Raw genomic sequence first — 72,089 nt, 5'->3', positions numbered from 1 at the left:
AACTCATTTTGAGGGCTTGAACGGAGCGCATTGGAAGTTTTTCTAGTTCTTTTGAGAGCTTTTAAAGCCTGCTTTTGGAGGTAAAGTTGGTGTTTTTATGTAAGCCATTTTGGGGGCTTGAACAGAGCGCATTGAGAGTTTTTCTGCTTCTTTTGAGAGCTGTTAAAGCCTCCTTTTATACGAGGCCCTAGAGCGGTCGCGAAATGAAAAAAAAAGTATATTTTAGGCAGTATATTACGTTTACCGGCCAACTTCCGCTACTATTCATCACTAGGACATAATAGAAAACGGACATCAAAGTATTTATGCACAATCATGACATTTCCATACAAGTACGCACGACACCGGAATCGAACTCGCGACCACACGCACTGAAAGCAAGCACTATAACCATTACACCACAGCGCCACCACTTGCAAGGTTGCTTTTTTCGTGGGCTTATATATGTACCAATGTATGTACAAAGCGGCTGGTAACCCGCCGGCACAACTTCGAACTTCTGTTCTTGTACCATCGGCGTGTGTTTGCTCTTGCGGAAGGTCAATACATAATTTGTGGGGCGTCATGCAAGCCGAGCCGATCGACGTAAACACCCTCGGCTCCGAATTCTCCGGTTCACCGTGTCGTGCCGCTAGAAAAATTATAAACGTGTGCCCGCTTCGCTCACGCTAAATTCGTGAATACCAGCGTGACAAAGGTATCTTCAGGTGAGCGAACGTATGTGCATTCCATGAGCGTATGCTGTGCAGCAATTTTCGTTATTTCTGCAGCCGCGAACTGCGCGCGTCCAGATGCGGCAGCGTGTTATGAGCGGTTCGAAGACCGCCTGCGTTCTCATATGAAAGTTACACACGCAGAGGCCCGACTTAGAAGAACATTATAACGCGCCTACATTAAGTGCATTTAATGCGCGCGTACTGCCGCGAGCTGCACGCAGGGGCAGCAGCGCGCTCTGAGCAGCTGAACAAAAATCTATTTCCGCATTTAGCGCTTATTCCCAATGCACCCTTTAGCGCGGACCGCCTGCGTTCGCATATGAAAATTACACACGCAGAAAATTCCAGAGTTACAAGGATATTGTAACGCGCCTACGCAAAGTGCGTTGAATGCGCGCGTACAGCCGCGAGCAGCGCCTTCTGAGCAGCTGAACGCTTATCTATTTCCGCAATTAGCGCTTATTCGCAATGCACGCTTTAGCACGGCATTCAGTGATTCTCTATAACGCACATTCAGTATTTATTTGCTTTCATACTGGGATACTACCTACATTTCTTACTAATTAGCTTTTATTGGTAAGCATCACGCCACCGCGTTAAAGCGAATGCCTAACGCGTGCCCCAAGGTCAAGAACAACCTCCCCAGTTTACCAGTGACAGGCCTCCCAACAAAACAAAAAAGTTCATGTACTTGCACTTCTCTCTTGTGAACGTCCATGTGTACTTGGCCCTCCCCTCAGACAGATGATGCAGTACCCATTAAAAAAAAGCATTACCCTCTTCCTCAATGGAACAGCTGTTCTTGAGAAAATATGGTTCTGTTGAATTACTTCACCACAGCAGCAGAGAGGTTGGCTTGTTTGCAATTCAGAATTTCACAATTGTAACACAGAAACACGAGGACTGTAGCAAATATGCAGAAAACTGGAAAAGCTATCATATGTGCACTCCCTCGTCCACCTGCACACTACGTTAAACTTTATTTATACAACAGCAACCTTCAATTATGCTACTATTGATAAAAGATCACCCAATCTACGTTAGAACACAGTGATGACTTTCTGTCTTTCTGTTGCCTATCCTCAACAATGTGTCATAATCTGTGAATCATCTGTTCAATGTGTTTGGTAATAAAAACAAGCAGTTACATTGAGCAGGCAGTGTTTCAGCAATTTGTTTTGCAAGCACAAATTCATTTCTTCAATTTGCATGCACGACAAGTAGTCATACTTCACTTGATACAAGAACCAGTGGTTGCAACATTTTATTGGAATCAAAACAGCAGCAGTTCTCGTGTCAATGTAAGGATATAGGTATATATTTCCATCGTCGTGCACAGAACCTACTCCCAAAACTGAACACGTGGAACAACATATACAGTACAGCATAAGCACTATACACAATTCACAGCAGTAAAGCAATACGAAAGTAGGGTGTAAAATCTCATCATGATGCGCACTAACGTGTACACTTCACTGTGCCAGTATGTAAGTATAATCCAAAAAAATAAGCTACCCAAGGAACTTGGTGTCAGCCTACACACGAAGGCAACTAATTAGTACAATAAGGCTAGCATCACTTTTGGGAAATATGAAACCGTGTAGACAGGCAGTTGTACAGTTTTTTATTGCATTAGTTTGCCCTATGGCATCAAAACATGTCGCACATGATTTTGGAGTTGAGTTTCCTACAAAAAAGCCCAAAATAGACCTGTGGTGTTGACTGTAGGTCCACTTACCAAGGTGCATAAAAGCATTCAGCAATACCCACAAAATTACAAGGTTGCCTTCATATGTTGCTGTACATATTTACTCACAGATACCTGGAAGCCATCGTAAATTTCTGGAAGTGTACTTGGGAACTTGTCGGCATAATCACATGACTGCAATGTACCAATACTTCTAATATGCATAACAAGTACAGCCATGCTTCAATGTTTTTCTGCCAGCTAGTGCCATCTGTAACTCAAAAGTTCATCCTTAATTCCTCACTTGATGGCTTACGCATAATTACCACATTGAAGATAATCCAAGCACCATGGCTGCAACGTCAACTTGCAATTAGGCAATCACAGGCACTAAATAAAAAAATTCCTGTAAATAGTGACTGGTCGCTTTGTACATTGGATCCTAGGACTTGTATGCCATGAGGATGAATAAAAATTGACCACACATATATAGAGACTGTGAAACAGTCAGGAGTTCATTTCATAGGTAAGGAAAACGTAAAAACGAAATCAGAACACATAGCAACAAAGAGGACGGAACAACACACTACTAACAACTGAAGTTGAACATGTGCGGCTTTTTTAGTCATGTGTGTTTATATCTTTCTGTGGTTTTGATTAACTTCAGTTGCTAGAAGCGCGTCATCCTGTCCCCTTCATTTCTCTGTGCTGTGATTTTTTTGCACCCTCTTTAACTATGAATATACACCAACTCGCCCAACTGCCCCTGTTAAGACTTATGTTTGCTGAATAACATTGGGTCCACTCAGCGTCTTTTTAAACATTGCGAAATTTTCAAATGCACACGATATCAGAAAGGTTGCACGCAGTATTGTGCATAACACTCTGCATCAATACCAGTGTTGGCCTAAATGTGGTACGATGTACGAGCTGTTCGACGTAGTGTAAAGTGAGGCACATCAGGGTGCTCCCACAATCATGGGTGTCGGCAGGGGTTTGCACAAAGGGCACCTGCCGCCATCAAGACACACCAGCACTCGACCCCACCCAAGCTACACCAATGCACTCCTGCTCACCAGGCCGACACGTTACGCCGCCTTGCACCCCCAAGACAAAATCCTGCCGACACTCATGCCCACAATACATTTGACTTGAACAGAGACTGGTGGGCAAGCAACACTTGCTGCTTTGCCAGAAGTGTATTCCTGAAAATTACACAAAAAAGAAGTCCACTAAGATTTCTGTATACATAAAAATGAATGTCTTACCGAAGATTCGCACTTGACTATCCTTATTGCAGACATTTTGTCAAAACACGAAATAAATACAAAATTGAGATGCTGCTAAGTATTTCCTTGTGAGCGTTTCACATCGTGTGCACAGGGCGAAAAACAAACGGCTGTAAAAAAAATGCGAAATACCACCAGAAGTGTACTCTTGCCATGTTTACCATTATGTGGGTAGTTTTTGATGTCAGCAAAGTTATCATTATAAGTACACATTAAAAGGGTTGTGAATGTTAGCAAGGTCTTGATTAACCGCACCTACTCTGTTTAGGAGTGAAGATTGGGCAACTTGGCACTGAACCATGGCAAAAATAAACAGCGCACTTCTAGTGAGGATAAACTAAGGCCTGGGCACAATAACAGCGCTTTCACCTTGTCAAATTGTGTCAACAGTCATGATACTATGTATTGACCTTGAAAACTATGGCAACATAATGCAAAACAGCAAATTAACGAGAGGGAATAAACAAGATGATTCAACAATTTGGTTCAACAGACTCAACAGCTGACTTATATCGATGCGATTAAATTAGCCTTGCACATCTCCTAATGGCTAAGAATATGCACATGTAACCCTAGCAAATTCCACTCTTGATACGTGACCAATGAAGTTGCATTCCTTCCATGCCGTTGAATGGCCGTTCCTTCTTTTCTGTTCTCTGTTTTCTGATTTTCATTGTTTTCACTAGCGTAAATGTTCACCCTTTTTGATTTTGTCACTTTGCAGATGGCGTAGGTGTTTTGCCTTTGAATGTGCACGTTTCTTCTGCTTTGTCTTTCCTGTTTCTTTTTGTATGCGTATATGTTTTGCCTTTGAACGTGCACACGTTTCTGCTGCTCTGTCTCTCTTTTTGCTCTACTGGGCCTTGTGCACTTCTCAAGCTACCATTGTCGCTTTTCACTTGAGGCCCATTTCCTGTATTTTGCTGGAATAAACATTTATCCATTCATTCAATACCATAAAACGCATGTGCTTCACAATACACACTGCACTTAGCAGATGTCTCTCACCTGATATGGCCGTCATTGTATAGCTTCAACATGATTTATTCGTTCTAGCAAAATGAATCCAAGCTAATGATGTTAATGTACCTTGATATGCTATTTCACTGTTCCTTGATGCATATGTATGAAGGTACAGTGCTTATGTACCTTAATATGCTATTTCAGGAGATGGGCAGGGTGCGCAATGCAAAATTGTTGCCGAAAAGTCTTTTCACTTCCTGACAATCTGTGCTTCGTTGGGTTCTCACAGTTGCATGGCGGGAGAAAGATGTCCAGGGTAGTTGACTGCATCCAAGGTAGATGCTGCAAAATGAGAGCGCACGGTCTTGTCACATGTCAATGTGCGCAAATTGACACGATGACGAAGAATTAAAACAAAGAAATGAAGTTGGAGAAAAGAATAAATCGAAAACAAAGTTGTCCTTTATGCACATTCCATCATGTGACATTGAGATAACCGTGGCCTTTTGCTCTAATGTATATTCCCTGAAAGCATCATGCCTCATTCATGCTTTATTGCAGGCAAGAAAATTATATCGTGCAAACAACTTTATCAGGGCGCACTCCTGGGTCGATTGACTGGTCGTATGAAGCATGAGTGATATTCACAGAAGTTCGAAAACATGCATCACACATCATTGCTCTCTGAGTTTAACGACTTAAATGCGAAGCATTTGTTAAACACTTCTACGACTTTGAACGGATCTATCTACCTATCTATCTAGCCGCCTACGATTCATAGCTCGTGTGGGTGTTTCGTTAATGGTATGTATGCCAAAATTCGTGTGGCATGACATGACTGCATGAAGAACATGAATGATGGGTCTTAACTTGAAAATCATGATATGCATTTCATTAACGACATGATTTACACGTCACACTCTTGGTTCTCTTGCGACTGTTTCGTTAACTTGATATTTACCAAAATAGGTATGGTGTCACAAGAGTGTATGACGCACATAAACGACAGTTTCTAACGTGCAAATCATGACACGCTTATCATGTATGGCGTTATTTTGACAACATGGTCTCGGGGGCGCTAGTGGCCGTTTCGCCTGCTTCATATACACCAAAATTGGTATTGTGTAGTGTGACTGTACGTCCAACATAAATGACAGCTGGCAACATGAAAATAATGACATGCATGTCATGTACACACGCCACGCTCATGGTGCGCTCGCGGCCGGTTCGCTAGCTTGACATACACCTAAACTGATATAGCGTGACGTGATTGTGCGACGAACATAAATGACATATAGTAACATGAAAATAACGACATGTATGTCATTTACGGCATGGAGCCTGGTGCACTCGCGTCCGGTTCTCTAACTTGATATCATACCAAGATTGGCATAGCGTGACGTGACTGTATGACGTACATAAATGACAGCTGGTAACATGGAAACAATGAATGACATGCGTGTAATGTACGGCATGGGTTACATGCCACGCTCATGGTGCGCTGACGGGCATTTCGCAAGCTTGACATGCCGATTTTCTTTTCTTTCTTTTTTTTTGCTTTTCATTGGACTTTTCAAGCGACGCAATGTGCAGAAGGTCATCTACAGGTGCATAAGCGACGATAAGGGCTCGCAAAGAGAGAGAACATCAGTATTACTTACCATTTTTGTTCCTGATTGTGCCGAGCACGCAGGGTGCCCATCATCTGCTTGGTAATGCACAGCGGCACGCTCGCTTGAGTCGACAGGCCGTCGCGATTATCGCACTCGCAGCACAGCATGTCGCACTGTCGTCAAACCACGCATATCACATCCAGCGGCAACAACACAGTGAGGCTGCAGGCACAAAACGCGCACACACGACCGACACAGCTGATCACTTCAGAAGTGGTGTTCACAAGGCCTAACCGGCCTAGCTACGACGATGGCGCCGCCGCGGGAACGACTCCCTCCTCACGTTTCTTTCTTTTTTTCTGTTTTTATTGCGATAGCAATTATATGGACAGTCTCGGCTGGATTTTGCCGTCGCCGTCGCCGCTGTCATGCACCGTATATGTATAAGTATGTATATATATATAAAGGCCCCAAAGAAAAATAACTCAGAAAAATGCTTCCGAAGCGCGGAATCGAACCAGGGACCTCTTGCTCCACAGCGAGCGGCGCTATCCACTACGCCACGAAACGCAGATCCTCCACGTAGCTAACGGCGAGCGTTATATACACACCATTTAGCGCTGGACGGACTCAGAGACAGCCGGCGATAATAAGCGTTTCTTCATTACCAGCGAGGTGGCGCTAGGAGCCCGACGGGCGCATTTAAAAGTCGTCGGCGAGCTCGCTCGCTCGCTTCTTCTTATATTTGCGCATGGGAGAAGCTTGCCCTTCCGCTGTCTGCTCGCGCGGTTTTCTCGTGGCGAGGTGTAGAGGAATGTTTCACGCTTTCACCGTGATGTCCGCGCTCATGTTACGGCGCGTACGAATGTCACTCGAGCTCAGGGACGCCGCTAAACGAACAAACAGAAGATGAGCGCGAACTATCAAGTGTCACAGCTCGACACTTGAAGCACGCTAGTTTCCTTCGCTGCTTCGGCCGCCTTTGCAACAGAAGCGCTGTTCAAACTGAGAGTATCCATTGGCGAGCCTCACTTCGTATAACATTAGTTCCTTGCTATCGCATTCATTGCTTCGCCCATGCGGCGAAACTGTGACTTTTTTTTTTCTTCGCGCGCATGCGGCGCGAAGCTTTGTCCCATTTCACTTCGGTAGCGCCTCGTCTGGCTTGCTTTGGACCTGGCGGGGGCGGGCGGCAGTAGGCTGCAGCCGCAAAGGCCAAAGGGCTCCCTCGCTTCCTCTCCAGCCGTTCGGAGGGTCTCGTATATCTCTTTCTCTGGGCTATCTGTGCAAGGGATTTTTAGTGCGCTGAAGCTGGCGCCTCTTTCTTTTACTTCTTTCCCCCGCACAGCTGCATGCATGCCCGCCAGCACTGAAGGCATTATGAAAAGCTTCGGAAAAAAAAAAGAGAAAACATGCCAGAGGAAATGAGATGGGAGTTTTTTGTTCCCCTAACTCCATTCGACGAATGGCGCCAGATAGTGAATTTACCTCCTTTCTTCCACATAATTTCTTAACGAAGTAAAATTGAGGACGCAGAACTTTATTACACCCACCGTATTACACCCTAAGGTAGTACTGTCCAGATGAAGGTAGTATTAAGGAGGATTGTAGCCCTTAAAACGCCCAAATCGGCTAGTTTGCGTTTGCAGTGTGTGCTTCTGGACCGACACCTGCGCCACATTGAAGTATCGTTTAAAAATGAAGAGGAAGCCACCGTGTAGCTTCTTCTTCACCATGCGTATCAGGCTTGTAACGTGATAAGCCTGCATGCATGCAGTGGTATGAGTTATGTGACCGCTGTTCTTTTCAATGTGTTGCACTACTAGTGCGCAGCGCAGCTCGCAGTCATGATCACGGAAAGTCTCAAATTTTCTTTAAATTTTTAAATTTTTTTCTGCATTCAAATTATTTTTACTGCAACCCATGGGAAACTGCATTTCATGGCTTCAGGAGTAATGTTGCGCTGCTTGTGTGCAGGGTAACTCTCGTCGTTTTCGTGACACACAACGGGTTACCGATGGGCAATGTTTCGTGCACAACCGTGCCGGTGAGCTCATGGTCGGCCAGCGCCCTCAAGAAACCTGCTCAACCCGCTCTTGTAAGCACGAATACTTGTTCCTACCATTATAGCATGTGCCGTTCACCGTTAAGTCTCAGCGGCAAGTTCCACGTTTTGGTAGGATACGTTAGGTACAAATGTTGCCCAGCATCATTCTAAAGTATTGATGCAACCCAAGTCTAAGGTGGAATACCGGTTTTAAATTGAACCTTTACGAGAGTTCGCGTGATATATGATGTTGATGTTGCTAAATGCAGTTTTCCTTGTGATATCGTATGCTAGGTATATAGTAGATTTAATTCCATTACAGCAAAGAGCAGATAGCTCCACCTTCATTATACAAACCACGTTAGCAGAGCGTGTTCAATAAATTGATGCAATTTATTGTATAGGTGTGTTGTCATATAGTTCATACTTTTAAGGGTTGAACGTGAAAAAAAGACGGAGGCAGACGGAAGACTGCATGCACACACACTAATCGCCAGTGTACATGCACATTCTTCCTTTTGTCCCCATCTTTTTCGCGCTCAGCGTCTAAGGGTATGACAAACCAACCGCTCACATAGCCACCCTCGTCAAATAGCTCGGAAGCTTGCGCTGACTAATAGGATTCCTGGCAGGTGCCATTTGTGAGATATTTTGTTCATTGTTTTGTTTCGTTTAAAAGCTAACGCTTCAGCCGCCGAAGATATAACAGTAAGGGGTTCACAAAAAGAATAATATCTGCGGCTTTACATCCCGAAACCACAATATGTTTATGAGTGACACCGTAATGGAGAGCTCAAGAAATGACGAACACTTGGTGTTCTTTAACGTGCACTGACATCGCACAGTACACGGACAAGGGGTTCACAGTCCCGAAAGAAAGAAATGTTCATAGACATTCTGAACATGCTGTCGATATGTGCCTGTTCCACTGGTTAACCGTTCAGACAAATAAAAATGAATTGCCATATGCGGTCGTCGTCATTTGTTATTATCCTATCTTACGGCCAAAATCTTTCGCCTTGTAACGTAGTGAGATTTTCGCACGATAGCGTGACAGTTCATTTCACTGATATTCCACTATCGGTGTCGTTGGTTGATAGCCAAAAAACCTGAGCGTTTTCCGTGAGCGAAAATTCGATATAGATGCAAATAACGAAATATAAAAATCCTTGGTTCTACTGATAATCGAACACAGGACTTCTGTGTGGTAAGCAGGTGCTATACAACAGAACCCCGCGTCGGTTTGAAATTGTTTACAAAAATACCCATATAACTGTCATGGAAAGCGATCCCTTGGCAATATTGTCTGTTAGACAAATAACATCTCCTATACTTCCCTTGGCATTATTACCTGTTAGTTACATGTATGCCCCAAAAAGTGGACGGGAGGACGACCGCCGCTGTAGCTTAGTGGTAGAGCATCGAACGCGTTATTCGAAGGTCGCAGGTTCGGTCCCTGCCGGCGGCAAGTTATCTTTTCGTCCACTTTAATTTCCTCACTTTTATATTCTATTTACTACAAATAACATCCCCTATACTTCCCTTGGCATTATTGTCTGTTAGTTCTCATAATATTGTGTCTAACAAAGAAAAACGAGCCCTTGAAAAGTCACCTTCTTTCCTTCATATAGAGCGATTGTGTGTCCTTAACTCGTGTAATATTGTGTGGCAGAAGCGTAGAAACGCAGCAGGCGTCAAAACATGTGAATGGCACAAGGAGCGCTTGGTTTAAAAATGCACCACTTAAAAAGCGCACAGACAGAGTTAATCATCATTATCAGCAGCGCTAGTACGCGTGTTGCTTTACGGACGCAGTGGGTACTCCTTTACAAAAATTCTTATTAGAAAATCATAAAGGAGTTATCGACTGATGTCAACAGATGGCATCGAAAGTAAACTGTCACGGAGTCGTGACGTCGACGAAGACAGCAGTCGGCGCGTCGAAGATGAAACTCTTTATTTGACCGAACTTGTGGGCGGGAAACGGAAAGTCAAGCTACAGCAATGCACACTGTACACTGACAGCAAAAAGCGCGAAAAAACGTGGCACTAGAAGAAGAAAGCAACAGGCAATAATCAATAATCTTGACTATTCACGTCATGGGCGCAATCTTGACAAAATGATCTACTACAATCAGGAATGTTCCTAGATATTCTGGCACGGACCGCGCAAGACAGCGATGACACGTGCAACGGACCAACCACATAAATATAGCAAAGAAGCACGCGTGGCAATATTGAGAATGAATAGAAATATCGTTGGGAAAACTGAAGACCAGTATTGAACATTGGTCGGCGACTTTCACTTCAAAAACCATAAAGCAAATGAATATTGATTTATTGTTGAGAGGAAATGAAATGACAGTTTAATACACATTGGCAATAAAATGAAATATTGTTTTCGTTGGAGAACCGTTGGAACCGTTGGAAATTTCGTTGGAGAACCGTCGAGCTGCTCAATATTGATTTTTCGCTGAAAGAATGGCGAATGTCAAATTGAAGTGTTGAAGCTATTGCCACGCCCATTTCTTGTTTTACTTTGATGTATTCGGCTTTCACCAGCAAGGACGGTAATCAACGCTCGACGCTGTCTGCGAAGCAGTGTTCGAGAAGGTGTGCGATTGTAGTAGATCGTTTTGTTAAGATTGCTCGCCGCACGCGAATGTTCCAGCTTTGTCGAGAGGTAACGCCGCCACCAGCGATATCACTGTTATGTTCTATAGCGCCTGTATAAAAGCCGACGCGCCTGACCGCTTGTCAGTTGATCGACGCTCGACGCTCTGTTCGCCGCTATCAGTGCATACCGTGTGTATTGCTGTCAATTAACTTTCCGTTTCTCGGCCGCAAGTTCGGCCAAATAAACAGTTTCATCTTGAAAACGCCGACTGCTGTCTTCGTCGACGTCACGACCCCACGTGACATCTGGTGGAGATGCTTGCCCGACCATGTACCGAACACCCCCCCCCCCCTCCAACCGTGAGCCAAACCCACACCGTCAAGGGGACTCCGGTGCCACCGCTGACCAGCGAGCCAGCCGCATAGAGCAAGGTCTCCCACCAGAATACGGACTCCTACCGGACAAGCCAAAAGCCACGGCAACGAAGACAACAGGGACGATGACTGCCGCAGTGTCCCCTACGGCGATCGTGAAGCCAACGTTACTAGAACAAACTCAGTTTCAAAGCTCCGTATCTCCGCCAGCGGAGGAGGGTGGTCCGAACGGCGGTCGCGAGAACTAGCGGCGCTGCAGTTCCGTCTTGCTCCACTATCGGCGCGTCGTCTGCTGCCACGGCATAACGCTGCGGTGCACCACGCAGTTGCTCGCGGCAACTGCGCGGCAACTTTCTTATTGTATTAGTTAGGTGGATGCTTAGGTGGATATGCATAAGGTCGTCTGTATGCATTGGCCCGCGTGCGTTGTTCATTGATTGGCTAAGAATCGATGTTCGGTCTATATTGCCACGCCCACTTCTTGTTTTATTTTGATGTATTCGGGTTTGACCAGCAAGGACGGTTATCAGCGCCCGACGCTGTCCGCGAAGCAGTGTTCGAGAAGCTTCGCGATCGTAGGTCGTTTTGGTAAGATTGCGCGCTGCACGCGAATGTTCCAGCTTTGTCGAGAGATAACGCCGCCACCAGCGATATCGCTGGAAAGTTCGATAGCGCCTGTATAAAATCCGACGCCCTTGACCGCTTGTCACTTGATCGACGGTCGACGCTCTGTTCGCCGCTTTCAGTGTATTGCTGTAGTTTGACTTTGAGTTTCTCGGCCACAAGTTCGGCCGAATAACGAGTTTCAACTCGGACCTGCTGACTGCTGCCTTCGTCGACGTCACGACCCTGTGACAATATTTGAGCTGTCTACATTGCGCTTAACTTCCAGGCATAAGAGTTTCTAAGTGAATGAGGGTTTTCAGCGTAATTTTTATAACTACCACCACAATTTTAGCCACTGCCGTCTTATCTAGACCAAGAACAACCCAACACGTTTGTAAAAGCCTTTATAGTGTACAAAGAAGCGTACTTACTCGAGATACAAAAACGTTCTAGAAAAACAGTACTCGTGTTTCTACAATTTATTGAAAAAATGGTTTTCGAAAAACATTGCCAATGCTCTGCAATGTTTACAAGACACGTTTTCGCGACGGCTAAAGGGATACTGACCAAAAATCGGAAAATTTTACGAGAACTCCGTAAATGAAATCTCAGTGTGCGATTACATCGAATAGATGTCGTCTCTGAGCAATTTTTTCAGCGATAGTTGTATTTTCGGTATCTCATCTTTCTACGTCGCATCCTTCTACGGTGCCTTACACAATTCGAACAGCTCGGCCGTGATGTGAGCACCGAGCAGTTATTCGCGCGTACTCTGTCACAGTCGTCAGTATTCAACTTCAGTTTTTCAACTTCACCGAGCAGATGTTCCATGCCCGCAGCACTTACACTGTACGACAGCCGTTTGCGCTTCGTGCTGTAGCCGTTCACTACGCAGTTAAACTGCTCGTCAACTACAATTATCTTTTGCACAAGTAAGTCTCCGTTCCCGAAGCAAAGTGTGGGATTGGGCTAGTTGGTATTACATTATTAAACTGCTCAGCGCAAAAGATTTGACACGGTACAGCTAGAAAAGACGAGAACCAGCGCTGGTCCTCGTCTTTTCTATGTGTACCGTGTCAAATTTTTGCGCTGAGCAGCCCGTTCCCGAGCCGGCGAGTGTAAAATATTCCGCACATCTTGTTGGATACCTCGTCGTAAAATCTCTCGAAAATCCACTGCTTTGAAGGCATGGCGACAGCTGACAACTGATCGAATGTCAGTGTGATGCAACTCTCAGTCTCGGTAGCGTATATAGGTAATCGCCTGCCTTTCGTTTTGTTGTTCTATTTCTGGCGGCTCCTCCAAACTGGGCACGGGGCTTTCGCGGGACGCCGTGCGTTTTGGGGAGGATTTGCGCCAAAACCCCGAACATTTTGGCTTTGAAATGTGGGGCGGAAGTGCTGGGAACAAGCGCGGCACGGCACCGGGCGCGAGTTCCCACTTTCCACGTGGGATCAAAACCTCTTGTCTCGCAACGACACGACGATAGTGCTTTACAATGTCGTCACTCTCAAAATGAACGTCACAGACCCTGCATTTCGCAGTAAGCTTTCTATCTTTGCGATGCGAAGCTTGAATGGCGTAGGGTCTTTTGGAGGTCCGAAGAAGTGTCATAAAGCGGAGTCGTCGTTGCGGTAGCCGCTCTTGCAGCCCGGCGCAAAGCAAGTCGGCATACCGCACTGTGAATCTGTTCGCCCTCGTTACGCTTCGTACATCACTTCGTACAAGACGCTAAGCCCGGTCAAGAACAGTCGCAAAAAGCTAACAAAGCGCAGACGACGCTGTAACCCACGTGCGCTCGTACATCGCCGGCGCCGATCACAAGCGCCAGCCGCGGGAGCTAGACGTGACTGCAGCGCCACTAGTTCTCACGACCGCCACGCGGACCGCCTCTCCAGCGGAGCTTTTAAACTGAGTTTGTTCTAGTAACGTTGCGTGAAGCAGCCACCCAGGGAGCCGCCGACCTTCCGTGGTTCGCCATGTGAAGACCCCGAGACTTGGCTCGAGACCTTCGAAAGGGTCTCAACATTTAATAACTGGAATTGCGAGGACAAGCTGCGCCACGTATACTTCTACCTAGAAGACGCCGCGAGGACGTGGTTCGAGAACCGAGAATCCGCCCTACAAACATGGGATCTCTTTCGGACGACGTTCCTAAGCACGTTCACGAGCGTGGTCCGCAAGGAACGGGCCGCGGCTATGCTAGAGACCTGTGTGCAGTTGCCCAATGAAAATATTACCATCTACACGGAAGAGATGAATCGCCTGTTTCGACACGCCAACCTAAGTATGCCCGAAGAGAAGAAAGTAAGGTTCCTCATGCGGGGTGTGAAACAGAACACAGGCGACTCCGGTTCTCTCGACAGAAGTGGGGCCAGCCAGTTCTTTGCATTCGTGCCCGGGGATTTGTGACACATAAAGCCTGCAAAAGCACATGGCACTTATGACTAAATGTTCCTCAAGAAAAGTGCAATAAATATGCTCACGTCATGATGAAATTGTTAGATCAATTCTGTGAATAAAGTGCAGTGCATGATCACTATTTTGCATTCCTTAGTAAGGAATGCAAAAGGGACAAAAACGAACCTATTACAAAACCTATTACAAAAAGTTTGCGTGACGGTGAGTTGGAAGTGAAACCTGGACAAATTCAACCACAAGGGTATGCATTGCTCTGCAATTGTGTTCTAGATTTGGCATTACGAAATAATGAATTATAATTTTACAGCACTTGATAACAAACACACTTGTTTTTCCCTTGAAAGTACGCATTATCTATTAATGGAAATAACAGTACTGTATTGAGTGAGAAACACTTAACGTTTACAATAACAGAGAGCTGAGCTAGTTGGTAAGTATTCATTCTAAAAAGACAGGGCGTGCAAACAAGGACACAAGAAAGAAGTCAAGTGTCCTGACTTCTTTCTTGTGTCCTTGTTTGCACACCCTGTCTTTTTAGAATGAACACTTAACGTATCATCTGCTGCGATGTCAGGTGCATCTGTCCAAGTGGTCGGTCTCCAACGCATCTCTCGGTTTGTTGTGAAGTCGAGTCAGTGGAGCGTGACGGCGAATCTACTTAGCTTCGCAGTCATGTTGCAGTCGATTTGAAAGGGTTTTGACAAGTAGCGCTCATCACAAAACGTGTACTGCGTGCAATTTCCTGCACTGGCATGGGACGCTACATCTATGCACAGGGGTGAGCGCACGACGCTTTGTTAAAACTGTCAAATACAACCTGTAAATCTGCAGCGTCGCAGCCATAGAGGAAAGAAAAAGCAAGGAGGTAACATTACGTCACGCAGCCAGCGCTGGCAAGCCAACTCGCTTTGAAGCCAGCAGTGTCGGCCCAACACGTGACCTTTTGCGTCAAGATCACACAAGAAATGAGGTTTGCCCAGATTTCGGGTATGGCACCCGGTAGCTTTTAATCGAAGCGCGCTTGTTCGGCGCAGACCGGCCGGCTCACAGAGGACGTTTAAAAACGGAACTCCACCGGTAGTACTAAAACCTACCCGCGCGCTTTGACGTCAAGTTTTGATCACGTGTTGGGCCGACACGGTGGGCTTCAATCGCGTGACGTCATGCTCCCTCTGTTTTTTCTTCCTCCATGGTCGCAGCAAACCAAGAGATCTAGCGGTCTTCTCATTGCGATAGCAATTATATGGACAGTCTCGGCTGGTTTTTGTCCGTCCACGTCGCCGCCGCCGTCATGCACCGTATATGTATAGGTATATATATATATATATATATATATATATATATATATATATATATATATATATATATATATATATATATATATATATACATATATATATATAAGCCCCTAAGAAAAATAATTCAGACAAATGCTTCCGAAGCGCGGAATCGAACCAGGGGCCTCTCGCTCCGTAGCACGTGGCGATAACCACTACGCACGAAACGCAGATCCTCCAGGTAGCTAACGGCGTGCGTTATATACACACCCTTTACCGCTGGCCGGACGCAAAGACGGCAGGCGCTTATAAGCGTTTCTTCATTACCAGCGAAATGGCGCAAGGAGTGCAACGGGCGCGTTTAAAAGTCGTCGACCAGCTCGCTCGCTTCTTCTAATATTCTAATATTTGCGCAGGGAGAACCTTGCTCTTCCGCTGTCTGCTCTTGTACTTCAACGTGCTTTTTTACTCACCAGCGAGATGGCGCGATGCGCGCGCTGGGGACTGGGCTTTAAAGATCATCCCCCCGCTCCTGCGAACGCCGATGCTCTTTGCCCTACAGGGCGTGGGGGGGGGGGGGGGGGGCGTGGAGCGGGAGCTGTATGTCTTGTGCTTTCCCCGCGATGTCCGCGCTGAAGTCGCAGAGCGTACGAAGGTCACTTCGCTTGCCGAAGCGGCCGCGTTTGCGAAAGGAGCGCGCTGTTCCAACAAAAATAAGTAACAACTGCGACATTTAGTTCGCGCTCGTCCTGTGTGTACCTGTTCGTTCGTTTCGTGCGTCCTGCTTTATGTTTCAGCAGTGTGCTTCAATTATCGAGCTGTGACGCATAATAGTGCGCGCTCGTCCTGTGTGCGTTGTTTTCGCGCGTCCTTTGGGCTCGTTTCGAGCTGCTTTCCGTTCTTCGTGGTACATTCCAATTTCTTGCTATCGCATTCATTGCTTCGCCGTTGCGGCGAAACTGTGGCTTTTTTCTCCCCGATGAACCTTAACGTCCATGCCCTTGCGCGCCCTCCGGTTTGAAGTTATTGGCTCTCGCTAAGTGGGTGATTTGAACTCAGTTTTGGCTAAGCCCTCTCCCGTCCGCTTGTCTCGCTGGTTGTCCCTCTTTATGGCCTCCGAGAATGCGCACCGGCCGGCGCGCAATTTCGAGGCCAAGCCCTCTTCTCCACATTTTTCGCACGCGCGTCAGTACTGCACGATCGAGCTGCCGTGTTTGTACGAACGGGCAAAGCGGGCAGGCCGTGATGCGTCGACCGCGCCTGATCGGTTCTTAAATACTATTTGCTGCGCGTACACCTGCTCACGAGTGGTATATGTTTATCACTATCGGTAATAGCTGCTCTCCTTGCGGCTGTCCAGCGCCTCCTCTATTTTTCAGTGCCTGGGCGAACGCTCTCCTCGGGCCGTCGCGCGCGCGCTCCGAGTCCGCTCGCCGCTTCCGCGTGGTGGCGCTGTGCAAGTAGACTACGGGAAGCTGGCGCTGAATGGTCGCGCGTATCACGAAGCTCACGAATTCGTGTTTGCATCCGAGTTTAATTGCATTTGTGCTTTTTGCAGGCTTTCACAGGTACAGGGGGATGGAAAGAAACGCGAACATAGCGGCGCGCTGTTTTCATCACGCTCTAACCGTGGTGGCAATAAAAAGATGCTAGATGGTCTTTTATCGTGTCACGGATGACGTCGTCTTTTCATCAATCATCCAGGCTATAACCACTTGAAAATAGATGCGAAACAACAAAGAATACAGATGCCGCATGTTCGCGTGTCTTTCCATCCCCGCTGTACGTATTCAGCAGGCAGTTTGTCAGGCCGCGCTGCCGGTTCGATACTTGCACTCGAGTTTGATAGTATTCGCGTTTTATTTTCTATGTCAGGCTATTGCAACCGCCCCAATGCGTTAGTATGTAATACTGTTGTGTTCCACTCTGCAAATGGAACTGAAAGAAATTATGATTCTCTTTTTATTTCCCTTTATTGATAAAGAAAAAAAATCTCACAGGGTCCCTTATGCATTCATCTAAGACGACTGAAAGGCGAAAGCCATCTTTTTTTGTTTCTTCCAGTCAATGTATTGAACATTCCCTGCCTCCCTCCAAGATATTTCTGTTCCTAACGTGCTTTTCTTACGGCCTCAAGGATCGGAAGCAGTGCAAGCTTTCTGCACATCAGCGGAGGCATGCACTGCATCCGTGATCGGCCCATTTTGACCAAGCGAAGGTGTAATATGACGATGTCACGTTGTGGGACGTCACGATGATGTCACAAAATTTTATGATCTGTGACGCCATATGATGTCATCACGTAATTATTTTTTGCATCACTCGCGTTGACGCCGCCAACGGTCAATTTTCACGTTTCATGAGGTATAATGCTTTTGCCTTGATACACTATGCGTCTGTCGTTCCATGAAATTCCAGATGTCGCTGGTGTTCAGGAGAGGTGGCTTGAATTAATTAGGTGGGATAATTGGTCTTCTAATACACCTTCAAACTACACTAGAATATGCAGCCGTCGTTTACGACCCGAAGATATCATAGAATATAAGAAGCGGCGGCTTGAGAAGGATGCAGTAGCGTCACTCTTTGCAGACTACCCTTCACGTTTGCAGCCCAAGGTAACAACTTAACTAAGCATGGCAAGTATCCCTAAACGTGACCGTGTTGCGTCGGAACAGTCAACGAATGCATGTAGTACCAGTAGCAACGCTGCCTCGCGATCGCCGCCAAGTGCATGCAGCGCTGACATTAGGTCCCGAAGCTGAAGAATCGGAGCCCATGGACACCACATGCGCTACCGACTAAACAACCGAGAATCATTATGTACAGTGTCACAATAAATGAGTGCACGAGGCTGAGCAGGCTGCTCCATGCGACAAAAGCGTCCAGGTAGACAGCCATTCGGCCTCTACTTTGCTCACTACCGAAAGGGCCAAATGGAAGAGAAAGGAAACTTGAAAGAGAGCTGAGGAGCCAGATACTGAGGCTACAACAATCCGTCGACGAATACAAAGACGAGCTCAAGCAACTGACAACAGGCCGCGCCATTTTTCACGCTTTTCACACTGGCTCAAGTTGAGAGTCGGCACTACGACTTTATACTTGAACAACGCATCGGTCAGTGTTGTAGGAAGCGCGCGGCATATGTAGCTCTTTATGTTTGTTTTTCATACCACCACGATTTAACTGGTTTAAGCTCTGAAATGGTGGAATCACTTGGCATAGTTCTTTTTCTGGCACCAGCTGTTGCTTTCTCCCGGTGGCAACAAACGCAATTCTCAAAAGCTTTACGAAGGGAACGGGCAATCACGTATATCCCTGGAAGCAGTCTAGTGAAATTTCATGTTATTTAGCGCATGAACTCCAGGCTTGGGTGTAGTGTGCTACACCAGTAGACGGTGAACAAATCGGGTAACTTTAAGCGCCCAAGATTTCAATATTAGCTCTGGGCAAATGCTGCTTTCGAAAATCGACTTTCAAACAGTTAAAAACCGACTCTCAGTCAAGCGAACGTAACGATGACGTAACGAACTCCAGGCTTGGGTGTAGTGTGCTACACCAGTAGACGGTGAACGCATCGGGTAACTTTAAGCGCCCAAGATTTCAATATTAGCTCTGGGCAAATGCTGCTTTCGAAAATCGACTTTCAAACAGTCAAAAACCGACTCTCAGTCAAGCGAACGTAACGGTGACAAAACAATTTTCCACGCATCACTGGCATGCGCTCTCTGGTATCGGGCTAGCAGACAACACGCGAGCGTCCCGATCAAATAGCCGCGAAAGACACATGCCTTCGAAATTGGCTGGTTGCCCAGAACGACAAGTGCTTCATGATTCCAGTTTACAAGTTTTCATTATACTTTAAACAACGCGAATACAGCCGAAAACTGAACCATACAGCAGCTTCGAATGCAGCCACGGCATTCGTTTCCGCGAGCGACGACGCGACGGCTTGTCTACTACGGTGGCGGCGCCCGACGGCTAAAAGCCGCACTACCGCCGACGATCGGTTCCCATTGCGCTCCGCTCCTTCGCCCAGGCACAGAAAAATAGAGGAGGCGCTGGGCTGGCTAAATGTGTTCGTGTGTGCGTCAAACAAAAGCACGTGGGAAACCTGCGCCGTTTCACAGCAAGTGTTGGCGGTACCAATTAAGATAGTCGAGCCCGACTATATCGAACCCGTTTATATCAAATTATCCGGTATATCGAACAATTTCTAAACACGGTAAATTTACATTGAGAATATATAGCAAAAGTTACTGTTACACCGAACGAAAATAGCAACGACAACCGATATATCAAACTCCATGTGCCTCAAAAGTGCCCCAGCAAGTTGGCTTTCCCTCGCGGTGGCGGGGAAAACTGCCGGCGCCACCCTAGAAAAAGTGGTTTAGACCCGGTTGTGCACGGGCGAACACCCCCCTGCAAGAAATGATACTGGCCCGCTCGCAGCGCTTACAGCCAATCAGAGGCCGTCGTGCTTTCTCCGAGGTAGAGAGCATAGAGTTTCCTAAAATTAACTAGAGGGAACTCTGGCGCTGCGATCGTTCAGCCACCATGGGAATGATGGGTAGTACACGGATTTGCCTAGTCTTCGTACTTGCGGGCTTCAAACGCACTTGTGGCTTTGTTTATAGCTGTGTTTTGGTTTTCTTTCGGATAAAAGAATGGATCGTTGTGAACGTTCGTGACCAGAATTAAGTTGGTGAGCCTAAAACGGATAAAGTGGTGAAGTGAAACTGCTGGCATTTGCTGAACTTCGTCTTGCTACAAAGCGGATGCAGGCGACGCGTAGCCAAACGGAGCCGAAAGAACGAAGTTTAGGCAAATCCGTGTACTACCCATCATTCCCATGCTGGCTGAAGCGTCATGCGTTGGAGCTCCCATAGACACTAACGCCAGAGTTCCCTCTAGTAAGTATTGTAGGAAACTCTATGGTACAGAGGCGGTAGAAGTGAGCGCGATTTTTTTCTTTCTTTATGCTTGTGTGCCTGCTGCTGCCTGTTTTCCTCGAGTCCTCATTCAGCGTGGTCCGTGCTGCTGGTGTTGCCTGTTGGTGCTCTGTGAACCTTCGTGTCGGCAGGGAGCTTAAGATCGACTTGCTCGGAGCTCTTTCTATGTTGAGTAGATCGTGGGCAGATGTCACGAAGGAGACGATCCAGAACTGCTTTAGGCGTGCCGGCTTCCGCATGTCTGGTGATGACACCCCAAATTCCGATGACAGCACTGAAAACACCGCAGGTGTTTCCGCCGAAGTTTGGAGCGAGCTGGCAGAGTTCCCGGGAGCTATCGACGGATCGACATTCGACGAGTTCGTCAGTGCGGACGATGATATCGCCATCATGGGTGAGCTACAAGATGAGGACTACGTTGCAGACGTCGTGCCGACCACGAGCCAAAGCGACAACAATAAGGAAATTGACGATGGCCCATTGCCTACATCCTCCGAAGTGATTAGTGCACTTGCGTTGGTCCGGCGCTATTGCGTGAATGTGGAAGGTTGCAGCCTCAGCTGCTCCGACTCGTTGGACAACGTGGAGGCGTGTGTGCTGTCGCAGGCAGCGAAGTCGTTGACACAGAAGAAAATCCAGGACTGTTTTGTTCCAAAGTAGGGCACGCAAGTAAGCCACCATATTAATAAAGTACTTTTCTTATTGTTATGTGCGTTTGTGTCAAAATCCTATAGCGGGCCTATATCGAAATATGCCATATATCGAACTAATAAACGTTTTTTGGCGAGTTCGATATACCCGGGTTCGACTGTATATTCGTGTTGACCGAAGAACAAGTCTCACCATCAGTGTTTTGCCCTTAGGGCGACACGCCACGGTGCTCTAGTGGTCATGGTGCTCTACTGCTTAACCGGCAGTTCGCGTGATCGAATCTCGGCTGCGGCGGCCGCATTTTCGATGGAGGCGAAAATGGTTGAGGCCCGTGTACTTAGATTTAGGTGCACGTTACAGAACCCCAGGTTGTCGAAATTTCCGGAGCACTCCGCTACGGCCTCTCTCATTATCATATCTTGCTTTTGGGACGTTAAACACACAAAATTATTGTCATTATCACCATTATGGCCTTAGGGCAATTCAGCTGCAACTTCTTGCTTATTGACGTGCCTTGTTAAACTTAATTTCTATAAGTGGGATATATAAGCTAGTGCCTATACATACTATCAACCTTAAATTTCCCACTGAACAATTTTTATTAGTACAATTATTTGAGCAATAACAGAAGGAATAGATGCATATTTGTTGAAGCGCGGCAGCTAATTCTCAAAATATCCCTATTGCAAAACCCAGCGCCACTGGGTACCAGCGTCCAGTGCCATGCCTGATTATGGGCCCAGCGTCGCGCTGGATACTGGGCCGTTGGAGCGGCGTTTTACTGGGAGGCGCTGGGTGCTCAAGCGCAAAACGGCTCTACAGCGTTAAAACGGCGGTGCCTACGTGCCCTACATCAATATATTAGGAAAGAAAGTCATATAGAAAGCATTATTGCATTAAAAAAAAGAAGAAAAGCCTTATGAAAAAAAAAGGTCCGCCACGAGGATTCGAACTCTACCACTGCGCCACGCTGAAACATGCCGACAATGCTGTAAGAGGGCTAGTCAATACAGTAAGACAGCGTTTCGTTTCATATTTTGATGTCGCGTATTCAAGGAAAACATGATCTTCCTTTCCAAATCAAGCTTCCTCCTTTATTACACACAAACAAAGGGTTGCCGGCAACGAATGAGATGCCCAAAATGGCAAGCGCGCTAATTTTCCTTAGGAATTCCCGTCTAAACTCCGAAAAATATCAAATGGATCGAGGAGCAGGGTACAGTTTGACGGCTGTTACTGCCGATTTTTAATAGCCGTTTCTCGCCCTTGCTAATCATCAACATCTACAGAAGGTTTATGATGACTCGTTCGATAAACACGCGCCTACACGAAATCATACTGACTAGTTTACTCGCGCGAGCGACGATATTACTGCGGGGCGGGCGTGCCTGTATTCTGATTTGCAGTTCTATCGATACCTACAACTATAAAACCGCTCAGCAAAAACAAATACAATTCCATGAAAAATGATGCCGGTGTGTTAGTTCATTAACGCGTACCAGTTGACCGGCTGCTCTCGATGAGCCTGCGTTCGTTGCTGAAAGCGCGTCGCATCGATGGTCATCGCTTCTTGTGCGGACACCGTACACAAGAAAAAATGGTTAATTTAGGTTAACGGATGTCCAGACTATACTTTACAGTAATTTTTACACGTTGGAAGTGCGTGTGCTTAAACCAAGAAGCGCCGGTGGCATCTAGACGGACTCGGCCGGTACGCTAGGCCTAACGCTCGCTGGGAGTCGCACTGGGTAGGACCGATCTCGGCGCATATGAGTTGCAATGGTTGAAGTTTCTGCATTTTGGCCTCGGAACCTTTTTAACTATTACCTAAGGTATAGCTGAAGTAAGTGGAAGTGCAAGAATTGCTGGAGATGCGTTTCCGGTGTGGCGATATCGAACGATGGCTGTTTTTCTGGCCTCCGTTGGGAGGGGTCGCGAAGCCAGAGCTCATTTACTTCTTGCCGACTGCACTGTGATGTAACGATTTGCTCTGCATGTTCAGACCGACGCCTCCAGACTGATAAACATTACAATATGAAGTCATCACAGCAACACATCACGGATGCAAAACTGGTATATATGCGCGGCATGCACAAAAGGTGTATTCATTGCGGCTACGTGCTCCCCAAAAATTAACGACGTTATTGACACTGCATGAATAAAAAAAAGCGTGCTAGAAAGCAAAATGATCAGTGTTGGATGCTTTTGGTTATAAACATATTTTCCTCCACATTCGCCAGGGAAACATTAACAGTGACCGCGATTTATCGTATCACGTATATCATGAAAATAGCGCGCATATCTGATCGTCTTTCTCTGCCAAGCTAGAATTTGTGACACATGTTTGGGACCCGTTAGGATAGCATCTATCAGTACCATCGAATCAAACATTCGATATTCAATGATACCAAAGCATTCCTCCGCGCACGATCTGAAAACAGCGCACGGCACTGGCAGAAACAGTGCAGGCTCCAGTATGTGCCAGCGCACCCCAGTGAAAATTCCAGCGTCTCCAGCGCTTCCCAGTGCGCGCCAGCGTCACAGCGGCAAAGCCAGTGGCTCTACCAGTGCGACCCAGCTCTTTCCCAGTGCATTCACCGAAGTACCAGTGAATTCGAGCGTATACCAGTGTTCCCAGTGCGATCCAGTGCCAAAAAACGTAGTGGTATCACGCTTGGGGTACTGGAACGGCGCTGGTTTTTGCAATAGGGATAGTTTAGCAAACTTCGTTTTTGTACTGAACAGTAAGGGAAATAAAAACTCCGCAGTGATTCCTGCTATTTATGCCTTGAAAAAGAGTGGATCTTTGGTGTTGTTGGTGCGACATATGTATCGTCAAGCGCTCTACTGAATTGACGAGAACGGGACTGCGTGCGTGTGTGTCACTCCCTGTCCCCTCCTCGACAATTCAGTACTGCGCTTAACGTTATACACTTGAAAAAGAGCTGTCTTCCTGTTTTCAGTGTGTTTATTGTTGCGAAGTGTCGAAGTTGTGCTTTGCAGTATTCCACGAAATGCGTTGCTCTTTACATTGAAGAAACGAAGGCGGAAGGGCCACACACTGCAGTCCTTGCAGTGGTTTATTTTCTTGTGTGAGTTACTCTGTTCGTTAGGAGTCCTACCTGTAAATACAAGACAAAATTTACGAGGTTCTGATGCGATTTAATAGCATCGTTGCTCCCAGGAGCGTAAGAGTCAAAGAACCCGCGCATACACAAAAACTGTTCTCGGAAGAGTAACAAAAAAGATTAGTGGAATATAACGATGAGTGCGAATGACACGCAGACCATAAAAACAGGCGGGAGGCAGAAGGCGGGTCTAAACTCCCCGGAATTTCACATTTTTGCATGCGCCTATATACACGGACACATACAAATGCACGCACGAACAGGCACAAAAGTTGTTTCAACCCCTCTTCCGCCCGGAAAAAAATTCTGGCTATGCGGCTCTTGACGCACATCATAAAAACTCTTAGCGAAGTTTTGAACTGTGCTTCCTCTTACAAACCATCTTCACTTCTCCATCGTAACGAGAGGTAAAAGCTTCACAAGAAAGGATCGGTCCAGATGATATAACCCCGAAGAACGCTTACGAAAGAAACGTGGAGTTTGGAAGGTTAGTAAGGGTAGCAGAAAGTTCTCCGGTGCACATGTATGCACTCGTCTAAGACGATTGGATGGCAAAAGCCATCTTATTTTTCTTCTGGGTCGATGCATTGTTCCTGCCCCGCCACCGTCCGAAAGCTTTCTGTACCTAACGTGGTTTTTCATTGCCTCGAGGATTGGAGGCACCTGCCCTGGTTTTGCACTGCCTCTGTGATCAGCCCACCGCTGACCAAGCTCCGATGTCATGTGATGACAACACCTCATGTTACATCACGTCACGTGTCATCATAATGATGTCACAAATTTTGACAATCTGTGGCGTCATGATGGCGTAATATGGTGACATCGCGCGAGACGCCGGTCAATTTTCGCGTTTGATGAGGCATCATAGACTTTCACCTTAATAAATGGGGCTTAGCAGGGGTTAGTGGCGTGTGGACTACTTTTTCGTCCGATAGTGGCATCAGCAGTAGGCCTAAATATTTCCTCAATGGTATTTCGAAATGACTGCGTCAATTAAATTTTTATTGCAAAGTGCTCGACGTAAATACTGTTCACGAAATATTTCTACAACGCTATTCAGGTAGAAATTAGGGAACAAAATTTTTATTGCGACGTGCTCAACAGAAATATTTCCTGAATGATATTTCAATAGAAATGAGTCAATGACAGTACTATCGCGAACTGCTGAACAAAAAATGTTGTTGACGAAGTACTGAAGCAAGTGAGTGAGTATTTTCAATGATTCGATCATTCACCGGCAACAGAAAATCAACATACATTTTCATGAGGGCTTCGCCAATTAGCAAGAGGACGAATTATGGCGTAGTGGACCCTTTGCACCTGCGCTTGCAGTGGGCATTCTAAGACAGTTTGAAATATGTAATTTTACGCGCAGAGACGTTCATTTCCATGTGGCACAGCTGAGGTGTCCCAAAAGAAGGGAATCTATGCTAGCGATCGAGAAGCCAACGCGAACGGGGTCCGATTACGCTATCGATTTCTACTCATGAAGGCGAAGCTCTAGCGTTCTCCGAGTTCTTTTCGCGTATATTTCTTTTTTTAATTATTGTTTTATTAGAGAAAAGAAATTCAGATACATCAATGCGAGGTTTAGGCGACTGGTGGAAAGATCAGAAGTTCTCGTTTTCCTATAGGTTAAACAAGGTAGCTTTCAAGTACCAGCTCAACGTTGCTTTTTCGTGCAAGAATACTTCAGAGAGTTTGCGAAGCAACAGACGCATGCAGCGTGCACGCCTGTTATATTTAACCAGCGTTATATTGAACCAGCGCACGCACGCCGACTTTTTCTGTGCGTCAACGCCATACGATGGAGTGAGGTTGCAAAAAGGGCTAGAGTGAGCGCCTGCCCACAAGGCGCGCTCAGCTGGGGCCATCGTCTGCTAGGCTATTCCTAAGGACGTCACATCACATTACCGCACTTCAGACGAAGAGGCAGCCCGAGCAGGCGAATGATCTTGGTGGCATCCTACGTACAAAAATCAGCAAGCAATTGAGAAAATAAAATTTGAATATACGGCACACGCACCCATACATGAGATAAATCGAAGAATATGGATTGTTAGTTTTTAGATGCGAAGTAGCTCTTGCTAGGGTCTGCGTCCGTCCTTCCATTGGCGGCCGTCCGCTCGGGAACCACGTGTGCTGGCACGTGCTAGCGCGTTCGGGCCTGTGTAAGGCGCTGGGTAAGACGCCGTGGCCTCTCCCCCTTAGAGCCATGTTTGCTGGCATGCGCTAGCGTGTTCGGGCCTGTGTAAGGGGTTGGGTAAGACGCTGTGGCCTCCCCTCCTTACACTCTCTCAGCAATCATGTAATGGCGTCGGGGAACGAGATTCTGCAGACGCGCGATGAGCCAACGCGTTGTATCCTAATTGCAACGCGCTGACACGCGCTAGCGCGTTCGGGCCTGCGTAAGGGGCTGGGTAAGACGCTGCGGCCTCTCCCCCTTACACTCTCTCGGCAATCACTTGATGGCGTCGGGGAAAAAGATTCTGCAGACGCGCGATGAACGCACGTGCTCCCGCGTGGCGTGGCGATGAACCCGCGTGCCCTGCTCCAACAAGAGCTCGGAACGACTAACAGCAACAGCAGCTACAGTGAATTCATGGTGTGCTCCACTTGCAAGGACGTGTTTACATCGGGCAAGGTGCCCGTGATGAACGGAACTTAAGTCGACCCATGCTTCGCTTCGAATCCCCACATGGTTTCCTTTAGTGGGAGGTGGTGTAATTTTTTTTACTTGCTGATGCAAATGTTTATTTGTCCTGCACAAAAGGCCCATATGTGCACCGCACATGCTTCATAGCTTCAGACACATCGAAATGTCAGTACTAAGAGAAACTGCTAAAGAACTTGATTTGATTCAAGTGTTCGACGGAATCCCGTCTTGTCGGGATGAAACATGAGGCGTTAAAGCGAAGTGCACGGACCAAATAAAAACAAAAAAAACGAATGAAAAACATTTTGGCTTCATGTTAAAGAGACAGGGCTTGCAAACACGGGCACAATAGAGAAACCAAGACACCACAAACGCCGACTATCAACTGAAAAGGTGAGCGACGGCGGAAAAGAAAAACGTTGTTCTACTTATCTATACAATCCTGCTTCCTTGGCTTCCTTAATTGTTATTTGTTTGGTTCGCGCTAGGGGGACGTCGTGGTTTTCAAAGAATTGAGCTTGTCCTGTTGAAGTTAAGTTTTCTGCAACCATCTACCGGACATGCCAGGAGGATTTGTGCCATACTTACCACAGAATCCTGGCGTCAAGTCAGATTCTGCCAGGAATGCCTCAAGGTCCGTTGCTCTACTCCGCGTGATGTTCACCGCCAGGAGCAGCTGTACGCCGATTGGATTAGGGTAGCTAACCAGCATGCTGAATTATTGTGGATGTTGAAACTTCGTGAGCTTCAACCATGTAGCAGAAAGATCTTTCCTACTATTTCACTAACAAATAACTTACGTGTCCTTGGAGGAGCTGTAATAGATGAGTCACTGCAAAACCCTAGGCTTGGGTCTAAAATATTGATTTAGACCCAATGTAAAACCATTAGACGTCTTAAGCCTTCCGCGTAGTATCAATAGACCAGTCACGGAAGAAGAGCGCTCGCATTGCATTTCAGACTGAATTGCTAGTATCAAAGGCAAGCAACTTAGCACTGCAGATCCTACCCAGCATTTGGTTACGTATTGTGTGTAGAAGAAACTCAGGTCTGCAATTTCATATAAGGAAGCGTATTTCGTAATTATTTCAGACAGCATGTTCTGAGAAAAAGCGCTAACAGCTATAAAAAGAATTTTAGGACGGTAAAACTTAAACCATCGATAGTTAGGCAACGTTCTGTAGACCATTTGTTAAGACATAACCTTGAGAGAATAGCGTGTAATGTCAAGAAGGCAAAATGGCTCACTTTAAAATTGTTTTTTTTCAGCGAAAACAGATAAGAACGCGATTCTTTTTCGAGATATTGTTTCTGAGAAAGGCAGCTAGCAAATGACTGTTTCTAGTTACTTGCAGAACTGCTTAACCTCACTGAGGTTTTCAGACCCTTTTCGCGTGCGTAACTCTCAGGCGCCAGTTCAGTTTCTGTCGGAGGAGAACCCTGGTGTTTGTAAAGCTTTTAGCATGGATATCGAAGATCTTTATTACTCCTTGCCGCACGAATGGTTCTTAGAATATGTTAAAGATTGTACTAATGAACAATTGAAGGAAACAGCTTTCACTGATAGGTGTGGTGTGTCTACGGAGGCTTTTCTAGGAATCATTTCCATGTGTATTTGATAGGTTCTAAGGTTGCTCCGATTCTTAGCGATATATACCTTAGAATGGTCGGCAAACGTTTAGAGGATGTCTTAGGTAAGTGTATTATTAAGGTTTTTTGGTGCGTGGACGATTACTTGATTTTCTGTAGTGATGGCTTCGAATCGGTGGTTGCGTCAGTAAGCGAAGAATTTGAATTAAACAGAGGAGGACTTAACTTCACTGAAGAATTGCCTCAGAATGATGGAACCCAATTTTTAGACATTTCTTTAACGCTTCAGGAGAACCATGTGTGCTGGCAATATTCTCCTAGATTATCAAAACCACTGTTAAACTTCTCGTCGAAACATTCTAAGATTGGAAAAAAATAACGGTATAGCGATTTCATGCCTTAAGTCTTTTCTCACTAAGTCATGTGAACACGAAATAAATGCCAGCTTTAACGCACAGGTTACGCATCTTTTAGGTGTAGGTTATCCTCGCGTGACAGTTGCCACTGTCGCTGAACGCTTAAACAAGTCCGTTTTGTTATGTCCGAGCATGGTTGCACAAAGCAATAGGAAAAAGCATGTCGTCGGTATTCCTTATATTCATTGCGTATCTCATAGGCTAAAGAAAGTAGGCTGTAGGTACGGCGTTATTGTTGTTTGAACGGCTGCCAATAAGGTAGGTAAGATATGTGCCACAGTACAGAGCGGGTGACAGACAAGAAGGGGGCTGACATTTGCTTTGTGAAACATACCAACAAATTTACTCATTGCCGTACATGTGTTGTGTATAAGATTCCGTTCGCCTGCGGCTGCTTCTGCATAGGGCAAACGGGTCGCTATGTTAGCCAGAGATTAATGGAGCATAAGAGGTATAGCTAACCGGAGGCTCACCATCTAATTCGATGAATGCACGATTTTGTACCGGCAGAGGAATAAAGAAACGCGTTTAATGGTTGAGGCCTGACATATCGGTAATAGTGGTAGCGCATGCGTGAGCCAAGCATCGATTAACCTGCATAAAGAAGAAATCAAGTGCCTGAATAGGTATCTCTCATGTAGACCACTACGCGTACCGGATTGATGGGTTCGCCTATTGCTTGGGCATGCGCAGATAAGTTTTCGTGCCTTCTTTCTTTTCCGCCCTTGTGCGCCTTTTCAGTCGATAGTCCGCGTTTGTGGTGTCTTGACTTCTCTCTTGTGCCCGTGTTTGCACGCCCTGTCTCATTGACAGGAATTCTTACCGACTAGATCAGCTTTCTCTTACTCTAAGCTTTATTTCGGCTTCATTACGGAAGCCTTGCTCACAATAATTGGGTGAAGGCAAGTTACAGATGCTTATGTATTCTTCTGCACATGACGTAAGCAGCGCGTGTACGACGGGGGGAGAATTTCCTCACTTCGATTGAGCGGGCGACGTGTATTTTGTATGTCGAACAAAGCCTGAGTTCCTAAGAGAAGCGAAACCCTGTCTCGCGGTAGGCGTCCTTATGACGTGGAGGTCATAGAGTTTCCTGCAATAATTACTAGAGGGAAATCTGCCCGTAGTGTCCATGTGACCTGCAACGCATGGCACTTCAGACAGCGTGGGAATGATGGGTAGTACAGGGATTTGTCTAAACATCGTTCTTTCGGCTCCGTTTGACTCCGCGTCGCCTGCATCCGTTTTGTCACGAAACGAAGTTTAGCAAAAGTCAGCAATTACACTTCACCACTTTAGCCTTTTTAAGCTCGCCAATTCAAATCTGGTCACGAAGTTCACAACAGTCTATTCTTTTATCCGAAACGAACGCTAAAACACAGCAATAAACAAAGTCACAAGTGCGTTCGAAGACGGAAGCACGATGATTAGGCAAATCCGTGTACTACCCATCATTCCCATGGTGGCTGAACAATCGCAGCGCCAGAGTTTCCACTCGGTAATTCCAGGAAACTCTATGGTTGAGGTGGCACAGATAGCTTTTTGTAAGCTAAGGTACTCGCTCGTGGGCAGCGAAGACAGGCTACCGAGAAAGTCGTTTCCTGGAGCAGTCTGCAAGCTACCATGCGCCGGTTGAGACTACTCATACATCGGCGAATTGGGGCAACTTTGGACAGAGACTGAGTCAGCTTAGGAACGACGTCGACAAGAAACGAACAGTTTCGAATGCCCTCGCTGAGGGCACAGAGGCAACGGGCCCCATGACTGACTAGGCGAACTCAAGAATTATCGGCCAAGAAACACACTTGAAATCACGGCATTACCTTGTCGTTGGAGGTACAAGAAACACGTCACACGCTCAATTGAAATGAGGGAATCCCCCCTCCCCCCATCATACACGCATTCTTACGTCATGTGCTGACGAATACATAATTACCTGCAACTTTCCTGCGCCCCATTTGAAGAAGGCTTCCGTAGTGAAAACGAAACATTTGTTATCCGTTTTTTTGTCGTTGTCCTTCCTTTTATTGCCTTGGTCTGATACATGCATAAATTCTCAGCCTCGTAAGGAATAACCTCCGTTTCATAAATATTGCAGCATTTGGCTGCATCTCAATAAAACAACAAAACATGTTCGTAAAGAACGTTATGATACGTTGCACGCCACATGATACGCTGAAAAAAATAAAAAAGATGAAGGTGTGCACCAATCCGTTGCGCCCAGCCCGGTCAGTAGTGGGTGAAGTCACCGCAAAGCTCCACTACGGCAGACATGCGGCGCGGAACGGAGACGAAGAGCGCCGGTATGAGGTTACTGTCAGCTTTGAGCTTTTTCCACTGACATTTGATAGCTTCCCACAACTCGTCAGGAGTTGCTGTGTGGAGGCGCATTTTCGATAAATTGTTTTTCGATATTCCCCAGGCATTTTCTATGACATTCATAGAAATTTCTATGACATTCGTAGGCATTTTCTATGACATTCAGCGGCCAAGCTAGCGTAACCACGCCTAAGTTTTCCAGATGCACTGTCACTGCGCGTGCCATGTAGATCGGGGAAAGGTTATACTGCAGCAGAAAATGCCCATCGCCTTGTGGTCCCTCCGGCACGTGAGGAAGGAGCTGGCGATCAATGACTGTTATCTAGTTTTCGAAGCAGAGCCCACCAAAAATGCAGCCAAGAGGACCGAGGCCATATTTCGTGGTAACACCCCACACGGTCACGGATTTTCTTCCACTAGCTTGAACGTGCTGGACGTAAAGGGGACCATACCTTAAAAATATGTAAAGGAAATTACTGACTGTCGGTAACCAAACCAACAGTATGGTATATAAGAAAGCAAGCTACGGGGTCAAATGACGAAAATAAAATGATTTACCTTTTACCGACTGGCCGGTATACCTTTTTGTTTCTGGTCCGACTGAATACAGAAGCTACTTTCATCTGTAAACACGGCGTTTTGCCAATAGTCGACTGTCCATTCAAGATGATCTTGGGCGAAGGCGAGCCCCTTTGCGATGACACTTTCGAAGAGCAGGGATTTCTGTGCAGCCGTCCTGTTTCTAATCCCTCCCTCCCGCAGCTGTTGAATAAATGGTTCACCAGACACTTTAGGCCGAGGGCAGCACTTATCTCACCCGCTGTTATGGCATGGTTTTCACTAGTACAGGCAACATTCAGCAGATATTCGTCTTCGGTTGTTTTTCTAGTGACGCCATGAGCAGCATCTGATTCGGGGGTCTTCATCTCGGTAGGCACTTATGGTTCTCTCTGCTGAAGCCTCAGCCACTCAGTGACATTCCTATAAATCTTAGTCCTTTCGCTTGAGGTGTGTGGGGTGGCAATTTGATAAGTTTTGCAGTATATCATGAGCACGGCCTGTAGAGAAGCACCACTTATTTGAAATTTCAAAGCGACCTTTAAGCTTCGCGGCCACGTTACACTTTAAGCGCTCATACTGTGGATAACAGCCCTTTCCACAGAAAAAAAAGCGTTTGCGTCAACAGCTAACAAATGAAAGATTCATATGTCAGCGTATCTCATGTGTGGAGGCGTGTGACGTATCTTCAAATTTTATTTCCTCGAATGCTTGCTGACCTTCAGAACATAAGATGCCAGAAAGACCATTCGCCTGCCCGCGCTGCCTGTTCAACTGAATTGCGTTAATGTGGGGTGACGTCCTTAGGAAGGAACACATTAGCACACGATGGCCCCAGCTGAGCGTGCTTTGTGGGCAGGCGCTTACTGTCGCCCTTTATTGCGAACTGCATCCGTCGTATGGCGCTGACGCGCAGAAACGTCAACACTCGCGCACGCTTTATAGAATTCAAATCGCAGATTTATCTAGAGTCGTTGAAAATACAAAGAACACGTCGCACGCTCAATCGAAGTGAAGAAAACAGTGCCCTGTTGTGCACGCGCTGCTTACGTCATGTGTTTAGGAATACATAAGCACCTGTAACGTGCCTTCGCCCCATTAACGTGAACAATGCTTCCGCGCTGAAGCCGAAACGTTTTTATTTGTTTTTTCAGTTAGTACTTCGGTCGGTGTCCTCCATCGTATGCCTAATGTTTCGTCCCGACCAGACAGGCTTCTTTCGATCCGTCGACTTCATCGCACACGCTTGTTAAAGATTTGGGCGACTGTACGTAACGAAGGTAGTTTGTGTAGAAATAGTAGTAAAGTAAAACATGGAATGCGTTTTGTTCGTTGAATCCGAATCTTGTTCCTTGCATCCGAAATGGATCTAATCGATACATTTCAATGAGGTCTTCGTTAAAATGGAAAGACGGAGCGATGCTTGAACATTAGGTTAAGAGAGCGTCATGCTTGCTTTGAAGGGACTCGCGTATTCGCATCTTGCCTTGCACTGTCGCGATTGTGGTTGCCGTCCGGTGTTTGATAGTACTACTGTGATCTTTAGATATCGTGAAAAGTTGTGACGCGAATTAACGGAGACATACTAGATAACAAAGAAGGGACCCGAGTGTGTGAGCCATCCTTCCATTTCGTTACTGGATAACGAAACTGCATTTTTAGATTATGAGTAAACATCATGTATTGCCTCGAGCTAATGTCTTCGTTTGCATTCTGCATTTCTATTTTTTTTATTGCAAGAAACCCGAAAAGGCCCTCACTGCGAGGGTATTACATAGGTGGGTAGGAAGAAAAAGGATACAATGCAATAGAGACACAGCAAGCATAAAAAAAAATCCAAAAATAACTAGACTCGCTAAGGCATAATGATAAAAGCAACATGACGCAACACAAAATAAGACACTAACATTATAACAGAGAACAAAATAAAAATCAAATGGGTTATTGAGAACAGAGCAGAACGTGAATGAACACTACATTTTGTCATTTTTCGGTCATTTTTGCAATTGTACGAGGCAGCTGGTTCCATTGAATCATGGTTTTTGGAATGAATGGATTAGCGAAATGTGGATTAAGGCATGTGATGCGTTTGATCTTGAGAGGGTGATCACGGCGTGGAAAGATGGCTGGGGGTGAGTGAAAAAAAATCGTCATGAACAGCAGATGATGATAAATTCTACGAAAAAAAGAGTTAAACGGGCAAGTTAACGGTGGTACCAAAGGTTATCAAGACCTGCACGGGCTTTTAAGGCAGTGACGCTAGTGAAACGGGAGTATTCGGAGAATATGAAGCAAGCAGCACGGTTCTGCAAGGATTCGATGTTCTCAGTGATGTTTGTGCTTGTTCCGCGTCCTATATGGCTGAAGCGTACTCAATTTTAGGGTGGATTAGGGTAATACACGCAGGTTGTGGCACCTGCGCAGGAGCATGACGCAGATTACGTTTTACTATGCCAAGAGAGCGGTTAGCAGCTGCAAGAATGCAATCGAAGTGACAGTTCTAGGAAAAGTAGGATTGGAGGTGAAGTCCTATAGATGTTTGTGGATGTAGCTGACTCTATGGGTTTGTGATTGAGTGCATACGCGGCCGGGAGGCGGCTAGAATTTCGTGTAAAGGAGGCCACTTTGAGCTTAGAGTGATTGAGCTTCATTACAGCCATGATGAACACCAAGAATTGATGGAGTCGAAGTCAAATAGCAAGAATCGGTGGTAATCGTCATTTTTGATAGCTCGATACACAACACAGGCGTCAGTGAACAATCTCATTTGGGAAGAAATGAGATTAGATAAATCATTAATAAATATTAGAAAGTGCAGAGGGCCTTGTACGCTCCCTTGTGGTACACCTTATGTAACTTGTGCCATTGAAGAGTTAGAACCCTCGGTGGAGGTGAATTGAATACGAGAGAAACGCAAGTATTTCATCCATGCTAAAACCTAAGCGTCAATGTTTAGCTGTGTTAGCGTGAGTAATAATCTAATGAGGGACACGATGAAATGCCTTCGAGAAGTCGAGAAAGAAGGCGTCCACCTGAAACCGGACGTCTTTGAAGGCAAATAGGTCGTTAGTAAATCCTGCAAGCCGAGTGCCAAAAGAAAATTCCTTACGAAAACCATGCTGCTGTTTAAAAAGTTGTGATCTTCGACATAATTAATAATCTAGGAGTAAATAACGTGCCCGAAGAGCTTTGGGAAGGTGCAAGTTAACGAAATGGGTCTGTAGTTAAGAGGATCAGAGCGAACGCCTGATTTGAAGATAGGCTTGGCTATGCGCCAGTCGGGAGGCATGGAAGAACAAACGTGATAATGACTGCGAAAAAAGTGCACATTCGCGACTGCGAAAAAAGTGCACAGTCGGGTAGCGAAGGAATGATTACTTCCGAGCTTGGCAGCTTGGTTTTAGAGCCACCGTCGGTGACGTAAGCCTCTGGTGCAGGGGCGTAGCCAAGGGGGGGGGGGGTGGGGGGGTTCAAACCTCCCCCCCCCGTAATTTTTCAGTTTTGCTTGCGTATATAGGCACGCACACATACAAATGCACGCACGAACATACAGAAAGTATGGTTGAACCCCCCCCCGAAAAAAAATTTCTGGCTACGCCCCTGCTCTGGTGACGCTGCGGTGGCGCTGTCCCTTATCGGAGACGTGGTGTAGCATGAAGCCGTGTCACGCCGGGCTAGATAGTGACGAGGCGGAGGCTGCGCCGGTTTGTGCGCAGTGTGTTGCCACATCACCCCCCCGCAGAGTACAGAGCCCTCAGGGTCTGTAGAAATCTGGGAGGCGTACCAGACGTCCAGAGCGTGTCGTGACCGGAGCGGGCTGCGACTTCGGCGGCTGTGGATGTATGCCTGTGGATGGAGTGGCGCTGTCCGGTTCGTTCGCAGCGATGTATGCGGGCTTGAGCCGGTCAATTGAGACGCGGACGTCGTTCCCGTTCAGGCGCAGAGTGAAATGTTTGTTGTCGCGATGGACGACCAGGTAGGGTCCGGTGTAGGGTGGCTGGAAAGGCCTGCGGAGGGTGTCGTCACGGAGGAAACGTGCGTGCACGATGCTAGCTCCTTGAAGACGAGAGGTGTAGGCTTGCAGTGGTGGGCTGCAGGTGACGGGCGTAAGGCGGCGATGGTGCGTCGGAGCCAGGCGACGAAGTCGGTGGGATCTGACGTCGTAGTGCTGGATGGCTGTGCAGCGAGAAATTCACCTGGGAGATGGAGTGCTTCCCCGTAGACGAGCTCTGCTGGTGTAGCGTGGATGTCCGGCTTGAAGGTGGCGCGAAGAACGAGGATGACGGCTGGGATGGCCTCGAGCCAGGTTGAGTCCGGGTGGCACATAATGGCTGCTTTGAATTGTCGGTGGAAACGCTCGATCATTCCGTTGGCGCAGGGCTGGTAAGTGGTGGTCCTCAAGCGTTCGAAACCGACGGTCAGCCCGAGGAGCCTTAAAAGGTGCGACTCGAACTGTCGTCCTAGGTCGGTGGATACGCGGCGGGGGGCGCCGAAACGAGCAATCCAGCCGGTGAAGAAGGCCGAGGCGACGTCTTCCGCGGTGATTCCCTCGAGGGGCCATGCCTCGGGCCATCGAGTGTACCGATCGATAGCGGTGAGGCAGTAGCGGTAGGGGTCAGGCGGGGGAAAGGGTCCTATGATGTCGAGGTGGACGTCCCGAGTGGTGACGTGACGTGCCTGGTGACTTTAGCGCGTTGGCACTGAATGCAGGAGGGCGTCCAGGTGCGACAATCCCGCTGCATGGAGGGCCAGACGTAGCGGTCAGCCACGAGGCGTGTAGAGGCGCGTATGCCGGGATGGCTGAGGTTGTGGAGCTGGTTCAAAAGACCACGACGATGGGACAGGGGCACATAGGGCCTGCTTCGTCCTGTCGACATGTCGCAACAGATTGTGGTTGTCGATCCTGGCATGGGGACTTGTTGCAGCTGTAGTGAGGACCTGCCCTTGAGAAGTTCCTGCAGTTCGGAGTCTGTAGTCTGAGCCTCGGCGAGGACGTCCGCTGTTATCTGCACCAGCTGATGGCTGCTACACGTGAAAGCGCGTCAGCGACCACGTTGTCTTTCCCGCTGACATGTTGGATGTCGGTGGTGAACTGTGCAATGAACGAGAGTTGGTTCTGCTGTACAGGCGGGAGTTTGTCGCGACGTTGAGAGAAGACGTAGGTAAGGGGCTTGTGGTCTGTATAGATGGTGCAGTTCTGTGCTTCGAGAATATGGCGAAAGTGTTGTACTGCTTCGTATATCGCCAGAAGTTCTCTGTAGTAGGCTGGTAAATTTGTCGGGGCGGTAGTCGTGGTTTCGTCAGTGGAACTGGCGGTTGAAGGGGTCGTTTTCTGAGCTGCGAGTTTCTTGGAGAAGAACGCCAAGGGATGCCAGGTGTTGTCCACGCGTTGCATAAGGGCGGCGCCGATGGCGAAGCTAGATGCGTCCGTCAAGAGTCCCAAGGGAGCGTCTGGCACGGGATGGGTGAGGAGCGTGGCGGTGCAGAGGGCGGCTTTGCAATCTTCGAAAGTTTTCGTTAACGTCGGTGCCCACGTAACACGTTGATTTCCTCGTAGCCCAGCCAAAGCGTCATGTGGGGAGCCTGGTAGTCGGCTGCAAGTGGCAAGAAACGCCTGTAGAAGCTCAGCATGCCAAGGAAACGGTGAATGTCTTTAGCGGTGGTGGGTTGAGGGTAACTTTGCAGGTCCGAGATGCGTTCGGGCAAGGGCCGAGTTCCCTCGGATGAAACTTCGTGGCCGAGGAAGTGGACGACGGAAGCGCCTAGCGTACTCTTTTGAGTATTGACGAGTAGACCGTGGTCATCGAGGCGTTGGAACAGCAGACGAAGGTGGCTGTGGTGCTCTTCGGCGTCGCGGGAGAATACCAGTATGTCGTCAAGGTAAACGAAGCAGAAGTCGAGGCCACGGACGACTTCGTCGATGAAGCGCTGAAAGGTTTCTCCAGCGTTCCTCAGGCCGAAGCTCATGAAGGGAAACTCGAACAAGCCAAAGGGAGTGATGATTGCGGTTTTCGGGGCGTCATCTGGATTGACGGGTATCTGTGTGTAGGCTTTCACCAAGTCTAGTACGGAGAACACGTGGCAGCCATGAATGCGATGGGCGAAGTCCTGTATGTGGTGGACGGGGTACCTGTCCGGGATGGTGCGTGCGTTGAGGGCACGGTAGTCCCCACAGGGCCGCCAGCCTTCGGTCTTCTTTGGAACAAGGTGAAGTGGCGAGGCCCATGGACCGTCAGAGCGGCGGGCGATTCCTTCACAGAGCATGGCCTCGAACTCTGCTTTGGCTCTGCGCATGCGGTCCGGGGCAAGGCGACGGGCGCGGCAGAAAACCGGAGGGCCTGAAGTGGTCCGGATGTAGTGCACGGTGGTGTGCTGCACTTTGCGTGGCAGTCCGCTGCGGCGCGTCAATCCGGGAAATTCTGCGAGGATGGCGTGGTATGGCGAATGGTTGTCAACACTGAGTACCTTGATGCTTGGCTGTTGGGCGGTCGTTCGCTGGCCTGGTGTGGAATGTCCCGTTGTGGCGTCGATGAGGAGGTCGTTGCGGCAGTTCGGAAGGAGGTTGTAGTGGGCCAGAAAATCTGAGCCGATGATTGGCTCGGCGACGTCGGCGATCACAAAGTTCCAGTGAAGGTCACGGCGTAAGTTTCTGAGCTGGATGTGCAGGCGGAGCGAGCCGTACGTCTTGATGGTGGAGCGGTTTGCCGCACTGAGCTCGAAAGACGTAGGCGGACGAGGACCTTGAAGATGGGATCGCGGGTAGCAGCAAATGTCGGAACCGCTGTCGACAAGGAAACGCTGCTTCGTGATTTGGTCAGTGACGAAGATGCGACGGCCTCTGGGTTGGCAGCTTGCGGCCGTCTCTACGAGCTGCCGTTGGCGTTTTCCGCATGCCCAGCGGAACAGGGTGGTCGACATTGCCGGGCTCTGTCCCCGAAGCGTCGGTGGGAGTAACACGAGCGGCCGTTGTTGTCGGGTTGCCGCGAGGAAGTGGTGTTACGGTCGCGGCTTTGCGAGTGGCGGCGCTGGTGCATCGGAAGACCTTCACCCAGGCGTTGTTCAATGAAGGTGAGCTGCCGGTCGATGTCGTTTATACGGCGTGCAAGCTCGGTGGTGTTCAGCGGTGCGGCGACAGCCTGGATGGTAGGGCGACAACTGCGGCAAGGAGGCCTCGATGATGCAATCGGCGACCTCGGCAAGTTGGTCGAGAGGTAGCGTCAGCTGAGCCCGCAGAATTGCCTGAACGTGCAGTGGAAGTCGTTGGAGCCAGAGTGATCGCAGGAAAGATTCCTGGACTTCCATGTTACCCGCGAGAGCACGCATGTGGCGGAGTAACTGCGAAGGTTTGCGCTCGGCAAGTTCTGCGGACTGAAGTTGAACTTTCTGGTCTTCCGAGAGTGACAGCCGGCGGATGAGTTTGGTCTTGAGGTATTCGTACAGGTTGCCCGTTGGTGGGTTGGCGAGGATATTCCAGACCTCGTTGGCGTAGCGGGCGTCCAGGTGGGCGACGACGTATTCGTAGCGGGTCCGGTCTTGTGTGATGCACGCCAGGGAGAACTGGGCCTCGACTTGGGCGAACCATACCTCGGGCGAGTCCGCCCAAAATGGCGGAAGCTTGAGAGAGACACGCCAGACGTCCAGGTCGGTAGCGGCCGCAGTGGTAGCAGCATCTATGTTGACAGCGACCGTTAGAACGGAGCGTTGGGGGGCGTAGTCCACAAGAGGCTGCGCGGAATCGCCGGGCGAATGCGGTCCGCTTTGCATGCGCTGCTGCTGTTCCTGAAGTTGCTGTTGAATTTGTTCCACTTGCTGCCGAAGAACGGCAAGGGCTTCCGTGTCGGCCATAGCGGTGCGGTTTGTTCGGTTTCCGGGTCACCAGATGTGGGATGCCGTGCCGATGGAAGGACGCATCCCAACATAAAACGTAACAACTTTTTATTAACGGAGTAGCAGCAGCGGGGCGAGCATACCGACGCTGCGCTCAGTCGGGTAGCGAAGGAAGGATGACCTCCGAGCTTGGCAGCTTGGTTTTAAAGCCACCGTCGGTGACGTAAGCCTCCGGTGACGCTGCGGTGGCGCTGCCCCTTATCGGAGGCGTGGTGTAGCATGAACCCGTGTCACGACGGGCTAGATAGTGACGAGGCGGAGGCTGCGCCGGTGTGTGCGCAGTGTGTTGCCACAATTACATTCCAAAATTCGCAAGAGTTATTAGTTAGCATACAGGATAGGACGTTGCTGAAAAACGGACGCTGTGTGGTTTTGAGCATTCCTTGGTAATTCTTATCACTTTCTCTAGGTTTACCATGTAGTTGATAGGTTGTTAGCAATGGCCAGCCGGTGCAAACTCTTTTTCTCAGTATTGGCTCTTCGCAGTCGCACATCCAACCAAGGTGCACTTTTACTGCACCTAATTTAGATGATCGGCATGTGTCTCACGATAAGGTTATTTACGGTGGATTTGAACAGCGTCCAGTTCGGCTTACTGGAACAGAATGAACATTCAGCTAAGGAGTGTTCAGAAAAAGAGGTTAATTCAGGCTTCATCTCATCAGAATTAGCCGTGTTATAAGACCTGATCAGCTTAGACGTGTTTTGTCTTTCATGAATATAGTTATTAACACAGCCAAAATATCACTGTCAGAAATGCCGTTATTGTCAAATATTTTGGAAAAAGCTTCAGGATTATTTGTTAAATCAAGTCAAGAATGTTGGTAGTAGAACCTGTGGATTGCGTAGGCTCTGCGATAAGTTGAGTTAGATGAAACTCAAGGCAAGTCTGCAGAAAAGCATGTGCAACCTTGTTACTCGTTAATACAGATAGAGTGCCCCGGTTGATAACTGGAAAGTTAGTCACCAAAAATAATGACAGAATTCGAGAAACGCGTACACACATCAGTAAGTAGTCGACAAAATTCGTCAGCAAACCAATCACACAAATCCGGTGGACGGTACAATACGCCGGCGATAAGGTTCGTATTGCTACACTTTACAGATACAAATACACATTCGAGAAAAAATGAAAGAACGATTGGGCCGGCGATTCACTACTTGTTTAATCGCAATTGGACGCCAATACCCTTTCTGTTAATCCTGTTGCATTAAAAAAAATTGTGACATGATTCGCAGGAAAAAATGCTGTCGTCAGAAGTACCGTCGTTTAGCCATGTTTCTTGTAGCGCAAGTATCGAGGCACTGGATGAGTCTGTAAGAGGGGAGAGGGCGACACTATCGGCCATAACACTTCTTATGTTAGTATATAGGAAACAGATCTCATTGAATCGCTTCAGGCTCGATGACAGTGGCGGTGCGCAATCACAAGCGACGTAATTATTATATTTGTATCATTCGGCAGAAGATCCAAATACACGCGCCACCCGATTGCCAGCCGTGTCCCAGATATAGACATCATTGTTCACGTGAAGTTTGTTGAAGAACAGACGGGTACGGTTGCCCTCTGTCTTTATCGTCTGTGAAAAGTGCCAGAGTCTACGGTGTTTATGACGAACTCCCTCAGAGTAATCTCGCGACAGACTAAAATTGGTGCCCTTAAGTTTGTAGCCAAGACTAAGGACGGATTCTGCTAATTTTTCAATATAGTATTTGGAGATAATAGGTCGCGTGTTGTTATTCGAAAAACGGCCCAGGTGGTGATCTGTGGAAATGGAGGCGACAGTAACGCGAAGCTTTTCCGTACAAAAGTCTGAGATGGCACGGTGAGTCCTCCCATGAATCAGTTGCATCTACATCAATAATGACCAAAAAACAGCACGCTTGACCGCCTTGAGCGATTTTCCAGATCGTCCAGCTTGTCCTGAATTTCAACATTTCGGTGTTTTCATTCGAAACAGGCTGTCTAGAAGGCAGTGTTCTGACTTTTGTTTCGATTTCACCAACTCTGTCATTCAACTGATCCAAGTCGTTCCTGAGCGTGATGTGGATCTCCAAGACCTTATTTGCAGACACAGTAAGGTTTACGTTATTTGCTTTAGGACGTTATTTCCTTTACAGGGAACAAACTTGCTTCGGCGTTTTATTGTGCAGCTTACCCCCCTATCTATTCCTTCATATTTTCTTTGAACCGGTACTCGCACCCTGTCCCACTTTTTGGTAGTGGAAATAAGGACACTGACGCCAAACTTAGCCCCAACTTTCTTGAACCACATCACAAGTACAGTCTTACGCCCTTCATGCGTGCAAGTGCGCTGTCACACGTCATGTTTGGGAGGTTTGAACCCTGTTAGGATTTTGCCTGCACACACAGCTTAGTCTTTAAAACATGAATCCCTTCAATGGGTAACTTCAGCCTCTAGGCTCGTACGCATTTTTTTGAAGACACGGTTTTTTGGGAGCCATAACCCTTTTTGCCCTGGCGTCGTCAATTGACGACACCCTAGCACCTCGGCAATGAAACCAAAACTGCTCATGCTTGGGGAGAGACTTCTTCAATGATCCCCACTGCGATTGACATCAAAGTTGTGGCATATTTGCGGAGCTGGGAGCCATGAAGAAAAAGCTTGACCGAAGTAATGGGTGACGCCGAGGCGGGTCAGGTGAGGCGGCTAAGCGCCGTTTTCGGGACGTCGTACAGAAGCTGTTCCACGAAGTATCACGCTGAAAAAAAAAGACGTGGTTCACATTTGGTGTACTCTAGTGAGTAGCAGAAATATAGAAGCCATTTTCCTAATTTCATAACCACTGAGCCCTGGTGACCTAATTTGATTGTGTGCTAATTAATCCATAAATACTTGCACCACTGGCTCAATTTTAGGTTTTTGGTCTTCTGAGGTCCTTCCTTTTAGGAAAACGCGTACTAAAAATGTCTCCGGCCAAAATAAAAAATCCAGGGCTGAAAGGGATCCGGCAGCTATCCTGTTTTTTTACTGGTATTTAATGACATGGGCCAATAGTTCAGCAGGGGCTTCCCGCTTCTAGGCGAGAATTGCCAAGTAAGGTGGTGCGGTTCAAAAGTAAGCTTCGAACCTAAGTACTGAAGGTGTTATTCTGTGAAGTTTCATTGGTAAACATGAGACCGGATCCTTTTTTTCTAAAACATCAACGAGATGTGGCATAGTTTTAGGCACCTGCGAATCGACACGTTTTACGTTTGTGTTATACCGATTCCTATGAGAGAGGGATCAACCATGTTTTCTTGTACTTACTAGTGTTGTTTTCGTCAACAAGCATGAACATATGCTTGTTATCTGTTATTTGAGCCGTGGAAACCTATTCTTCCACTTTCTACCATGAAAAACCTTTCTCCAACAATAATGTTGGTGGGAGAAAAGTTCTTACAAAAAACAGATTTACCCAATTGGCTCTCTTGTTAAGAGTCAGGGCACGTCATCCTTTCAATCTATTACTTAGTGGAAGAAGATCTGCGTCATCTTGCTGCACATGGCAAATGATAGCAAAGTCTATGTGCCTTATCATTTACGTTCCTATCATTTGCTGTCTCAACGGGTAAGTGCGAAGAGTAATTGGCAGCAGTGTGCCTTTTCTCTGATTTGTTGATGATGGCAATGCCAAACTCTTCAAATCTAAGTACCAACCCTAGTGAAAAATTTCGTATGTACGGAAGATACGGATCCGTACATATAGAATTATGGTATTACGGATCCGCATGGTACGGATCCGCATGATACGGATCCGCACGATCCATATATATGGTTTCCGCATCAAAAGCTCCGTATATACGGCATCCATATATATGGAAATATGGTATTACGGATGCCGTATGATACGAATGCCATGCGGAATTGTGGTCATGCGGAAACTGCAGGACGCAGTTTTAATATATTCGGTTTCCGCATGAGATCCCATTAGGATTTCGTACCGTCCATTTGGGGACACTAAAATCTATTTTCTGTAAGGTGAAAACTGACTTGTACAGTAGTTTCTGATATCTCAAATTGAGCAAACAATATTTATTTTACATGTGTACAAGTAAAAACAGTGTAGTCTGAGAAAAGACGCAATCAAGTCCCGGCACGCACAACCACACAAGCATCTTGTTGTCTTCTCCTTACGCCACCAGTTGCAATGACATCCAGCTTGTCTGCCAGGTATCAGCTCACGCTCCGGTCACCGCTCTTCCATGGAGGAACGCCTTCCACACTTCTCCACGTGACACTCAAAAGCATCTGAAATAGGCCAGAAGTCAACGCTACGTGAGCAGAAAGACAAATTATTTGCCAACGGGAGAGTTAGGTAGATGTGCTATTTGCAATAGTGCTAAAGCCATGATGCATACAATAGGCTCATCGCATATTAAACACTGATATCTAAAATAACTGCCCTACAAAGAATGTAAAAGGTGCAGTAGAATTAAGTGACTGTTTATTAAGTGCCACATAATGATCTCACTTTTTGTTTGGGAGAAAAATTAAATCAGACTTCAGAGCATCATTATGCAGGATAAAAGCTTCAAGAGAACAAACATATTAAGGAACAGTAAAGTTGCAAAGCGCAACTTTAACAATGGCTGCCATGATTATAACCAAAGAATCAGGCTCAACACAGGCAACGTTTGTTTTTAAGGCCTATGTTCACTCAGCTTTGCATGAACTGCACCGCAAAATGCACAGCACATAACACAAAAATTGCAAAAAAAGGAAACACCCCTTTTCGTCATCTTTAATGCCTTTGCATTTGCCTCTATATACACTGCCTTTTATCCAGGTCAGTGGTTCTCAAATGTGAGTCCACAAAGCCATTTCGGGGGCCCGCGAAACTTTTTCTAGCAAAAAGGGAACTTTCTTTTTAGATGCACACTACGTCCCGTCACAGCGGACCCTTCTGAATTTTAGTATGCTTCACCGCATAACGTGCTTGTATTGCGGCCGAGCTGACTTATGTTTACACTTCTCCATGAGATGGCTGTCAAGCTTTCATTGTAGTTTTCTACGATATATGCACGCGAGGATACCTTTTCTACCCTTGTACACTTGAAAAGAAAACATAGCTAGAAACACATTGAATGTGGCTGCAGACGGCACAACTTATTGACAAGGTATTCAGATCGAATTGACATTACACTTTAGTTTGAGCGTTGTTTGCCAGGGGGAAATAAAAGGCATCCATTTCTTGTTGCATATTGTGCTAACTTATACCCCCTCCCCATTTCTCTCACTGCAAGGTGTCCCTCACCACTTCATCGGCCCGCAAGGGGTCCCAAGATATCTCTTGCTTAGAATCACTGATCTAGGTAGTTTGTGTCAAACAATTCAGCTGAATATGCACTGTCCCTGAAAAAGCAATTCAGTCGCTGCGAACAATTAAAGGAGTTAAAAAAGCCAAAGTGCATGGAGGCATCTGTCATTTTTCCCACTGCCATTTTTTTATTGTTCCAAAGCTCAAACTGTCACCTTTCTGTTACTGCCATCCTCACATACAATGGCTGCATAGGAAAGCAAGAAAAAAAAGGCAGGTCTGATAAAATTCACAATGTACGCAGACATTTGATTGGCTCTTACTATGGCAATTTGTGCGCCGACACTCTGGTGGCAACCGATGCAATCAATAGTGCTCACCTGCTACAAAAGCTTTGCTGATCCGCAGTTTCCATAATGGATAAATTCGTGACTGTAAATAGCAATGAACCGACATTCGTCTTGAGAAGTTCAAAGCCGAGCCGTGTAGCAGTATACTAAGCAAAACCTTTATTTGATCATGTGCAGCAATAGAGAGGAAGCACTTATCTCGAGACTGATGAGCCCGTGCTCTCACTGAACTGAAAAATGTTCAAGGCGTTGTGCAATCCAGTACCACATAGGCACCTTAGCGATAGCAAAGCCATGTGTCCACAATTCATGCACTGAATGAGACAACACAAAGGTTGAATAGATGAGAGCACTGTCGATGTATCTGTGCTCATTTGTACACCTCTCCACGCAGCCACAGTGTCTTTCTGTTGCAAGGTACAGTAGAAACACACCGTTACGCTTCACACTGCTGTGTTTACCCGGCTATTATGCCATTTTCCACCGGCCCCGGCATAGCTGCCACAAGATCCAATGTATTGCGGGACCGTTCCTGTATGATACGTCGCGAAGTGCGCTCCGAGCCGGCCGAGCGACCACTGAAGAGAGCGACCATATTGACTTTTCACGCTGCTTGGTCTGGCATGACTGTTTAGCCACATGAGTGGCGCAAGCGACATGCATAACGTACTTTAGGTTTCCGCACACAAAAGCATAGCATTCGAGATTCGTAATAGAGATAGCATCTATATATGACGTAATTAGTTTTATACTTGTTTCCTGCTCGCGAAAGAAAGGCCTTCAAGACTGACGTTTGTTCCCGATGTCGCATTGACGTGGCCTCACCATCATTGTTATTTCTTGAAGGACACTGCGCAGTTCGTGGTCGGATTCCTCATGCTGATTGTGTTGCGTGTGCTTAGTTCTTTGATGCTTACAACTGTTGGTGCCAAAAGAATCCTATATGTTGATTACATATCTGTGGATGATGCCGCTTTCAACTCTGTGGTTCTATCCATCAACGAGATCATGGCTGAGTGTGCGCCAATGGGTACACCAGTGACAAAGCTTCGCAATTGATGAAGCAAGGATTATTTTCTTCAATGCTTGCTTTTGGGTGTATTCTCACGAGGCATTTGAACATCTATTACAAGCCATGGTGGTCTGACACTATGCCAACAGTGTTAAATTATTGCTTGGAGACGGTGACGCATCTGGTGAGAACCTCGCAAAAGTGTCGCCAAAAGTGATCACTTGCAAGGTGTCGGCCGTGGTCGCACTAGATTTATTAAAAGGATATAACACTGCAGGTGCTCGAAGAACTTTTAGCTCTGCTCAGGCATGAGTAAACGCACCAGGCAACATCGCACGGTTTTTTCAAGCGTGTAAACATTAAAATAAAATTCTGTACCACTATAATTTTTTCGTTTTTCCTGTTTTTAGGCTCTTGCATTCCCTGGCTTTTATGTTTACTTCTTACGGTCCCTTCAAAAACATAATAGCGGGGTTCTACTGTAAGGTGCATCTAATGTCATTGTTAGAGAAACAACGAATAGCACCCCGTTCGAGCACAATGAGAGACTAATTTTCAAACTCAATTACGCAGAAAAAACAAAGCACAAAGCAAAGCAACGGACATCTGGCAACCTAACTGCCATCGCAGGATGGGAAGTTGTTCGGAGTGTGCATTACAAGGGAAGAACGATAATAAAATTTGGTTGACAGAATTAGTGCTGCAGTCGTAATGCAAGTAAGTGCAACATCTGGTTAACTCTAACCAGCATAGGAAGACAAATTATATACTAACACTGAATCCCGAGATCCAAGACCACGAAATGCAGTAAGGACTGTCTGTGGAATTAGAAGGAACATTTCAAATGGCTACGATAAAAAAGTATGTTTATTTAAATTTCCTTTTCGCCAGTATCTTCAACTTTTCAATGTAAACATGTGCCCCAGTCTAAGGTGTATAAAATATTTATGTACAGTTCACACCATTTATAACGCAATCGTTTACAGTGCAGGACCGGTTATATTGCAGTTTTTTCTGACTTCATCATACCCTCCCATAAAGCACCACGTATACACGCATACTGCTTACTGTGCAGTCCCCCCACATGAAACACCGGCTATAAGGCGGCTGCCGCAAAATTCTCAGACACGGAGTGAGTGCGCTTCGGATCAGCCTGGGAGAGAAGAACCACAGCGTTATGGAGGATGAGACAAAGAGTGAATGAACAGGAAACAGTGGAAGAAAAGAAAAGAAAAACAAGGGGGGCATCATGGTGTGAGCGGGGGGGAGTGATTGCCTAGGCAACAGAAAAGCCTTTGCTCCCTTTGCTCTGGCTGCTTGTTGTGTGTGCGCTGCACTCTGAAGGGCCACCCGTGTCTGCATGAAGTGCACGTAACTGCTGTTTGGCTCTTCGGTTTTCTGTCAGGCAAATAGTCTCATCGTAGAGCGAGATATTGTGCGTGCAACTTCTATTCCCCAGCAAGTGACAATGTTTTAAGACATGACCAAGCTTTTGCCTTTGCTACCCGCAGGTGGACTTACAATTACAAGCTTGGAAGACTCTTTCAGGATAGATAGTTGGCGCGACTTTCCCGATCGCGGACCGGAATTTCGTTTCACACCTGCTGCCCACTGTTTAGGTCAGGAGTGCGACATCTACGCCCAATAGCCGTGTTGTCTGGGGCAAACTCCCGCACGCTAGGCCTAACGAGCACTAGCTACCTAGTTGTTAGTGTCTGCGGACTAACAAGGTTGCGCTTTGGTGCCGAGTCAATGAAACGTTTTGCAGTTGTTGCATTCAGGAGTGACTTAAATCTTCACCGAAAATAGGGAGTGCATGTGCAACACTAGATTGGTGGTTCACGGTTGGCACTGTTTTTTGGACATCGTGCCCGCAATTTCAATAGCCGTTCGACGTGTAGATTATGGCCAGTGTGGTACCACAACAAAGTCTGCATAAATCAGGAGGTCTGGAAAGTCAGTCGGCGGCTTTCCGCTACGGCACCCTTTGTTTTTGTTTTCTCGTTTCCACGTTCACTATGTCAACACTGCAGGTCCACAGACTTTAACCTTTCAACACTGGCAAATTTACGCCCAAGTTGCATGCCTAGATAGTCGGAATCATGCGGGTGCCTGTTGGTCATGTTTTTCAGATGTACAGCCTTTCACAAATGTTGTTTTGTTTACAGGGCAGTACCGCTTATAGTGCAGATATTTGCGACTCTGGCAACTTGTTATAAGCGGTCCATGCTGTACCTGGTTTATTCAATGAATGTGCTGATATGGTTTTTTTGCAAATAATGTCCATTTACACATCATTTATCTGTAACGAGACCGGTTGACCAGTATGCCACTGCATCTGATTCACTGGATGTGATGAATGGGATATGTAGCATCCATGATGCAACGGATACCCAATTTTTCACCATACGTGCTGACCCAACCAAGGTGCTTATGATAACAATGCCAAGCATACATACAGGGCCTCCCGTGAGTAAAATTTCAGCATTTAATCTATGCTAGGCTCATTTGTGCTTATACGCCCGGAACAACTCAAGTATAATGCAAAATGTTGGCAGCTGTAGAAGAAAGTAACATAGCGAATTTTTCCTGATGCATCTGAACATTTACCGAGGTGACAAAGCTACAGTAATCTGTGGCGGCAGCCACAACCATTTTGAAACTTCTGAACAGCTGCACCACTTGGGGCCATTAACAGCACTGGTGCAAAAGCCGACACTACCTGGCTAGAGAAATTACCACACTTGTCACCCCTATTCCTCTAGCCACCCCAGCTGAATCTCATCAGCACGTGTGACAGGACAAAAACGAAACCATCCAGGCACTCACACTGTAGAGCATGAAGTTCCTCTGAGGGTGGTCACCTCCTTTCTCCTTGATGAAACAGCAGCATAGTGCACTGGTAATGCACTACTGGCGCAGGTTTTCAATGTACCACAGTGCCCTTCCTGTTTGTGTCACAGAGAGCTTGGGGTCCTTGGGTCTCTACTGGAGACCACTGCCGCTTCTGGTTTTCTGCTTAAGATCAACCTGCACAAGGTCGTAGATGAGGTCTTTAGAATTGTAAATTATGATAGCCGAATTTCTACAGCAAATGAAAACACTCCCATTTTCCAGAAGGCACATTGAGGCATCCCTTCTTAAAGTTAAGGCCCTGCATTTGCAACCTCTATATTAGTTCTTCTGTTTTGAAGCTGCGCTTGACTTTGAAGGTGTTAGTTCACTATGCACTGTATGTAAAAAAAGCTCATCCAGCACAACCACAACCCTAACTGGACAGGCAAGCAACGTTAGCTGAATGCTCTGGACGGCTTCTTTATGAAATGGCTTATGTTGAGACTGATGGTGGCACTACACTGAAAAATATGCAAAGATTTATTAATCATTAAAGGGACCGATAACTGGCCAGAACATGTGATTAGATCCTGGTGGAAATATAAAGACCGTGAATTGCAGGGCATGCTTTTCGCAATTTGAGTAGGATTACATTTTTCAATTGCGTTTAAAGGTAAAAAAAACAGTATGTCATGCATCCTAGCAGAAGATGCCTGATGGTGTGTTATCGAGTCGTTGTGTTTGCTGTACAGTAAAAGCTCGTTAATTTGACTCTCATTAATTTGGAAAATCGGTTCATTTGGACACGTCATCTGGTCCCTGTAAATATACGCTTCACTCTATGATACTGGGCGCTCTTCCTCCTGGCATGGTGAAGAGGAGCACTCAGTCAGGAAGAGAGACGAGCTGACGAACGAAGCATAGAGAAGGAAAAAGTGAAACCAGAGAGGGCCTGTATTGTATCATCAAACGCGTGTAACTCCACTATTACGGCACAGTTTCAAAAAATTCTCATGGTTATGTGTTCGTTGTAGACTTATGCACAACTGCAAAACCACAACTAAATTTCGACCTCTGGGTGGTTTAGGGGCCGTTTAAAGTAGCAAGCTTGAGACATTTGCATTTGTTTGGCACATGATTTGTCACAGTGATATCCGATATGTTAACCTCGTTTCGAATGTACGTCGTGTGCCTTTATTGTATATGTAACCACCAGTAACTGTGGTTACGAAGCAACATGGCACAGCCCATGCAGCCATGACCGCCCGCTTCAATCCGAAGTCGTGCTTGTTGCTTTCCCCCAACCATCAGCCACAAATAAACGGTGAAGTCAGCTATAGCTATGAACGACGTTATGCTGAGAACAAAGCATCAGGTGTGTTTTGTCATTATTGATATCAGTTGTTTGTTTAGTCACACTTGTTAAGCCTTGTCACCAAGAACTTGAGAGTACATTGTGGAAACAATGTAAAATAGTCACAAATACATTACTGTCGAAGCATGAGGATGCAAATGTAAAGCAAATAGAAGTGCCACTTTAAAAATTACAGGCCACACAGTGCACGATGACAACTTGATAAATTCAACGTGAAAGGCACGCGCTTCAAGTGGTGCTGCCATGTTTTCGTTTTCCCTGTTCTGCTACCAGCTTACTTTACTTACCCAGCACATGTGCAGAGATGCCATGAAAACACCAAGCAGCTGATGCAGCATGGATGAATACATCTTCAGGAATTTCCGCCCTTCCTCCCTTCCTACTGGCAAAGCCACCCTGCAGCCCCCACAGTGCTGCAACCAATTTGTGAGATGAGCATAGTTTACATAATGTTTTTCAGTCACAGATATACATGCAAGACACAGAAGCATTCTATAGGGAGCTTGCACCAATGGTGGCAATGAGGTAGCACCCATTTTGTTGTCACAGCCAGTTGAGCTGGCAATCGGGGAAGCGCGTGCAGTTGTAGGTTGTAGTAGTTGCATGCAAAGTATGGCAAAGTCACAGTCACAGAAAGATGGTTGCAACGTCTTCAAGATGCCGAAGGTGCGCCTCAGCGAGCACAAGACGAAGGAGCTATCAGAACAGTGCCAGCATGGATGGCTCTAGCGCATAGGCAACCCTGACAAGCATCACGTTTGCCCTCATTGCTTCCTTTAGGGTAGGCAAATGCACACGAAATGTATCAGGTTCTGCTGCGACGACCCAGGACCGTTGTGGCTTCATGTGTAAGGTCCCTTTTTAATGAGGCCTTCACTGTTTCTGCAACTGGGCCACTGTACAGATGAATTAAAACAATGATAAAATTAATATTTACCGAGAGTTAGAGCGTCCTTACAACTTGCTCATGTCATGACCACGACGCTATCGGCCCCAGATTTTCTCTAGGCTCGTGTAACTAGCCACTTCTCACAGTGTTGTGGCCTAGAGCCGTTTATGACTTCACTGCTGCTGCATGACAAAGCTCGACAAAACGTAAGACAAGTAATTTGCAAATGTCCGAGGCATTGACACGTGGCCACAGGTTTACGTACACGATGCAGTCGGCCGCATGAAGTGTGAACGGGTGAGGATAGATGGCTTTTTTCGTTGTATCGTAAGGATCCTTCCAGAAGGGTGCTGCTGAGTACATATTTGCTGACCTCGTGCTCCTTGCTCAGAACTAATGTCAAAGATTGCAACCTCAATGTCATCAAGGAGATCGCACCAGTATGTACTGTACTTGTGCTTCTTTCCATGAAGCTACCGCACACGCTCCCAGAAAAGCTTCGCGAAGTCCCTAAAGAGACCGAAACGTTTCGGTAGCTCTGTTTAGTCCACTCACACACGAAACAGAGAAACTGCGAAAGCCAAGCATGGTTTACCTACAAGGGAGAAAGTGCTGAGGACAGACGTGATGCTTGTTGGGACTGTCCTTGTGCGTGAGCCATTTACCATGACACTGCTCAAAATAGCTCCTTCATCTTGTCGTGCTCCTTAAGGGCACAGGGTAAAGCAAAATTTAAAAAAAAAATCACTTTTTTGTTGTTTGCAATTTGGGAAGTGTATCCTTTTTTTATTTTGCATATTCGTGCATTTCTTTGAAAGTCTTTTTTGTAGCTGAGAACCTCATTTTCCGAAAGCAAGTAGTGTGTGAACACGCACCCAAGACAAGCCCCTCGTATGCACTCCGTGCTTAAGTCCATTTTCTGAAATTGTCGGGTAACTTTCTGCATGCCTGATTTTTCAGCTAAGACAATCCGAAGATGCTGTGTGCGTCTTTATTCACATTCATGGTTCAGAGCGCATCTATTCAAACAATTTTAGCTCCTAGCTTCATTACACCTTGTGTCTGTCGTGCCAATCGATAAGTTGAGATGCTGAGGGTAGAGAAAGCCTTCAGCAACAGTATATTTCGTGGCAACTAATACAGTTGTCTTGTAAATGTGAATAAATGTTAGCGACGTGCTGAAATGCCGAATACTGAACCATCACACTCTTCGTCATTGAATCCCAGCCTTTTCAGCGTCCTTCAAGGCAACTCGCGCACAGAGTGACAACGGGTATGCTCTAATGGGCATCAATATTATTTGTGATGCAATTAGACAGAACTGTGCATGCAAACTGAGTGGTCCAAGTGCTGAGCTAATCGGAATTGTGTCACAAAGTCCTTGCTCTCTTTCTTTAGGCTCCAGAGTCTTAAAGATTGCGACGATGGATGCTTTTTTTCATCTAATGATGGCAGTATCGCATGTGCCGAAATACTGAAATCATTAGGACTGAAGCCTGGCCAAAGCACAGTAAATTTGCTAAAAGAAGTTGACCACAATCGACGATACTTTGTGAATAGAGCTGTATGACAGCTCACATAAGAAGCAAGGCAAGCAAGACTACAGGCTCCAAAGAGGAAAAAAATTACTTTGGCAATGATTACCAAGCTTGTAGGTACTAAATAAAATAGTTTAACGTTGTTTGTGGCAAGAGATCCCCTTTCAGCTGTTTTCTTACTTTAATCTTGATTGACTTAAAACTATGTTTTTATTACTTGGCTACTATTATTTTCCATGTATTTCAACAAAACCAGTTCAATATTTTTCTATGTATTCAGCGTAAGTGCATACAAATACTGTACCAGAATTGAAATTAGGCACTTCACTGTTTTTGTGTTACAAATTTTGAAAGATGCAAATTAACCCAAAATTTAGGTCCTAGTGGCAAAAGTTCACCGAAAAAAGTAATAATAATCAGATTTTAATTAATCTAGTACAGTTGAAAGAGTGCCAAATTTGGAAGAAAATTATTATTGTATTATGTGGATAACTCTATCAGGTTTTGAGAAAAACTGCTCCTCGACATGGTCAAAAATGCGTGGTATGTATAGGGTTTATTGTGTGCCCTTCGGTGTGTTGTAGATGCAGCAACCATCTTTCTCCAACTGCAACTTCTTTGCCCTACATTGGGTGCAACTGCTACAGTAGAGTAGCTATATATGCTTGCTACAATACAAGGGGAACATATACCACACAGTGCATCATCGCGCCAGAACCTTTGAAGCGAGAGCTGCTTCCGCGCACACTTGCCTGACTGCCACCTCGACTGGCTATGACAACAAAATAGCCACCTATATCCCCCCCACTGTGTAAGCTCCCTAGAGGCACGCCGACATTTTTTTTTAAGATAGAACTCAAACAATGGTTAATGTTGCCCTCAGTGTGAAGTGTTCCCTAGTAGCAAGCAATGTTGCCACAACATTCACTTAACTTTCTCAATGTGGCGGCAACAATGTGTCAACATTTGGTGCTACTAGGGTTAGTGCCAGTGTGCTGAAGAATTGAAATGTATTTCAAGCACACCTGAATACGTGGAAAGTAAGCATGCAGCGATCTTTTGTGAGGTGCTCAAAGTAATAGCCTAGTTTGCTTTGCTAAAAAGCACGCTTATATATGCTGCATCTATTTTGATATGTACGCTTGTGAGCACTACGAGAGAGAACACCGAACACATGTTTAATCAATGAGTACCAATATAAATGCGACTTACTGAATAGCAAGAGATACCTTTTCGCTTGAGCAATTGTTATGAACACTATTGCGCTTGCCAACTGCATATAGTCCAAAATAGTCGTAAAGTAAGCCAGTTGGTATGGATGCATAGTAATGAACAGCACAAAGTATGAACGAGAGACAAAAGGAAGAACAATGCAGGACGAACACAGACTGTCAACTGAAAAATTTATTGCGTAGAACCTTGCCTAAATAACGTTAGCCGCACACCTCGTGCACATAAGGGTCCGGTTAGAAAAAACAAGTAACAAAATCAATGAAGCCTGTTGATTTTGTAACTTGTTTTTTCTAACCGGACCCTCACGTGCACGAGGTGTACAGCTAATGCTATTCAGGCAAGGTCTTGTGCAATAAATTTTTCATTTGACAGCCTGTGCTTGTCCCGCATTGTTCTTACTTACGTCTCTCGTTCTTACTTTATGCTGTTCATTACTATGCATTTAGTCACTCTGACCTTTAAATGCTAATTTCAGTGCTTACACTCGTATAGCTGACGACTGTACTGTAGCACAAATTGGGCAAGAAAAGCATAACAGAAAAGCCTGTTGCTAAAAGTATGCAAACATAGGCGTTCTAGTGCAAACAAGATGCGGACAGAAGGGTGACACGTAACTGTGTGCTGGTCCTGTCGTTACATGTCAACCTTCTGTCCTTGTCTTGTTTGCACTAAAACACGCACATGCCTGATGAGCTAGTCAGATGAGAAATTCTCCTGCATCGTACCTATAAATCCTTCAATCAGCAACCCCACAGCACTGTGATAATCACACCACTGCCACACAGCAGCGTAATGTATTCTACTACATGCTGGCAGCACATTAATGTATAAAACGCTAAACTCTGAATGAATATGAAGTCTCACATTGTGCATGCAAGTTTTCATAACCGTCAGATGTCCAACGTGGTTGCTGGCTGGTGCAATATTACTGACACGCGAAGGCGACGTGCATATACACACACATATTATTTTAACACCTCTCCCTACACAAGGCAAACACACGATTACGTTTAACTAGCTCAAGCCAGCGTTCAAGCGCATAATAAACACTTCACCGTGAATGTAGGCTCATTATCACCATTTAAGTGGTTGGCTAGATGAATTGAGCCACGTTACAAATTATATAGCGCACGAACGTGAGCAAAATGCTGCCCAGCAGCAAATGACGCTACAGGCTTTGATTTATCAACAACAAACGAAGCAAGCGCCACTTGCGTCCTGCAGACTGCAATGCACACAAGAAAAAATCGATCATCACACACATTCATGTTCTCGCAGTTGTCGCGAATTCGCTCCCCTAAGGCCGTGCCGATGCGCCATGGCTCCGCTCAGATCGGCGTAGTCAAAGCGAATCGGTAACGCGCACAATGTCGTCGCTCGCAAAGGTGCGTAAGGCTGCCTCTTTACGACGCCACGTCCGAGTGCGGTAACAGAGCCTTGCGCTGAGTTGCATACTTCACATAATACGCTGTCCCACTTACCTTTAGTTTCTTTCGCACTGGCGTGTAGCAGGTGGCCACGGGCGTCAGCCATGGAGTCATTCGAGCGCCCGCACATTTCGTTGATTCCTTGAACGACTCGTACTTCATCGGCACTCCGAGAACAGCGGGAATTGCGCGCAATCTTTGCACACCGCACAAACGAGGAACGAAGCTTCCTTACGTAAATTTAATGCTTTTACCTTGAATCTTCTTGTGGACGAGAACACACACGAGACGCTCGCAAACAAAGGCAAACAACATCTGGCTTCGGCTATGGATGGATCTAGCTTGAATTGTTGTTCGTGAAAAAGAAAAAGAAAACGTCGCCGTGTGAAATTGTTAGAGAATGCATGTTATTGGGCAAAATAGTTAAAACATAATGTCTAGTCTTCAAGAAAAATTTATACGAGACAAGGTAAATACTTTTCCAGTAGATTTTTTTTTTTCTTTTTGTTCTAGCAGACGACAGGTTTCTACTGCTTGTACCACGGACGTAGTAGTGCGGCTTTACGATCGATGCTTGCCGCCGAAGCAAAACTCTACAGTAGTTGTATGTACGTCCTCAGTGAATAGCAGGATGACTCCAAAGCAGTAACACTTTTACGTAATGCAGTATGTGATCTTGCAAAGCATATGTTTCGTTGCGTTGAAGCAAAGGGAAGCAAGCCGGTGTGATCAGCTGATGTCGCCGCTATGCGCGGCACTGCCGTGTGCTTCATTTCCCGCGCTGAATTCGTGATCGAGCGAGACAGCCACGGAGGGGAACACAGCTAGACGCACGGGTTAACGGCGTATCACTCCAGTTTCGCGCGATAGCCGACTATTAATCGCAAGAGAGCCTCGGGGAACAAGCTTCAACTGCTTGCGTAAATTACATTGCTTGTGTGTAAGCATCCGTGTTTTCATACGCGAGCGATCGGCAACCTATAGTGAAAAGATACGAGAAAAGTGTGAGGCGTAGATACGGTCCCAAAATATATGCCCACAATAATAAGTATGATCTCATATTGTACCTACCCACGTGAAAATGGGATGTGAATTCCCAGCTGGAAAACGGGTTTCCAGCCTGGTTTTCAGCTGGAAATGGCTCTTCAGGCTGGAAATTTTCCATTCCCAGCTGGAAATTGTATTTCCAGCTGGAAATGAAACCCATTCCAGGCTGGAAATGGTATTTCCAGCATGGATATGGAAATAATTCCCGACTGGAAAGCCATTTCCAGCTTGACGTTTCCAGTTCCAGTTGGGAAGTTATATTTCCAGCTGGAAATTTTTCCAGCTTCAGTTGGGAAATAATTTGCTCAGAATGAAATTTTCCTGTTTGAGCGAGGAAGTGGTATAGTTCACAAAAGGAATTCCAGCTGCCCAAAGATTGCTCTGTATACAATTAAGTGATAGCAGATTAAGTGTATAATGCAGACCGTGCATTTAGACATGACTTAGAACAGTGGTTCTCAAATGGGGGTCCGCGAGGTCATTCTTCGGGGTCTGCAAAACCCAAATAAGCTTGCAAAAAAAGACAGAGTTTTTTGAAGGCCCACTATGTCCTGTGACAGCGGCCCCTTCTGGTTTTTGGTATGCTTCACTGCATTACATTTGTGCAGTGCGACGGAGCTGACTTATGTTTCTATTCATGAGGTGGCTGTAAAGTTTCTGTTGCAGTTTTCTACGACATTTATGCGCATGCTTTTTCCAGGCTTGCATATTTGAAAAACAAACATCGCGATAAACAGGTTGAATGTGGCTGCAGACTAGAGAACTTATTGACAAGTTGTTCAGATCGAATTGACGCGGCACTTTTGCCTGACCATTCTTTGCCACGTAGAAATAAAAGGCACCTATTTCACACGCTGCATATTGCGTATAACCCACCCACCCCCTCTTCCTTTGACTGCAAGGGGTCTCCCTGAAACATCCATGTCTGAGAACCACATTGAATATTCATCACATGGCAATTGGATATATTTTACAACCGTGATCTTCCGCGCCCCGTACGCCGGGTTGCAAAAAAATTGAAAAATATGTATGGCTGGGGTAACACGCACTTTTATTTGACCTTTTCAGTAGTCGTGCGCCCGGTCAACACGGCATTACAAATGTTACAACTGTATACGTCCAACCAGGTGCTTGCTCAGTTCCTCATTGAGCCGTTGCGCCAATACCTAGTCTTTAAACAATAGTAGTTACTTCCTTATGAAAAGGGGCATTATTTTCAGCATTCGCCATTGACTGCCACGATCGAATAGCAGTGAACTTGCTCTACAGTGTGTACTTGCTCCCTCCGACGCCGCGGCCATGAAAAACGCCGCACTGCCGCGATGTTTGTTGGCATCTCAGTAGCTCTATTCTCGTATCATTTCTCGGCGACTTATGACGTTAATGCTAAATAATAACCTACTCTGTAATATAAACACAGCGTACGAAAGTTATATTTCTTTTTTTAAGGTTAACACCATTAAAGACAGCGGTCCGATAGACCGCATAAATTATTATGTCGCCGCAGTCAGCCACAGTTTCGTACAGCACATGGGGGCTAGTCGTGGTGATATTAGTGATATCTGTGCGTGTGTGTGCTCGGTGTTCGCTACTCTAGGGAGTTTCCTTGATGAATATCTGTGCGACAGTTACATGGAATAGTTCTTTGTGGTCAGGTTTATCTCTGGAAAGTGTTACGAGTGATGACCAGCATGTTCGAAGGGTTTTTATTGCTGTACTGTGTGCGATGTCTTGGATACACCAGCGATGATCAAGGGACAGCGATTTTCTCAGCTCTAATTGTTCCATTTGGAGGTAAGTTGCACTTATATATTTCAAGTATAAGTGAACGTTTGTCCCGAATGTTTGTGGACTTCGTTATCACGGTGTCATGTTACCTGGCTGCGTGTAATGTTTATATATGTGCGAAGTACACTACGGTTTGTGTAACTCCAGTAGCCCTGTGCCGTGCAATGCTTGTGCCTACTGGTGCGCATGCGTCTATGCAACAATTACATGTGTTCGAGTGAACTCATTGGACGCCTATTCGGAGTAGTTTAAGGTCGATATAAATAATCGTTACATAGCACCTACAGTATGAACCGCAGTACTCATCAGATCTTGCTCACCTTTGCTTTGCACTGCATTGACTTTGTATTGTGGTACTGCTTTTGAAAGCTGTATTGATGCTGTTCATGTAATTTGGTAAAACTATACTTTTGCTAGAATTGCGTTTTATGGGTCATTGTGGTTTTGATGTTTGCTCACTATGTATAAATATTTTTTTTTTTCAGGTGGTGTACGAGGATATGAGCAAACTCATTCTACATCTCGAGATATGTTCCAACACTTGCTACAAGCGTTCAAATAAATGCTGTTAAATTTCACCACCATGTTCTTTGACTGTGTGCAGTTCACGTACTGGACGAACAGGTCCTGTAGGAACCCTGCTAAGACGCATGCGATAGCCGCGAGGTCAAATCTGGAAACTCTTCCATTTCCAGCTGGGAATGAAGGATTCCAACTAGAAATTTTGCCATTTCCTGCTGGAAATATTTGCTGGAAATATTTCCATTCCCAACTGGAAATATTTCCATTCCCAGCTGGATTATGGAACCTGGAAATTTTTCCAGGCTGGAAATTTTCCCATTTCCAGCTGGGACATTTTCCAGCCTGGAAAGATTTCCAGGTTTCATAACCCAGCTGGGAATGGGAATCATTTTCACCTGGGTACTATGCACTCTCAGATAGCGCGTAAGCACTTTCATCTATTAAATTAGGAAGCTGTCACGACGGGTGTGCGGGTGGCGTAGCAGGCTGGAGTAGCAGGCTCGCGCGTAGAGATCACAACTTGTTTACGTGGGTTAGAGTCAGTTAATGCTTTTTTTTTCTTTTCTTTTTTTTAAATGCGAAGCATTTCTTAGCGAACCTCTGGCACTTTGAGCGTTTCTATCTACGTATCTATCTATCTATCTAGCCGCCTACGTCTGGGTGCTCTCACGGTCGCCTCCTTAACTTGGTGTAGACCAAAATTAGCATGGGAGGGAAAGAGGATTTGACGAATATGAATGTCGGGTCATGACATCAATAACGTGAAAATCCTGTCGCGTACGTCGTCAAACCCTTTCCACTAGACACGTGTGGCACATACCCGTTTGCCACGGGCCGCGGTGTACGGGTATGCGCCACAGGTGATTGACAGTTTATATCTACCCAATAGCGGCGAGAACAGACATGCTAGAGCATTAAGGAAAACCAACATCGGCAGCGTTGACTCGACGAATGGAAAACATGAAAACTAGGATCCCAACAGGAATCGAACCCAAGCATTCTGCGTGGCAATCAGGTATTCTACCACTGAGCCACGCCAGGTCAATAAACCGGTTTGGAAAAACAGCCTACGCAGGCGTAATATCGGCGCAACGTCGATTGTGGTTGTGGTGCTACGTAGGCCACATACGCCCAGGTAGTCTACGAATACGACAAGCACCATCCACTGATGCTGGTCTACGTAGCACTATTCAGGCCTACCAGCCTCGACGGCCTATACTTCACCAACGCGAAGCGTGGCTTCAGGTTCCGACATATCACCGGCTCTATCCACAGACAATTTGTTGACGAAATGACCGAGGCATCCACGAATTCCAACAGCTCTACTATACCACATACTTCACTACACATGGACCCCTCGTCACCACGATCACGACCTGATCCGATAACAAGTCATGACCAGCTGCTGGTGCTCAATGATCACGGTGATGATGCCCTTGTTCAAGAACTGTCAAGAACTTCTTCCACGCATGAACAAGGGTCCGTGAAACGTGCGTGCGTTCTCGGGACACGTACAAGCACTACACATCAGCTTACCCCTCCTGGTGTTGGTAATACCCACGTTGCCATTGGCAGCGTTACCCAACCGTAAACAACTGGTTATATAACACATATGCGGCTCTTCAACATATATGCGTGCGCATAAAATTTATACAAATCTTTAGCTTCATCTTGTAACGTGTCGCTCAGTAAAAAAAATTACGCCACAGTCACCTTCCCACCGCATGCTTCGCATAACATCGACTCCCACGGTACGTGGGATCTGCCGAATTTTTCATTTACATTGATGTACTGCTATTCCTGTTAGCGTGTTGGGTGCTGAAACTTAAAAATACAACAAAAAACATTAGGTTAGAATATGTGTGTGGCACTGTGTTTGCTTGCACACCGGTTATTTTTCTATTTTTTGGCATTATCCACTTGACGATATTGCAAAATAAGGACCGCAAAAAGGGACCGAGCTAAACAAAAAACTAGGGGCACAAATTAAAGTGATAGAAAGTGTACAGTGTTGATTGTTTGAAAATTCACCCTTTCCAAAACGATGAGCTACAGCGTAGTGGGTATTACGCAACTGTACTTGCAGTATAGACATTCTAGGATAGTTTGAAATGGCCCATGTTACGCGCACACAAGTTCGTTTCCTTGCGGTACGGTTGAGGCATTCACCGAGAACTGAAGCCAGGCTAGCAGTTGAGAAGATGATGCACTCGGGGCCCCACGATTATGCTATCATGCTGCACTCTTTAATTAAGGTGAACCTCGAGCATCCTCACTTTATTGCACTCTCTGTGTTGCACATGTGTGTCCACGCAGCCATGATCTAAATTCTAAAGCCCTTGTTGCGTCTCCAAACTTATTAAAACAGGCGCTTAAATTTTATCATATAAGATACCATTGCAAGCATAATCTGCAATGCGGGCTGAAACAATGCTATTGCAACTTCTCAAAACAACCCAGCTCTGTACGTGAGTATCCGTGCATCAATGATGAACACTGTTATGTGTCCATGCACATCAGTTGTGCTCTTTTTCTGACCACGCCCCCCCCCCCCCCTTCCACTATTGGGCAACAAATCACTTCAGCCTGGTTAACCTCCCTGCCTTTCATCTTTTTGCCTCTCTTTTTTTTCCACTTGATTTCATCTACCCTTGTTGTTGAAAGAGGTATTAAACATATGTGTCAAGACTCATTGTCTATTAGAAAGTAGAGCACAGGCAAGTTTGCTTCATTCGTCTGTACTTCAAATTGGCCACTTGATAACTTGCATGAAAAGTAATAACCAAGCTCCTCAACATGTGGTTTGGGATCTTCAACAGGGAGCTTCTGTATGACGATGCATAGGTGTTATTGATCGCCTGTGATTTGAACAATGTCCACACTTACTCACACATACAACAACATGTGAATAAATGAGGCAGTTGTTTAGCCATATAACTTGACGATAAATGTATTACGGTAATAAAATCAGAAGTGCAAGACTGTCACTTTTGGTGATAGCTTTCTCTTGAACAGGTGTAAGTACACCAATGGCTGAACTATGTAAACAGATCTGTGCACTAAGACTCTCTGTACACTAGATGGGAGAGAGTGAAACTCTTTACCAAAAACTGAATACGTTTGTCTCTTACATAAAGTTTTCGTACGCATGACGCTGTGCACACATGTGGCACATCGTGGAAGAAAATGTATTTCACCAAAACCAGTCTCAGAGAAGTTTAAATGGCATCATATACAGGACACACAGGTAGCACTACTAGTCTAAACCACGTACACTTGCTACCTCAAATTGGGATCCCTGAGATACATTTAGTATGATCCTCTAGGCAGAAGTTAAGTGCGTGCAAGTTACATATTAAGGTCACTCTGAGTATGCTCTCATGACGTATATAATGCAGGAAGTACTGCCTAATACTGCTTAAGGCAAAGTGCTTGTTCAATGTGAACCTTTTCAATTAGCAAAAGCCTACAGGTCACCGGGCCTTCTTTGGTTGAAGTCTTTGTTGGTTTAATACTAAGAATACCAGAAGTTCAATAACGCACACCTATGACAAATGAAGAACAGTGTTCATGAAGGCATTTTATGACAATATGAACGTGTCTTTGCTGCCACTGCGAATGTGCTGCTACAAAGGTTAAACGAGTAATTTCATGCTGTGCTTAGCCACACCTAAATAACGTCATTCACTTACTTTAGGACATCCTACTACAGCCCACCTTGTAAAGTTTCTGGGTAGCCAAACCATGAATATAGACAAATATTTTTCTGAATACTAAACTCACTTCTGTCGAACTGAATCACTTGCAACCATCTTTGTGTATATAGGTCTCTTACCTACAGTAGATATGACGACTACGGCTTGACATACTACTCACTTGTGAGTACACACACTCATTTGAAAAGCATGACTGTGACTACGAGTGAGTGATGAGGGGCATGAGCAAACCTGAGTATGAACGTGAGTGAGTACACATCAGAGTGAGTTGGCGTGAGTATGAATGTTAGTGAGTAGGTGTGAGTATGAACGTGAGTCCTCATAGATGCATCATTGATGAACACGGTTATGTGTGCGTACACATCCCTTGTGCCTTCATGAGTAATTCTTTTTCTGATCACCTTCCCTCTGACTGTAGGGCAGCAAGTCAATTCAACCTGGTTAACCTGCCTGCCTTTCTTTCGTCTTTTACCTCTTTTTATTTTCTCTTTCATTTTATGTACCCTTGTAGTATAAATAGGTATTAATCATGTGCATCAACACCCAGGGTCTATAGGAAAGTAGAGCAGAGAGGCAAATTTGCTTCATATATCTGTATTTTACAGTTGGCTAGTTGATAACTTGCATGAAAACTGATAACCAAGCAGCTCGACATGCGGTTTGGGATCTTCGACAGTGAGCATCAGTGTGATGATGCGTATGTGTTATTGATCACTTGAGATTTGAACAGCATTCTTACTTATTAGCACATACGACAACATGTAAAAAAAAGATCAGGCACTTATTCAGCTGTATAACCAGCTGATGACAAAGGTATTACAGTAGTAGGATCAGATGTGCAACATTGTCACTCTTAATGAGAGCAGTGAGCTTTCTCTTCTACAGATTTGAGTACATCAATACTTCCTTTATGGCTGAACTATGTAAACACATGTGTGCTCTTAAACCCTTTTGAGCAAATAAATGGTTGAGAGTGAAGCTTTTTAACAAAAACTGCATACATTTGTTTCATGAAGTATTCATATGTACAACACTGTGCGTATGCATATCACAATATGTAAGAAAATGTATTTAATTAAGACCAGTGTCTCAGAGAAGTTAAAATTGCATCATATAAAGAGGACACACAGGTAGCACCACTAGTTTATGAACGATTTACACGTGTATACCTTAAATCGTGATCTCTGATATATATTTAATGTGGTCTTTTAGGCAGAACTTAAGTGTGTGCAAGCGATATTAAGGTGACTATGCTCTTATGACGTACACATATATATAAATGAAGGACAGCCTAATACTGCTTCAGAGAAAGTGCTTGTTCAATGTGAATCTTTCCAAACAGCAAGGCCTACAGGCCACTGGGTCTTCTTTGATTGAAGTCATTGTTGGTTTAATACTGAGAATACAGGAAGTTCAATAACACACAATTATGACAAAAGAAAAACAGTTTTTGTGGAGTAATTTTATGGCAAAGAGAATGTGTCTGTTGCCAGTGTTCATGTGCTACTACAATGGGTTAAACTAGTAATTTCACGCTGTGCTTAACCGCAGCTAAAGAACTTCATTGACTTACTTTAAGGCATATTACTTTCAGCCCACCTTGTACAGCTTCTGGGTAACCAATCCATGAACATAGACAAATATTTTTATGAATACAAAACTCACTTTTTTTTAACTGAATCATTTGCAACCATCAATGCGTATACAGGTCTTTTACCTAGAGAAGATGTGAAAATCAGCTCGGCATACTCACTCATAAGGATAGGTCGGCAAACTCACTAATGAGTCGACTCAGACTCAGATCGAGCCATGAGTCTGAGTCTGAGTGAGTCAGGCTGAGAAATATTTTTGTGAATCTGAGACCGAGTGAGTCCGGTTGAGAAAACCTTCAGTGAGTCTGAGTTCGAGTGAGTCTGGTTTAGAAAAATTTTGGTGAGCCTGAGTCCGAGTGAGCACTAAAGGCAAAATATTCTTGGTGAGTGAGCCTGAGTGAGCTCCACATGTTTTGCCGAACTATGCTCATGAGTACACACACTCACAGTCATTTGAAAGGCGTGAGTGTGATTACGAGTGAGTAGCAAGGGGCTTAAGCAAACCTGAGTATGAGCATGAGTGGTTACTCATGAGTGTGAGTCGGTGTGCAGTATGGATGTGAGTGAGTACAATGAGTGTTAGTCGGTGTGAGTATAAACATGAGTGAGTACTCGTGAGTGTGAGTATGAGCCGGGGATGAGGGATGTGAGATGTGTGTATGAACATGAGTGAATATTTATCGGTGTGAGTAGGCATGAGTGTGAGTATGAGTGAGTGTTGAGGGGCGGGGGTAGGCATGATTATGAACATGAGTTAATATTCATCAATAAGAGTAGGCATGAATGAGTGTTGACGGGTAGGATTAGACGTGAGTGAATAGGCATCGGTGTGAGTAAGAGTCGTCGAGAGGTGTGAGTAGGCACCACGTGAATACTCATTGGTGTGAGTAGCCGTGAGTCTGAGTATGGGTGAGTGTTGAGGGGTGTAAGTGGACGTGAGTATCAACATCATACCATACAGACGACTATGAACATGAGGGAATACTCAAGTTGGGTTATATTTTTGTGCTGGTAAGTCTAGCTATTTGTGTTTTTATACTTTTGCATATATATCATTCTTATTCCTGCAATAATTACTGTGCCTTGTTTGTTTATTGAAGCCTGCATATCTTTATTTTTTAATCGCCATAATATGATCTTTTAATATTTTAGTGTTCAGAAATAAATAAATAAATATTCTGCATATTTCATAGAGAAGCTTATGCGCTAAAAATATTTTCACTTCTGCCGTACAAATGTTTTCCGCACATGCGTATCACACGAATGGGTTCCGCTCAATTCCACCAGTGCGCCCATGCATCCTCCTTATCATAGGCGTGCGCACAAGGGGGGGGGCAGGGGGGGCCGCCCCCCCTATTCACCTAAGAGGGGGGCCGCAAAGTCAGTTCCACAAAGTGACATAATAGGGAAGGAGGCGCTGCGACTCGGGGGGGGGGCGCAATGTCAGCGCCCCCCCCCCCCCCCGAGGGGGCGCTGACATAATTGGGAGGGGGTGCTGCAACGAACCTTCGCCCCCTTGAAGGGGAACCCTGCGCACGCCTATGCTCCTTATGCAGAAGACCATGCTTTCCATATAGTCCTTATTGCCACATGGGCATTTCCATAGCAGATACGGATTCCGTTTGTTCTTTCCGTATGCCCATGCGGTTTCCGCACGTTCCGTATCATAGTTTCCATATATTCCGTATCGCCGCATGGGTCTGTCCGTATAACAGATGCGGATTTCGTATGTTCCGTAAGACTCTATCCATACACCCGTACGGAATTCCTTATGTACCATATGTTACTTTCCATATCTTCCGTAGAATTTCCGTATGCATCCGTATACGTCCGCACAAAATCCATATGTTTTATATGGAAAATATATGGAATCCGTATATTTTCCGTAAGATGGCATATGGATTTTTTCAGTAGGGAAACGCACCAAACGACCAGATGGGTCAAGCAACAAAGGCGACGACGATCGCTGCCAACCGAATGACCGGCCGTACGAATATTCAAGAACTTTATTAAGCATCTAGGTATCAGTTATAAGCTTTGACTTTTTCAGTGGCATCTTGCAACTGCATCAGTACGGCACCTAGGACAACAATGCTGGCATCGATGTAAAGTGCCTTGGGTGGTTCCTAGTAAGAGTACGCAAGAACTGCAGGCGTATGTAGTTATTGCCGTAGTTCCGTAAAAGCCAATTCTCCTTCTCCACCCCACATAAAGTGAAAATCCTCTCATGCTAGTCGTTTTGACGACAACGTCGTAATCAGCGCTTTAGGCAGCCATCAGGCTGCTCGTTGTGGTGTCGAGGCCGAGCGGTGTGCTGCAAGTGTCGAGCTGCTTGCCGTTGTTCGTGTGTGACATTCTAATTTGTTGCTATCGCATTCATTGCTTCGCTGCTGTAGCGAAACTCTGACTTTTCTAGCACAAAAATAGATGCGGAAGTTTATCGTGCACTCCGCTAATGGTCAAGGTGACCTCTTCGTATTCATCAAGCGAGTCCAGGATATCTTCAACTGCAACGCCAAGGAAAAGATTTTTGAACGAGAGGATGCTGGAGGGTCACCTCGGGAACGCTCGCCGCGATCTGTGAGAGAGAGAGAGACCTGCAGATTTAACAACTACCATGAGGTTAGGAGTCGCGATGTCATGAGTTGCAACTCAGCCATAGAATGCGCAGCCAGATTCGGAAGGCTGGAGTCCTGGCGAGTCCCTGAGTTTCTGGAATGGGTGTACTGGTCCTAAAAAGGGCGTCCCGTATGGCATTCAGCACTTCCGGTTCGTGGTGCTTGTCCCTGCTCCTCCGCCAGCGTCGCGACGTCAAAACAGAGGGCGATCAAGAAAAATAGCAGCAGGGAGTAATTATAATATGAAGGCACAGCAGCATCTTTTAAAACTTAATTGTGGCTCTTAAAAACTTTCGAATATTCGCATGCTCGGGTTTCGCGCAGTACGCACTTGGCAGCATAACCAAATTCTCTTACAGTTATGTTCCCTCTTTTCCTTTGCTTGTGTGCTACCTTTTAATGTGGAATACGCTAATGATGTCTCGATTTTTACGTGTTTTCAATTTGTTGTAGTTTTTAAACGAAAAGCTGAGTGTTTACTCACTGCGACCTTTGTGTATCTAGCAGCATTGTGTGCAGTACATCTAAACTTATCTGTATTGTGATGTCATGGACAAAAAATAAATGAAGACCAGGATCCCAGCCTCCTAACTAAAATATCAGCTAAGTGACTTACTTCTCTTATCGGTAATGCATGTGTGCGAGTAGTGGGTCTTGAAGAATCTAAAAATGCTTTTTTTGAGCTACTGTGCGCACAGAAGTAGCTGAGCATTCCATGCATTCCAAATACTTCGGCCATAGTATGGACTAACGATGATGTAATCCGTGATGTTATTTTGGATACGTATGTGTAGCGAGCAGCCAGTTCACGAAAGAGAAATTATTGTTACAGAAAGTTCGAGGTAATACGAAGCGCAGTCGAGTCGAAGGTTCTTAACATCCTAGCGGAAAATGTTTTGAACTGTACCGGTTAAAACTAAAAATCTTGGCATGGAACAGCACAAATGTTTGTAAAGAAGGTGAGAGCAATCATACTCTTCTTTTGTTCCGCTCACCAGGAGCACATGTTCAAGTTCTTGGAGTTCGGCCTCAAGGGCGAGAAGACGATCGAGGTGGCGCTGTCTTCTACGTTGTCTTTTGTGCTGTTTGAAATGAAGACAGTCGTGAAAAAGCCCATCAAGTTCGGCGAGAAGTGCGTGAGCAGCAGCCCGCAATTTTTCTACGAGTACTGCATCCAAAACGTCCCCAACGAGGACGTGGACAAGAACTCATTGACAGCCGTGGCCTTCGATGGGACCATGCTCTTCAGCTTTGAGACGCCAGACACTATCGAAAAGAAGGTGGGTGAGCCGTTGTTTGTTCGGGATAGCTTTCTGTCCGATATGCTTAGAGTGGATCACTTCTCAGTGTGGCATCTGCACGTGTTATAAATGCGCAGCACTTCTTATCGAGCAAAAGGCATGTTGACCGTATCTATCTATCTATCTATCTATCTATCTATCTATCTATCTATCTATCTATCTATCTATCTATCTATCTATCTATCTATCTATCTATCTATCTATCTATCTATCTATCTATCTATCTATCTATCTATCTATCTATCTATCTATCTATCTATCCGTCTGTCCGTCCGTCTGTCTGTCTGTCTGTCTGTCTGTCTGTCTATCTATCTATCTATCTATCTATCTATCTATCTATCTATCTATCTATCTATCTATCTATCTATCTATCTATCTATCTATCTATCTATCTATCTATCTATCTATCTATCCGTCTGTCCGTCCGTCCGTCCGTCCGTCCGTCTGTCTGTCTGTCTGTCTGTCTGTCTGTCTGTCTGTCTGTCTGTCTGTCTGTCTGTCTGTCTCATAGAGTTTCGTACAATACTTACTAGAGGGAACTCTGGCGCTAGTGTCAATGGGAGCTGCAACGCATGGCGCTTCAGCCAGCATGGGAATGTTGGGTAGTACACGGATTTCTCTAAACTTCATTCTTTCGGCTCCGCTTGGCTCCGCGTCGCCTGCATATGCTCTGTCGCAAAACAAAGTTCAGCAATATTCAGCAGTTCAACTTCATCACTTTAACCTTCTTAGCTTCACCCATTCAAATCTTGTCACGAAGTTCACAACGACCTATTCTTTTATCCGAAAGAAAACCAAAACGCAGCAATAAACAAAGCCACAAATGAGTTCCATGCCCGCAAGTACGAAGACTAGGCAAATCCGTGTACTACCCATCATTCCCATGGTGGCTGAACGATCGCAGTACCAGAGTCCGCTCTAGTTAATTTTAGGAAACTCTATGATCTGTCTAGCCACCTCGATCTTGGAACCCCCGTGGTCGTCTTCTTAGCTTGGTACAGAGTTGTCCGTGAAACAGGGTTCCCAAGGAGCTGTAGCCGCCAGGAACGCTCTTACGCGGGATCCGGCGACGCTGCCGTGTATCTTGGTTCCCCCTTTCACAGTCGCCGCCCAGGCTAGCTGTCTGCTTGGTAGCCATGCGAAATGGAGCTCCTACTCGCTTTTCCCGCCGGGTGCGAATCATGCTCTCTGATTCGTTTTCGTTTTGTTCTCTGTTCAAAAAACATGTTGAAGTGACCCGCGAATTTCTCCAGGCTTACGAACCAAAGGCGAGGAATTTTCGGACGCTACTGTCACTGCGGACGCGACATGGGTCCACTACAAGACACGGGAACTGAAGCAACAATGCCATCAGTGGAAACAGCCACAGTCGCTGAATCTGCGGAAGTTGAAACAAGCGCTGTCTGCTCGCAAAGTGATGACTAGCGTCTTTTGGGATGGGACAGAAAAGGGTTATTGTTTTACGCATTAATGCCTATCGGTACAACAATCACTGCGGACCGCTACTGTGACACGCTGAGGAAGCTTTGCGGCGCGATTCGAAAGAAGAGGAGAGGTATCCTCACGAAGGGAATGCGTTCGCATCAGGACAGCACTCGTCCGCAGATCGGCCGTGCAACGAACTATCTCATCAACAACGTTGCATGGTATGCTGTTACACATCCGCCCTACAGCCCAAAGATACCCACAAGTGGCTACCATCTCTTCTCTGACCAAAAAAAAGGAAAGACAGCTGGTTAGGACGCATTTGAGAACCAGAACCGAGCTGAAAGAAGAGGTATTAAGCTACATTCGCGGCGCAGCGGGAGAGTTTTATGATTCGGCCATAAAGAAAATGGTACAGCGCATGCAAATATGGACTGATCTCAAGGGCGATAATGTAGAAAAATAGAGGAATGTCTAAGCCTTCCAAAATGTATTATACAGTGCCAGTAACCATGTTTCGCATTGTGGAAAATCACTGGGAACCTTATTTTACTGGCAACCCTTACTTACCAAACTTTTCATTGGAGGACCTGTATGTACGCTTCGCAGGTCACGACATGAATAGCGAGACTTGCCTGTTGCATAGGTCATGAAAATTTTCCACCTGTCACGTGCGGCACCGACATTCCCGCATTTCTATACACGTGGACTGCGGGTATGAGCCACAGGCAATGCACAGTCTATTTCAACCCAGCCTCGGGAAATTTTAAGGCGACTGCACAAAAGAGCCCGCGTAACCAATAAATGCGGTACCGGCGTGGGCGGCTTTGTCCAACGATAAACTATTCCGATAGAACAATTCCGAAGATGATAGAATAAAACGTGTCTTCACAGACATAGTTCAGCCTTTGTTGTACATTGTTTCTCCCCGAGGGCGAAGGAATGAATGCTATAGCAACAAGTGATGTCACGCGAAGAACGGCAAGCAGCTCGAAACTTGCAACGCGCTGCTCAAGCAGAAACGAAGCACGGAACGAACATACACAGAATGAGCGCGAGCTAACAACTGTCACAGCTCGACACTTAAAGCGCGCTGGTCAAATACCAAGGACGACGCACGAAAGGAACGCACAAGTGTACACGGGATGAGTGCGAACTGTCACAGTTGTGACTTATTTGTTTGTGAGCAGCGCGCTCCTTTCGCAAAAGCGGCCGCTGCAGTGAGCGAAGTGACTTTCGTGCTCTCTGTAACTTCAACGCAAACTTGCGGTGAGAGAGCAAGACGTATAAGATAACCGCGCGTGCACGAGCGACCACGCCCTATAAAGGCACATGCTCAACGCGTGGGGCGACGAGCGCGCCCTTCGAGCCCATCGCGCCATCTCGCTAGTGATAATGAAAACACGCTGATGTACCCCGATTTCTCAGTACTGTCACTGGCATATGGTGTATATAAATAGCACGCCGTTATTATGACGAAGAACGGGCCGTGTGTGGCCGAGTGGTTTCGCGCTGCGCGCTGGGGATCGAGGGGTCGTAAGTTCGACTCCCGGTGACGGGACTTTTTCTTCTAGTTCTTTTTTGCCATACGTTTATCTTTATATTTTACAACGTCATATCCGTGACGGAAATGCGTCAGTGGAGCCGTGGTGCACCCCGGCATAAAACACTTTCGTGTTAAAATAAGGCTCCAGCCAGAAGCGAACCCAGGCATTCTTCATGGCAGTCATGTATTCTATCAGAGAGACACGCCAGTGCTTCAAATTGCTTCAGAAAAAGACCCATACAAGCGTCATGTCAAACAACGGCAGTTGTGGTAGCAGTCATGGCTATCTGCTATTAAATCAATGCAATAAAGATTACATATCTGCGGCACTATATCACTCTAAATACGGTAATCTTTGCAAAGGTGGACATTTTCACATTTTCGTGCACCTATAGCTTAAAAGTTGCATAAATGTAAGTTTTACATTTGTAACGGTTACAGATACAAAGGCGACTTTTCGTTCATATTCGTTATGCTCCTTCTTAGGATTGTAACTGTGGTTCATTGACCAAACGAGATGTCAAGCATGACTCACATAGAGCCCTAAAGGTGGATGGCGTAAGCTGCTCAGCAACGCGGTGAACGCCACTGAAGCAAGGTGCCATTTCCTCATTGGGAACCGGTGCCTGCCGTCTCACCTAGACCAGATCACCAACAGTAAAGGTGTGAGGATGGTGGCTGCGATCGCAGTAGTCTTTGCGTACACTTAGAGCTGCTTCCGAATTGGCAGCTGCTTCGGAACGCTGTACGGTTGTGTCCAGGATTCGCTCGGCAAGGGCGGATTGCTGGAATGGGCGACGGAATGCAGCTTTCAGTAATAGCCACGCAGAAGCTGAAATGGCGTAAAGC

General features: G+C 46.1%; 2 long non-coding RNA genes across 3 annotated transcripts; one reads left to right on the top strand and one right to left on the bottom strand.

Moving 5' to 3' along the window:
- Positions 1-43,611: 43,611 nt before the first annotated feature.
- On the bottom strand, positions 43,612-56,389 carry LOC125760033 (uncharacterized). Of its 2 annotated transcripts, XR_007417697.1 has the most exons (5): positions 55,740-56,389; positions 50,886-51,011; positions 49,218-49,418; positions 47,163-47,206; positions 43,612-44,017 (listed from the first exon to the last, which is right to left on the bottom strand). It is a non-coding gene; the product is annotated as an uncharacterized LOC125760033 (long non-coding RNA). The 2 variants fall into 2 exon arrangements; XR_007417696.1 differs by lacking the exon at positions 47,163-47,206 and having other exon boundaries at positions 43,688-44,017.
- A 1,915-nt stretch (positions 56,390-58,304) lies between these two features.
- LOC125760190 (uncharacterized) lies at positions 58,305-59,098 on the top strand. The gene is made up of 2 exons (XR_007417823.1): positions 58,305-58,526; positions 59,006-59,098. It is a non-coding gene; the product is annotated as an uncharacterized LOC125760190 (long non-coding RNA).
- The last annotated feature ends 12,991 nt before the right edge of the window (positions 59,099-72,089 follow it).

The sequence above is a fragment of the Rhipicephalus sanguineus genome, chromosome 10, assembly GCF_013339695.2.
Source record: "Rhipicephalus sanguineus isolate Rsan-2018 chromosome 10, BIME_Rsan_1.4, whole genome shotgun sequence".
Classification (NCBI taxonomy): domain Eukaryota; kingdom Metazoa; phylum Arthropoda; class Arachnida; order Ixodida; family Ixodidae; genus Rhipicephalus; species Rhipicephalus sanguineus.
This window is presented reverse-complemented; position numbering and strand designations above follow the sequence as displayed.